We start from the raw sequence: 72,089 nt of genomic DNA, 5'->3' as shown, positions 1-72,089 counted from the left end.
GAAGTGGGGACACTGAACATAAGGATGGTACAGAGAAGTGTTGACAGACATTTACTTCCCAAGTTGCCTCTGTGAGACCTTCTCACTGAATTCCCTCAGATGAAGTTGAAAAGCACTTGACTACATCCCCTTGCTACCTGGGAGACTGGGAAGGTAGTTTTCTTGCTCCCACAGATATGATACTTCTGCAATACACTTTGGGGGAGAGGCATCAGTAGAGGAGGGGGTTAACGTAAAAACTATTTCTTTATTTTTTTTTCTACCACTAATAATCCAGAATGAGGCCTGTCATATAAGATGAGGAACTAAGGACAAAAGGTAAGCCCTGATTCTTAATTTATCTGTCTGTCTCTGTGGGTTTAAGTTAACCCTTGTTAGTGAGTCCGCATCATATTGCTTTCTAATTAAAACATACATATGTCTAATGAGTTTACAGAATAATAAGGCATTTGTAATACTTTAATGAACGGCATTCTTTTCATCTTTATTTACTCAGCAGCATAATCAGGACCAACTTAGAAAGGTTAGATGTGGTCAAAATAAATGTATGAAGAGTGGCTATTAAGGGGTAGAGCATATGTATGTAGACTGTGGTTAAATAACGGTAAGTAGGATGTGTTTATTAAAATGATGCACGGATTTTATCCCTTCATTCTTGATGTCTCTTAGTACCTGACATTATACTGCTATGGTTTCCATGGAAACAGCACATACTCTTCCTTTCAGCTGACCTGAAGTTCAAGCCCTGCTGTTGCAATAGAAATTCTCAGAAGCACCTCCACTTTTATTAAAAACAAAAATACCAAATCTATGCAAAAAGTAAAAGCAGAAAAAGAGGACAAAAATATCCATTGATGATATTGCAGGAGAGAAGAGAGAATGCACAATATTTTCATTAAGATAGAATCAAGAAACAATTTACTATGCCAGAGGTTGAGAGAGTCTGTCATTTCCTTCCCCCAAATTACCTTAGAATTGATCCTCCTGAGCCTGCCTTAACATCTTCACCTTTCATTTCTAATTCAATATGTTCTACTATTTTTAGTTTTCTGGAAGTATCTCCTTTACTGATTTAAGAACTTGCTTCTTCGTGACTCACAAAAAATGTTGATCTGGTCTATACATTGCATCTTTAATAAAGGGAGGTTAACTTTAGGGTGGGATTGCTGGAATAAGATGTTTCACAAGGAGTCACAAAGTGGGTCTCTTGTCCACAGCCTCCTTTTATTTGTTTTGTTAGCAAAGATGCTTTGGGTTGCAAGTAACACAAAACTTCTTGTGGTCTATATAAGAAGGTGGATTCATTGGCTTATGCAACCAAGGGTCCAGAGCAGAGCCATAATTTGATCTGGGATCTGGGTCTGTTCCTCTAGAATTTTCTAAGCTTTGGCCTCTTAGAGCTGACATAGTCTTCAGGCCAGCTTCTGCACTGTAGCAAAACGCCTGAAGCAATTACCCAGATTATTTCAGCCTGCCATACAAAGGCGAGAAAATGAGGATGATTTTTCAAGAAATTCCTACCAAATAGCATCTTCAGCCCCATTGTTCTGATTACACCAAGGGCACACCATGAGTCCATAACTGAGCAGGACATGGGGTAAAGCTGATTGGCTTTGGGCCTGAGTCATAGGCTCAACTTCTGGGCCAGGTGAAGTTAGTCTCCTCCAAAGCATATAGACTGCATGGCAGAAAGATGGACATCAGTGTAAAATTTGGAGGTATTACCAACAGAAGAATAGGTAGATACTGGGAAAACAGACATTGTCCACTGCAAAGGGCTATCTCATGCTAGAACCATGAGTCTCAAGCCAAATTTTTCATAGTGCCTAGCATATACATATCTCTGTTGTTTTCTAATTAAAACACACACACACACACACACACACACACACACACACACACACACACACATAATGCGCTTTGAGAATAATAAGGCACTTGTGATATGCATACAACTCTCTGTCAGAGTTTAGAAAATTCCAGAGTAACAGACCTAGGGTCCAGATCAAACCATTCCTCTGCTCTGGACCCTTGGTGATGTAAACCAATGAATCCATCTTCTTGTATAGACCACAAAAAGTTTTCAGTTACTTGCAACTCAACACACCTTTGCTAATAAAGCAAACAAAAGGGGGCTGTGGACAAGAGGCCCACCTTGGGACTCCTTGTTCATGTGAAATATCTTATTCCAGCAATCCCACCCTGAATAAAGTTAACTGCCCTTTATTAAAAATGTCATTTATAAGTGAACCTCTTTGGGATTCCAAATAAAATCTCAGGTCTTGAAAGAGACGTTAGCTAGATTTCAGTCTCATCTACTTTCCTATTCACAATTTAACCTTCTCAATTTAACACTATTCAATATTATAGCTTGCCCACCCCATCTCATTATCTTATCTTCCATAGCCCTTAACACTTTTTACCATACTACAAAATTTAATGTTTGCTGTGTTTATTGTTATATTTGTTGTTTGTTATATTCACTGACATATCCCAAGCACTTAGTGAGTATCTGGGATATAGCAGATGCTCAGTAAGTACTTGTCTAACAAATGAATAGATTGTATAAATACACAGTTGAATTTGACCAGGCACTTTATGGCCATTTGCTAAGGCAATTTGATTGATCTGATTTTTGACAACTGAATATAGTACTCAAATCTCTATTTCTAAAATATCGTTCCAGAGGGATTTTTGTACCTGTAGCTTTTGTGCTTCTGTAGGCAGATAACAGTAACCCAAACCTGAGTTAGACATTTTAAGGGAGGTTTGTTTCTTGGCTCCTTAAATCCCTTCACTTGGTTGGAAATGAGAATAGAGGGATATATGGAAGTCACAGTTCTATCATCAGGGTTGCAAAACTCTCCTTCATCCAGGCAAGATCAAGATCTTTCTGGGCTTGGAAGAGTTAACTGTGTCTTAGAGGAGTTCTCTGCTGCCCACTTAGCATGCCAGTGGGTATCTAGAAGCACTTGCCTTCAAGCTTCTCAGGACAATTTGCAGTTTGATGTCAACTTGAAAGCAAGATGTTTTCCTCAGTTTAGGGCAAAACCTACCTCTTTTCGCTATAGTGGCTATTCAGCCTGAGTAGCATGGCTCATGAACCTCCTAAGCGATTTCTTCACAAAGCAAACCTTGATAGCACTAGAGTTAAAGGCCAGGTCAGGGAAGGGCCCTGGCAGGTAAATATTCTGCTCTGGGTGGCCTCAGGGGAGGGATAAAAAAATCATATCTGCTCTCTTGTGAGAAAGGCTAAAATTCACAGTGTTGTTTAGCTGGTTGTTAACTTTTACTCAGGATGTTTCAGTTGCTAAGGGCACATGGTAACTTTCATGTGAGCTCTACCTATGAACCTATCATCATATTCCATGAGTCATGCAAGGGGTTCTAATTTAGTACATAATTCAATTCTTCCACCACCAAGATGTCAGGGTAGAGGGTTCAAGACTTCATCCCCTGGAGATCATATCCCTAGCTCTGGACTGAACTCCATCTAATTATTCCAAACAAATTCCTTTTCTGTGGGCTGTCTTGCTCTGATTCTGAAATCCAAGTGACTTGCAGAGATGATACACACTAATAAATAATTCTATCGTGTTATATGTAGCACTTCCAGCCAGAAATCAGCCTTACTATGACAATTATGTAAAAGCTTCTATTGAAACAGTTTTGCCTGCCATAATCCTTGTCTCTAAGGTTAGATACAGTTACCTCTATAGTTACCTGGGCAGTTCACCCTGCTCAGGGAGCTATATGTAACAATCATCAGACGCAGGGATTAAAAATATTTAACACCCTGTACACTGTGAACACCAGACAATCTCAATGGAGGGCAGCCAGTGAGTTGAATACATCAGCCTTGCCCAAAGAGATGTGTGGGTGGTGATATCAGCCACTAGTTCCCCTTCACCATCTATGAATTAAATAATTACTTTTCAAGAGTCCTCATGTGTCATCTCACTATCTATTTCTCCAGATGAGAAAACCATTTCTAAGGGAGATGAATGATTTGCTTAAAGTCACACAGAATTTAAATGTAACCCAAATAAATTCTGGAACCCCGTGTGATCAAATCTTTGCATATTTTGTGCAAGGAAACATAATCTAGAAACCAGAAGTAATTACACATATTTTGAATCCAGTTTTGGTCTTTCAAGGAAATGACAAAGAGAAGAGTAAATTCTTAATGCATGGCTAAAGTCATCTTCCTCCACTGCTTCCTTTCTTAGCATATTTTACATAGACTGCAGCTGTTACTCTGCAAGCCTCTCTATTTTCCTCCCATCACTTGCTCAAAAGCTGCTCCAGAAACCCCACAAACATGAGTTAAACAATCCTCCTTCCCCTGTTGAAGGAGCACTGTGAGGTTTTGCCCAGTGGTTGGCCTGGCCAGGCTGTGGGAGGAGCCCATTGGAACAGGAAGCCATATCACCCATCCCACCAACCCAGACTCCTGATTTTGTACAAAGGGAAGCACCTGGAGGCCACTGACGAATGCATTTCTCCTATCAGTCTCACAGCTTTCCCAGTAAAAAATCATTTTTGGAAATTTCAGTTGAATATAATTCTGAACCTCACTGCACATATAACCTCTAGGAGCTGGAGCCAAGACCTCAGCTGGGGTCTCTAGGGTCCATGCAAATGGATATTATGTCTCATTTATGCTCAGCACACAGTAAATGCACAGTAAATACTCCTTAAATACAGAAATAATTCTGGGGATACAGTCAGGAAAATAATCTCAAAAGAAAAGAATGTCAGAAGGTAAAAGGAATGTAAAGTGCAAAAGTTTCTGCTCTCCCTTCTTTTTCCTCTCTTTTTCCCTTCCATTTTTTCCCACAGAATAATTTGGATTGACCATCTACATTGGTTAAAGAAATACACTGACTGACAGTTCCATTCTTCTGTTTGCTTTGTGCAGGCCCTTTGGAATTGACTTTTATGGTCAGTCTCCATTTTCTCTTCTTGTCACTTTCCTCCTGCCTTTTTCACTGTATGCATGAGAGTAATTTTCTGTTATATTGTTATTTTGGAAGGTCTCTGGCAGGGTGGCAGTAAAATGACACAGCTAAGTGATACAGATTTTAATGACTTAATGCTATCATAATTTCTAATAGAAACATAAGTGGAGACACGAGTGATGTTTTAAATGATATAAAAATGAAAAGTGGATCATAGAAAAGATGTTCATGAGAAATTACTGTGGCAGAGAAGAAGCAAGACAGGTGAGGATAAACTTGATAAAGGTGGGTCCATAAAATAGATGCTATTAGTAAAAGGGAAAAAGTCACAGGAGAGAAAAATAACATTTTGGAAGTATGTCAGAAAGAAAAAAAAATGACGACAAAGGGAAAAGGTGGGCTGGCTTCTTAATAGGGGAAAAGAGCAAATATGAAATTACAGAAAAAGGAAGGAAGGCTTGGCCTGTCTTATGAGCCAGGCTTGGTGACAAAGGGTAGTAGCAAAAAGAATACTTAAGGTAATAATAGTCAATGAGGAAAGGCGGCGTGGAGAAGCGGTGCATTTCAGAATATCCAGGGTAGGAAAATCACTGCAGAACACAAAAGGAGAGAATAGAGGCAGTGCAGGCCAGCTGGCAATTATTTTTTAAACCTCATGGAAGACTATTAGGTTCCTAGGAATTTGAAAAGGGAAAGGCAGCTCAAAATTTTTATTTTTAAAAGTCTGATGAAATGTGTTAAAGTAGGTCACAGAGAATACATGGATTTGGTGGGCTTTCTTGGGACATAGGTAAATTTTGGTGAAGCTAATAAAATGGCTAAGTGACCAACACAGGGCCAGCTTGCCCACTGGCTCAAATATGGGCTTCTAAGGGCCCTGGTTCAGACATCCACCCACTGCCACCTCCCCCTCCCATTGTGTACCACTTCACTTTTTATTGACTCCACCAGTGGTAGAGAACCCATATTTCTTTCCCCTTATCTTTCTTTCTGCCTACAGACGGGTAAGACTGAACTTTCCCTTCCCAATGCAGATGAGCAGGTGCTTGTGTGTCTAGGTGGAAGCATACAAAAGCTGATTCTCCATGGTTTTTTCTTTCTTCCTTTGTGTTTTAAAACTATAGTGTATAAGTAAATCATTTCAGGTGTATTAAGGCCAACAGGTCAGGAAACAATTGCCATAGAAAAGATAGTTTATTACTCCCAGGTCCCAAGAAGGGGACCCCATGTCACAGGGGGCATATGGGAAGCACTGGGGTAGGTCTTGAGGCACAGGGAGGGAAGGAACTGGGTGGGAAGGAAAGGTGAGGCAGGGTAGGCAGGGTTAGGCTTGGCTACTCTGAATGATTTGGGCAGGCTCTGGGGCACAGCGGCTGTCCCTGGTTGTCTGGTATCTGGCCCTGGGTGATTAGGACAAGTCTACAGTGGCCCAGAGTGTAAGCCTGATAAAGGAAGTGCTTTAGGGTGTGCACTCTGGATTGGTGGGTTTGTATTTGAAACCATAACCCCCAGGGAGGAGGAGAACTCCAGAGGAGAGTGGTGGGAGGGTGTAATGGTCTGAATGTTTGTGGCCCCCTAAAATTCCTATGTTGATATCCTAACCCCTAGAGCGATGGTATTAGGAAGTGAGGCTTTGGGGAGATGATTCAGTCATGAAGGCCGAGTCCTCATGAATGGATTACTGTCCTTTTAAAAAGAGACCCTAGAGAGACCGTTCATTTCCTTCTGCCATGTGAGGTCACAGCCAGAAGATAGCCATCTATAAACCAGAAAGCAAACTCTAACCAGAATGATTATGCTGGCACGCTAATCTTGGATTTTCAGCCTCCAGAATGGTGAGACATAAATTTCTAATGTCTGTAAGCCACCCCATTTGTGGTATTTTGTTATAGCAGTTCTAATGGACTAAGACTGGGGTCAGGGCGATGAAGGAAGCAGGAGGCTTAGGCAAGGTGACTGAGGCATGTTATTGGGTTGTCTAAGGCAAGGCATCTCTAGCATATGCATGTAGGGCATTGTTAAAACATCAAGTTTTCAGAGATAGAAACATGGTTAATACCCCCTGCCTCGGTGGTTATGGTTGCATGTGCTGACAAGGGGATGCTAGCTGATCAAAGCAGCTTGGAGTGCTGCTGCAAAAGGCTCAGACCTGGAGAGTGACTTTGCATGAGTGAGAAGTTTGTAAGCCACTGGAGTTTTTTGTCACCAAAGCATAACTTAACTGATCCTCACTAATGTCCCCCCATATCAACTGTGGGAATTCAGTAAGGTAACACAAATAAAGCACTTCCTGATACACAATATCGTCTCCATAGAGTTCATTATTTCCTAATATTTATATGATTTGCCAATATTATTTTTCTTCCTAGACTGCTGTTTCACTTTTCTCTGACATCTGATACATTGATACCCATTTCAAATAAGATCAGCTGACTTGTAATGTATAGCTATGTATGTGCTTTGCATTCTTGACTATATTTATTCTGAGAACAAAAGAGTAAGGCAAGTTTTAATATCCTGCTACTACTGCTACTAATACAATAATAAAAATTATTGTTGTTGTCACTGATGTCTTTCCATTTTGGACATGAGGAAATCAAAGATGAGGGAAGTCACACACCTAGCCCAAGGTCATACAGCAGGTTGAGATAGGATTTAATCCCAACTATGTCAGACTCCAGTCCTAGTCCTAACCACCATGTTGTACCATATCCCACTTCCAGGATACATGACAAATTGGAGAACTTCAACGCAGTGAAATACAGAACTGAAAGTGCTGTAACAATTAAGAGCTTTCTTGGCACCAGAAGCAGCCTTCCATCAGCTTCAGTGCTCAGCCTGCATTCACCTAGGCAGCCTGACCTCCTGCAACCAACCTTGAGAGGAAGTGAACACTGACCGTGCTGCTGGGACAGGACTGTGAAATCATCCTCCACAGCATGCTGCCACATTTCAGGATAGCTGCGTTGTGCTCTTTCACATTCTGCTTCCTCTCTTCCAACCTGACTTCAGTTTCTCCCTCGCATACCACTGCTTGCCTACTGCTTTCTGCCTTTACTGCCTCCACTATAGAAGTAGAAAGCTGAATTCACTGCTCAATCTCTGTGAAAGCTAGTGGTGTCCATGGAAGCAGCTCTGGACCATGGGACACAAAGGGAGATCTGATGGGGGATGCCTGGGAAAGATATTTCACTTTCTGATGAAACAGATAGGTGAAAGAGGAGACATCTCTGATAATGCCATTTCCTCTTCTCCCTGTCCTGAGAACAGATGTGATACCTGAAGCCACTGCAGTCATCTTGCTACTATGAGGCAATGAGCATATGGATAAAAAGCGCAGAGTTGTCAGTGACAGCATGAACCATACGAAAGAGCCCACGTTCTAACGTTATCACAGAGCAGCTGCAGAAAAAAACAGCAACCACCTGTCCCCTGGCCTTTTGTTAGGCAAGAAGAACAAACCTTTCCTTGCTCAATCCACTATTAACCAGATTTTTCTCTTATTTTCAGCAGAGTGTGTTCCTAAATTATATACCATATCATTATAAGTTTTCATATATATCATAAAATAACATAATTGGAATTTATCCTAATTTACATATCTAATTTCCAATTTTGGATAATTTAGATTATGCCAATGTTTTAACTAATTTAAATAATCCCATGTTGGACATCTTTGTATATAAAGCCTTTTTCATATTTATAATTTCACATTTTCTTTAGTCAGGATTAACTTTCTGTAGTAATTTAAGGCTTTTGATACATATTATTGAAAAGCTTTACAAAATGTTTGCATCAGTTCTTGGCATTCTGTCTTTTTAAACACTGTACTGTAGTGTGTAGACCCCATACCTGCTTCGTAAATGAAGGAAGCAGACAACCTGAGCAAATCAAAATGAAACTCTGCCAGACTAAATTTTATGCATTTCATCTAAGAAAAAAACTGCCTTGATATGTGTTTCAATGTGTTTGAAAAGTATGAAAGAATAAAACCTTATATAAAAGAGGCACTAATATTATATAACAGTTGTATATAAATGGGTTTTTCTTATATTTACAAAGGTGAATGCTCTGGTGAGGGATTGCAGATGCATTAATTTGATTAAAAGACTTAAACAGAATCAGTTTTTGTCTTGGGACAGATCTTGGGGCTCTTTTTGGTACATTCTACTGGTACAGGGTAGAAGGATGGAATGGAAGTGTTGGATGACATGTACCTGGTGCATGGACCTTCAAGGGTGCTTTTCATATACTTCTCATTTTACTGTAATATTTAAATTATCACATCACTATTTCCATTTTACAGAGAAAGAAACTGAAGCATGGCCAAGTTAAATGCCTTGCCCAAGGTTGCAGCAACAGTTCATGGCATTTCAGGGATCCTAGCATCAGTCGGTTTGTCTGATTCCCACATCTCTGCACCACCTATGCCTCCTCATCTATACAAATTGGGAAAGTGATATGACTCATCCCATGCAGAGATGGGTCTAGAACCCAGTACCTCATATCCTGTACATTACATTGGAACTTTCAAGGAGATAGTTAAGACACAGTGAATGAAATTTAGCAAAGACAACCTTTATAGATATTTTGATTCACCAAGTGACACTAATGGTGTTGGATTGTTAACAGTTGGGTCACATGTTCCTCTCCCAGTTTGGGGGATGAAGTCAACTTGAGGAAACTCCAAAAAGACCTTTATGATAATGAGGATTTCCTCAAGGAAAGAATGCCTCAGGCAAGCAGTACTGTGAGGCCAAGCCATTTAAATACAGTCTCAAGTCCAAAAGATCTGTACTCAAATCCCAGCCCACTCTGTGCTAACCATAAGACCCTGGACAAATTATTTAAACCTTTCTGTGTCTCAATTTCCCAGCTTAGAAATTGGTATAAGGATGGTGTGTAACACATCAGGTTTTCAGGAAAATTAAATGAGACCAAAAATGCAGCCTCTGGCTCATATGTGTTAAGTGTTCATTAAATCAGACAAGTCTTACACGAATAGACAATTCTCAAAAGAAGATACACAAATGGCCAACACACATATGAAAACATGCTTAACATCACTAATGATGAGGGAAATGTAAATCAAAACCACAATACGATACCACCTTACTCCTGGAAGAATGGCCATAATCAAAAAATCAAAAAATAATAGATGTTGGCGTAGATGTGTTGAAAAGGGAACACTTCTGCACTGCTGGTGGGAATGTGAGCTAGCACAACCACTATGGAAAACAGTGTGGAGATTCCTTAAAGAACTAAAAGTATAACTACCATTTGATCCAACAGTCCCACTACTGGGTATCTACCCAAAGGAAAATAAGTCATTATATGAAAAAATACTTGCTCACTCATGTTTATAGCAGCACAATTCACAATTGCAAAACTGTGGAACCAACCCAAATGCCCATCAGTCAACAAGTGGATGAAGAAACTATGGCATATAAATCAGATAAGTCTTAGATTGCAAGGATGTTGTAACTGGATCCAATCACTTACTTACTCCCTTAGTGAACTTTATCCTGAATCTGTTTGCCACTTCTCTGCTGGTCACTGCCTGTCTAAACACCATGACTCTGGGTTCTGCTGAGCAGACTGAAGGGAACACAACTATGATGATTCTCTGTGCTGTACTTGGAGAAGGCTGGTTAGTCATAAGTTTTAAAGCAGGTCAGTATGGTGGATTTCCAGTCTGCCAGCCTCCTTTGCAGTGGGTTGGGACCTAGTGACGGCTTCTGGCAAATGAACTGTGAGTGGAAGTGACATGTATACTTCTGAGTCTGAGTGGTTAACAGCCAGTTAGGTGCCTCTCCTATCTGTCTCTTTTCTTGTTGAGGTAAAGCCACATGTTCCAGGTGGTCTAGCTATAAGATAGACAATGCCTATCTGTCACTGAGAATTCGGGGGTTATTTGTTTTGTTGTTTGTTTTTGTAAAGACAAGGTCTTGCTATGTTTCCCAGGCTGGTCTTGAACTCCTGGTTTCAAGTGATCCTCCTACCTTGGTGTCTCAAAGTGCTTGGATTACAGGTGTGAGCCACACCGCCCGGGCTGGAGTTACTTATTACTAAACAAAGATTCGGCAAGTGGTTCTCAAAGTGTGGTCCAAGAACCCCTAGGTGTTCCTAAGACACTTGTGTAGGGTTTGCTAAGTGAAAACCATTTTCATAATAATGCCATGATGTTGTTTACCTTTGCCACTCTCATTCCGTCATGATTATATAGCAGAGTTTTTCCAGATGATTTAAGATGTGTGGTAATGTCATTGCTCTTACAGCTAATGACATGTATCCTTGTATATTCTTGTGTTAAAAATTGTTTCTGTTTAATTTCTAATGTGATAAATATTAATAGGTAGAACATATATAAACAAAAGTTCTTTGAGAGTCCACAATAACTTTTTTCAAAAATGTAATGGGATCTTGAGACCAAAATATTTGAGAACCACTAGATTAGTTAGTTCTACTTTGCCTAATACAGAAATTATATGGGCAATTTGGAGTGGGATATAGTGATCCTAACCTCTTTTGGTTTAAATCAATTTTAAAATTAATTTTCAAAGCTTTTTTTATGAGAGAAGTACAGAATAAAAAAATTAATGCATTTTAAATTCGATAAAGTTATTTTGGTGGGGCATACTGAAAGACATTGAGCATTGAAGGAATAGTTAGAAGATAAGTGTGGAATTTGAAAGCCTGGATCATAGAAAAATTAATGATACACAGAAGAAGAAATTGTATAGCAGGCACATTTTATTGCTGAGCATATTAGTCAAATGTCGGTTGATAATTTCTACCCATAACATTAGCAAGAATTTTAGTGAATAAACTATGCAAAGGCATATAAGTTTAGAAGACTAGCTATGCTCTGTTTTTCCTAATTGTTAAAGCAAAGGGATTAAGATTTTATGAATACCTGTTTCCTGCTGTATATTTTATGTATATTACTAATAATTAGTAATCCTTACAACCCATAAAAATGAATTTTAATTACAACCGCCACTTTATGGATGAAACTGACCTTCACAATCAGAATCAGAATTTTAAAATTAAAAATTTAAAAATTTAAAAAAATTAGAATCTAAACTTAGATTTTTTTTTTTTGCTCCAATACCTTTACTTCTTCCATAATGCCAAGCTGACCTGATAAAATCAAGTCAGAAATAAACAGGGATTGAATTATCATGAAGGAACATGAGCATCGGAATTTTTCTGACATTTTGCTTTTCAACAATTTTCCCAAAATGCCATTTCTGCCTCCATATACCTTAGTTCAAGGTTTGGGCAGGGATTTGTTGCTCATTACTCTTTCTTCAGATTCCATTCAAGCATCTTCAGTGTTTTTTAATTGCCTGCAACCATTTAAGGCTCTTCTTTATTAATTCAGTCACCAAGTATTTATTAAGTTCTTACTACCTAGGAGATACTGTTCTAGATGCTGGAGATACAAAATAAACAAAATCTACAAACATCTCTGCTCTCTTGGCGCTTACATCAGAGAGGGAGCTGAGAATAAACAAGATAAATATACAGAATGCATGTGTCAGACAGTGATAAGGGCTAAGGAGAACAATGAGTCAGAGAAGGGGATGTGTGGGAGTCAGGGGAGGGAGGGTGCCATTCTAGACGCGGGGACCAGAGTAGGTCACAATGGGAAGGCGACATGTCAAAAAAGGTGTAAGAAATTGAGGGAGCTGCATGGGTATCCACAGGGAAAGCCTCCAGGAAGAGCGAATGCTAGCCACGAAGGCCTCGAGGTGGAAGCTGCAGGGAAAACAAAGAGGCCACCCTTGGTTGAAGCTGAGTGAAGGAAAGCTCACTCAGCTTCCTGTAAGGTCCTTGTAAGGATCTGGGCTTTCCTATGAGCAAGGTGGGTGCTGGTTTAGTATTTTGTGCTGAGGAAAGACATGATCTGCCTGGTGTTTTAACAGAACCATTCTGGTTCCTTTGTTGGGAATTCTGTGTGCAGAGGGCAAGGGAAGAAGCAAAGATACCTGGTAGGAAGATATTGAAGAAATCCAGGTGAGAGATGATGTGACTCAGGCCAGAGTGATGGCAGCAAAGGTAATGATGAGAAATGGTGAAATTTTGGTTTTTAAAATAATTGTTTGTTGACATCAGAGAAAGAGAGGAGTCAAGAGTAACCTTAAGATTTTTGGTCTGAGCATCTGGAAGAAAATCAACTTGTATGCGGAAGGGTGGAGGAGAAATAGGCTTGGTGGAGAGTACCAGGAACTCAGCTTTAGTATTTGCTGTAGACTGAATGTTTGTGTCTTCCCCAAATTACTGTGTTGAAATCCTAACTTTCAATGTGATGGTATTAAGAGGCAGGGCCTTTGGGAGGTAATTAGGTCATAAGGCCAGAGCCCTCATGAATAAGATTGATGCCCTTATTAAAGAGGCCCCAGAGAGACTCTTTGTCCCTTTCACTATGTGAGAACACAGTGAGAAGGCACTGTCTAAGAGGAAGTGGGCCCTCACCAGACACTGAATGTGCCTTGATCTTGGACTTCTCAGCCTCCAGAACTGTGAGAAGTCAATTTCTGTTCTTTATAAGTCACCTGGTTTGTGGTATTATGTGACAGCATCCCAAATAGATCAAGATAATACTTTTAATTTTGTGATGCCCATTAGGCTTCTATGTATAGATGGCAATTGGATGTACAAGTCTTGAATTCAGGGTATGCAGTGGAGACACAAATTTCAGAGTCATCTGAATAAAGATGGCATTTAAATCCACAAGAGTAGATGAGATCATAAAGGATGTGATTGTGAATAGAAAATGGAAGCCGTCCAAGGCCTGAGCTGTATTATTTAAAGGGGAGAAGAGGGAATGACCTGGAGAAGGAAAATCTGTCTAAAAAGGAGCAGCCAGTAAGGTAACACTTCAACTTATCTTTCTCATAATTTTGTTATCCCATCCACTCCTCCACAGGTTCCATGGGATCCACCCACATGGTTCAAACTGGTCACAGCTTTTCTTGCCTTTATATCCTATCCTCTCTAATGGAATGCTTTATGTGTGGCATGATGCCAACTACTTTTTTCTGACATGACTTTGAACTGGTCCGTCTTCAAAGACTATTTTCAATGCCTTTCTTTTTAAAACTTTTTAAAATTTGAGGTTAAATATACATATATAATTTACCGTCTTTATTATTTTTAGGTGTACAGTTTAGTGTTAATAAATACCTTTATATTACTTTTCCCCTTCAACCCCTCCCACTTTCCAGCCTTTAGTAATCACCACTCTACTCTCTAGCTCCATGAGATCTACTTTTTAAGCTTCTGCATATGAGTGAGAACCTGTGATATTTGTCTTTCTGTGCTTGGCTTATTTCACTGAACGTAATGGCCTCCAGTTCCATCCATTTTGCCACAGATGACAGGATTTCATTCTTTTTATGGCTGAATAATATTTCATTTCGTATGATATGGTTTGGCTGTGTCCCCACCCAAACCTCATCTTGAATAGTGATTCCCATAATCACCACGTGTCACGGCGGGGGACCCGGCAGGAAGTAATTGAATCATGGGGGTGGTTACCTTCATGCTGTTCTCGTGATAGTGAGTGAATTCTCACGAGATCTGATGGTTTTATAAGGGGATTTTCCCCACTTCGCTACGCACTTCTCCTTCCTGCTGCCATGTGAAGGAGATGTGTTCGTTTCCCTCTCTGCCATGATAGTAAGTTTCCTGAGGCCTCCCCAGCCATGCGGAACTGTGAGTCAGCTAAACCTCTTTATAAATCACCCAGTCTCCAGTATTTCTTCATAGTGCATGAGAATGGACCAATTCATTGTATATGTACCGCATTTTCTTTATTCATCTATTGATGAGCACTTAGGTTGATTCCCTATTTCAACTATTACGAATGGTGCTGTGATAAACACAGGAGTGCAGATATGTCTTTGATACATTCACTGCCTTTCTTATATCCCCCAATTTTTCCCTTTTTTGTACCAACTGCTGCATTTTAAAAACAACTGATATATAGCAATTCCACATACCTTTGTGTACATATTTGTTACTTCTCTAAACAGTAAGCTTTTTTGTAGTTAAGAACTGTGCCACCTTGCAGAGTACCTTGCCTACTTATTGAGAAAAAATAAATTTTGTTGAACAATCATTGGACAGATGTGGACAGGATGAAGATGCGAAGAAGCAGGATGTATGCAGGCCCAAAACAAATAAATAAATGAATGTCTAAATAATAACTTCATTTGGATCTAAAAATTATGTGTTGCTGTGGAAACAGATTTGTCATTACATTCCTGTACTAATAGACAATATAAGTAGTGATCGATCTGCTTGTGGTATAGCATGGACCCCACTGCTATACTGCCTTTTGATTTTTAAATTCTCCTTAAAATCTGGTAATTGAAAGAGAATTTTAAAAAACTGAAAATCAGACATGGCACTAGAATAATTTTAATAATATAGGAGATACAATCTAGTTATCCATAGACAAATACTTCCCTAATCTATTTATAGAATGAAATCATAAACATTTGACCTACTGTCCAAAATTCAGTTTGCAGATATGCATTTGCTTTGTTTGCAGGGTCCTGCGCCCTCCTTTGGCAACAGGCCCCTCTGCTTCCTACAGTTTGGTCCAGGGCCATTTTACACATTTACTTTATCTATTGTAGGCAGTCCACTGGGTTTCTCAGCTCCATTTATGTATTATTAGCATTCCACCGTTTATGTGGAATACGTCAGAAATTAATAGTACCTTGGAGTTGTGCAATGCAATAGGCCATCCGTTTAGCTCCTGAGGACATTTGAATGTGTGACCTTTGTTTAAGTAAATAAATAACATAATTATTTTAACTTTTAAAAAAATCTAGTCCTACCTTTACCTTGTAAATAATGTACCTTAAATGTTAATTGGGTTAGGAAAACCACTAGAAATGAGGAATAGGAAGATTCTGACCAGATGTATGCAGGCCCAAAACAAATAAATAAAAAAAGGCAAATATTGTAAAACTTCAAAACAGGCTTATTCAGGAATGAAAGTTTTACTTTTGATCTTCATTATTGACTGGCTTGATTGCCTTGTTTCTACTTTAGGTTCTTTCTTGCCCTGGAGACTCAATGATTTTATGTCTAGTGGTTCATAAGTCACAAAATATCTGGAATTAGGTGGTAAGTATTTTTCTTTCCATAGTGCAAGCCTGTAAAACCTCAGCAGTTTGCATTTTGAGGCAATCAAAACTAAATGGAGTCCTGCATAATTTGCTTCCTCTTCCTAATGCTTCCATAAAAACAAAATACTATAGACAACCCCTGAAATATGGAGACCTTTTCCTTTCTGAATGTAAATGGAATGAAAATTAGCTTGAACAATCTCCCTACATCTATATATATATTTAAACATAAAAAATACCACATTTCACTTTGCTCACGTACTATACAATGATTAGAAATTTTAAAAATATTTGAGTAATTACTCTTTTTAAAGATAAAAAGCCAACAACAACAACAAAAAACCTTTCGGATAACTTGAGATTTTTAGGGAACCAAACTAATGATAGATCATTACTATTGCGTAAACTCCCTTCAAAATATCTCTGAAAATGAAAGAGATGGGAGATAAAACCAGCAAAGCCTCAGAACTTTTTATTAAATCACCCATCTTTTCATTTCTACATCATATGAATAGTCAGCCCTTTTGCTGCTAGCACAAAATGACCCTACAACGTTCACAATGGCTTTTCCTATCCTTTTGTTATAAAAAATATCTCTCCTTCCTTTTCACCTTCTGGGAGACTTTTGGCCCTAGAACTTCTAGAAAACTTGAAAAAAAAAAAAGAATCTGAAGGAAGAATGGAAGCTGACTTTGCAGATCTGGCCATGGCTTGGGTGATAGGCTCTGACACTGAGTTAAGGAACATTATTTTGATGGGAGATGTTATTTTTAGAGCCAGACATGGTGCTTTAGAAGAGATGGAAATAGCGCCTTTCTCCTAAAGTGCCGGCACTTTGATTTGGCCAGGACAGCATTCATGCGAATGAGGCCTGGAGAGTGTAGCTGGCAGGCAAATCAGCATAATGAAGCTCCCAGCAGAAGGGGGCTTTCAGAAGCTAGTTGAAGATGAAGCTAGAAGGGCCTCAGGGTAGGAGATTATTCAAAAATTAAGAAGGCAGCTGAAAATAAGGCATAGAGAGCTGGGGAACCTAATGGAAGTTGCTCTGGGGAAATAAAAAAGACTGAGAAGGTCAGGTGTGACTACATATGAAAGAAAATAAGGTACAAATACCTAATGCATGAGGGGCTTGAAACCTAGATGACGTGTTGATAGCTGCAGCAAACCACCATGGCACATGTATACCTGTGTTACAAACCTGCACATTCTGCACATGTATCCTGAGACTTAAGTAAAATTAAAAAAGAAAAATTTTTAAGATGAAAAAAAAAAGAAAAAAGTAAGGACAAGGGTGAAAGTAAGAAAGGATTTAAAGAGACTGACAGCTGCAAGAGAAAGCCCAGTGGAATCAAATGACTTGGGAACATAAATGGCGTATCCTGATTGAACTACTTGATGAGTGATGTCTATTTTCTAGAATTTTATGTTAGGCAGAGCAGGGATAATATAAATTAGGTTAACATGCATGCTCTCGGTTAGATATTAAGCAAAATAAGAACTCAGAACTTCTTATCTGCAAATAAAGTGACTGGTCAGGAGAGCATTAGGATTGTCTTCCAAGGTACAAACTCTGTATTATGAAGACCAAGAGGAGAATCTTTGTGGAAATGACTAGAATAAGCCTAATTTATTTATGAGTTAAATATCTAAAATATACACTAGTGAGAAAAAGATTGCTTATGAACTCACCAAAGTAAAAATGTTTTTGGAATAGTGATGAAGATTTTCCCATCTATATTTCAAAGAGTGATTGTTGTTACTAGTTCCTGAGAAAAACTGGGAAGAAGCCAAAGGTAGAATAACATAGGAGAAAGGCATGATTTTTAGTGTAGCAAGTAGATGTATGATTTGGCTATTAGTGGAGAAATTGATAAAATTCAATCACCTGCCTATAACAGAAATAATAATGCAAACAGGGATTTAATTGGCTTAATTCAAAGGGTTCAAATGGATGCAGAATAACTGTAGAACACTTTCTAAAAGCAATAAATTTACCATAATTTCATACATTCACCAGAAGAATTTAAAATTAACTAAAATGTGACCTTACAAGGCCTGAAAATCCCATTATTCAATTTGCTTATTATAATGGGTAGAAATAATCCTTGTCTAAATAGATGATGGGGCTAGATGACATAGCCTATGGAGCCAATAGGTATCCTTTTAATTGCATAATGTCCAATGAAATAGACCATTTGTGTTTGCAATGTGTTGAAATAATTTGATGTTATATTTGCAAACTCATTGGCATTGGATGGTGTTTTTCCTTGTTTAAGAATGTTTCTAATAAAATTTCAGATTAAAAAGAATTTAATACTAAAAATTTTAAGGGAAAGCTTTATACATAAGCTGATGAATATTTAATATTTGGATGCTACTCACATTGAGATATTGAGACATGGGAGGGAAAACACTTTCAATACTTCAGAATACAACAGGAAAGTCTAATGACTATACTGCTAGAAAACATTTGAAATTTTTTAACATTATGAATTTTTAGGTTATGATGGTTAATACTGAGTGTCAACTTGATTGCATTGAAGGATGCAAAATATTGTCCGTGGGTGTGTCTGTGAGGGTGTTGCTAAAGGAGATTAACATTTGAGTCAGTGGGCTGAGGAAGACAGACCCACCCTTAATCTGGGGGGCACAATCTAATCAGTTGCCAATGAATATAAGGCAGGCAGAAAAATTTGAAAAGGTGAGACTGGCCTAACCTTCCAGCCTACATCTTTCTCTCACGTGGAATGCTTCCTGCCCTTGAACATCAGACTCCAAGTTCTTCAGTTTTGAGACTTGGACTGTCTCTCCTTGCTTCTCAAGCTTGCAGACAGCCTATTGTGGGAACTTGTGATGGTGTAAGTTAATACTTAATAATCAGTTGGGCCACCAAGCAGCTGGTTGGCTTCTGTTCATCTTCACTTTTTAATCTAGGAGTATCTTTAGTTAATAGTTGCGTGGAAAATGAGCCAACTGCAAATATTTAGAGGCAAATTTTAGGGGCACTAGTAAAGACATATTATTAAACATGGTTATGTGCCAGGTAATACAGAATTGACACAAAAGGAACCTAAGTGTTGGGGTCATTGGGCTTAGCAGAAGACACACATGGTCTCTTTTTGTCCTCATGACACTTAGTGTGGGAGCAAATATCTTCATGTCATATATGAGGCAACTGAGGTTTAGAAAGGGTAAAGAACTTTCTTAAAGTTCCATTCCTGGTATGTGAAGGAGTCAGACTTAACTGAGATCCATGGTTTAGCCACCACCGAGCTTGCCTTAGTGTGAATTTACTCCCGGTGGTAGACAGTTGATCAAGGTGGACGTAAAAGAAGCATATTGTTGAGGAATCAGTAGAGCTGGTGCTAGTAGTTATAGAAGTGGGGTAAATAATTGCATGACAGGGACATATTCCTTTCTTAATACTGTTTGGTAGTTTCCATAACACACTCTACATTATTATGCGTCAGGCACCACACCTGATACAGAGATACAGTGGTGAAGAAAACAAAGCTTTTGGTTTTATATGGCTTATAACCTCAGGCCTGCCACCCTCTTGGTAAAACCGATCTCTTGCCTACATGTGACCTACACCCTTAGTCTTATGCCATAAAGCTCTTGACCACATTCTGTACCTCATTCAGCCTGCCTTCTTTCCATCTTCCCTCCTATATCTGGCTGGCCCCTGGCCCTCACCAAGGCAGTTGACTGACCTGGGGTCCTGTGGGAAGGTCTAGACAGGGCCACCTGATGAGTTCATGGGTCCTGGGTGCTTCTGCCTTCATGGGCCCCTCTTCTATAAACATCACAGTAAAAATTATGTTTCATGACTGAGTTGATATCCAGATGACTCTATTAACATTACATGCTAAACTATTTTCTTTAACCTAAATGGTTTTTTTTCTTCTGTTTTTAAAACAAATTAAAACATTTTCATGGACCCCTAAAAGTATCGCAGGCCCTAGGTCCTGCATCTACTGTGCCTAATGGATTCACTGGTTGTGGGTCTAGTCACCAACTGGCAAAAGCTGTTGCTGACCTGAAAGTCAGACAAAATTAGTCAATAGATACCCTCTTTGATTGATTGTGATCTGTCTGTGAGTGACTTTTCTGGGAGTTTAAGACTTCTGCCCTTTTGCTTTGACTGCTATAATCATCACTCAGTTGTCACTTGGTAATTGCCTAATTATATTATTTGGTGATAAGTGAAGTTTTTAAGCGACAAACTCTTCCAAACAGCTGTGATTGAATTTGTTTTTGATACTTTATTTAATTTACAATTGCATTTGTAAAATCAGAATTAGTCTAATTTATTTAATGACCCCCATCACAGACTGTAGGATATTTTCTGAGGGCTTTTAATTATACATGAATCAACACCATAATTTTAGAAGGGTTCAAGTGAAGTAGGCATTCACATAATTTCCACCATTGGTTCTCAGCTAACAATTTAGTAATTTCCCCCTGCTACAGTAAAAATCTTCTTAATAAATACAAAATGTTTTTCCAAAAGGTTGAATTCATCTAGTAATTTAGAGATCTATCTTTCTCTTTTAAAGTTTTGGAATCTAGTTATTGACCTTTTCTATTCTGTTCTCAGGATAAATATATTTCTTTGAATGAAGTTAATGATGTTATAACTGATCCTGAACAAAAGGTTAAGTTCTTATAAGGACCAGAATTGAATTTTTGGTTAATTTGTTAAAGTGGTTTCATCTATGCTTTTGTTTTTCCTCTAAACTTAAGTGTCCCTTAATTAGCCTTACCTTAAAGGGAATTTGCATTACATTTCACTCTTTTAGGGAGACCATGATGATGACATTTGGAAGCATCTCAGGAGACAAGAATAAAACACCATTTTTTTCCCACTTCGCTAACAACTCAGTGTTCTGAAAAGTCTGGAATGTGCTATGAAAAGTTTGTGTGCTTAGTGAAATGTTGTACAATTGGCCAATCCACTAAGTCTTGGGAAATGTCTTAGGAGCTTGGCAAGAAGAAGTTCTCAAGAGAGCCTGAATGCTGCCAGTTTCCAATTGGCCAAGACACATTACAAGGACAACTGTCTCTCTGAGCAACCTGGCATTTCCACTCCAATTGGAATCTGCAAGGGGAAGATGCGCAGGGGAAGAAGATTAAACAAACCTTTTCAGATTTCTGGTCCGGGTGAATTTTTCATTTATCTGGTGTGCTTCACTCTTCTTTTGATCACTGACCATTTCCAGTATTAGGGAACACTGGACACATTGCAGGTTCATTTTTAGAACTGATCAACAGCCAAGGAAAATGCAAGATGAGTGAACTGATCTATCTTTATACATAAACACAAGGCGTTTAACCTGCCTGAACAGTTCAAATTGTTGCTAATAAAATTTTAGATCTGCTCTGTGAGGCAACCTGCCTGTCACATTGGCTGTTGCTCAAGTAGCTCCCACCCTCGATGCATGTTTAGGAAATGTGACAGCTGTGCTCTTTGCCTGGCTGCTTCCATTTATGAAAACGTGGGGGTAAATGGCAGTCACCCCCATAGGCCATTTACTGTGAATCTTCTTTTCTAGGCACAGCCAAGAGTAAATGCCCCCAACAGAATCGAATAACAGTCATTCAGGGCCTACCTCAAATAGGTTTAATTTGCTTTTTACAAAAAAGGCCTCAGGAAATTAAAAAATTTGCCTAATTGGAACTCTAAAAAACATAGTTTTTTTTTTCTTAAAACAATACCCATTTTATGTGATTTTAACATATCCACTTCTGATGGTAGCTTCTCTAGGGAAGCAAGACAAAAATATCCAATTATACCAAGTAAAATTTGCCACCTAAAGTTTATCTTCTGGGTATGGCTGGGGAAGGATTACAGGGCTTGGAGCCCACACATGCCCCTTTGGCAAATCTGATCTCATTCTATCTTGTAAGCATTGTCAGTGGTGTCATCTCTGAAAAGAAAACCTAGTGGCAGATGAGTTGAGACAGTTCCTTCAGTGTGGGTTATTAATTTATCTTTGTCTGTAGAATACTGGTTTCCTTTATCACCATGCTCTTCCTGTCCCTGCATCTTTCAAAGTGCTCCTGGGATTTTGCTTATGCCGTGTGATGCTTATCAGAGTGGTCTTTGCCCTATCTTGTGCAGTCAGTGCAGAAAGGGAGCCAGGGAGACTCTGGGGCAAGCCCTGACACATTTCCCATGTTCCCATCTTTGCCCATGTTCCTATAGTCTGAAAGCCATGCTTTGAAAACTCCCCCTTCCCCTGCCTTTTTAGTTTCTATTACAGTCTCACTATTGTGAATCCCTGGGCCACCACAAAAATACTAGTCTAATGGGGCTTAAGCAAGTGAAGGCTTCTATCAGATGACTGGAGATCAATATGGAAATTTCATGCACTGCTCCTAATAGGTCTCATTACTCTATGAGCAGACATGCATATCTACTTTTTTTGGATGGGATGCTTTGAGCAGAGCTCTTCTTGCATGTAGTGAGTGATGAGTGAATAAGTGAAAGGAGAATCCCAGTGAACAACACCTCTGTCTGCTTTCATGTCTTTGATGAGCACCAGGAGGCTTTCCCAGATTGTCCCACTGGTGTTCACTCCAGTGTTTTATCACACAAATTATCCATTTCCATTAGTCCATATATTTATACCCCTCCTAGGTGCCAGGCATTTTGTTAAAATGTCAACCTCCAGGCCAGTAATTCAGTGTCTCAGGCATCAGAAATCAACATGGAGAGATGGTGAACCCAGCAGACAATCCTAACAGCAGGTGGAAAGTGCTTTGCTAGAGGCATCACAGGGGCTGGTGGGAATACAGAAAGAGCACCTGGCCCTGACTAATGAGGTTAGAAGAGATGCCACTTTAATTTTAAAAATGAATTGGCATTAGCAGTGAAGAATGTAAAGAAGGGAGTAGTAGGAAGGAGAGAGAGATTGGCATTTTGAAAGCATAGAGACTTGAAGCTTGAAGAACTAAAAGCAAATGAACAAGATCTTCATTGTATCCAGATTAGGTATCTGCTGTTTTTCTACATCTCATCTCCTTCTGTTAGATAATCTTTGGAGATGAGGCCTAATTGGCCAGCATTTCCCACATAGACATCTTCATATGTTTATGATCACTTCTGGTCTCTACACTTTAAGAGGGAGACAGGAATAGTGACTTTTGCTCAGAAGGAAGAAAACAATTTGTGAGAGAAGTTAAAATTGGGTCATAAAGCAGATGCCTGAAGGAGGTGGTGGTGTTTGGTCTGGAGAAATGACAACTCAAGGGGCTTCAAACCTTTGAAGGATTATTGTTCAGAAGATGGATTAGTCCAGGTTTGACAGTGTCCCACAATGCCGCCATGTTTCCTATCAGACATCAGTAATTAAACAAAGCCTTTGTTCCCTTCAAACACCAGATGCAGCCTCACAATCCCCCTCAGCAAGGTGCTTTCAGCAGTAAATTCTGTACCGTAACTTGGATTAAAGTTTTTCGCCATTCTTAGATTGGACAGGAACTGTGTGTTCCTGAGGGTTCACCTGATACCAATGGGTAAAAGATATAGGGATTCAACTTTAAAAACTGTCAGAGTTGATCAGTGATGGACTAGGTCACTCCTAGGCTTAGTGAGTTTCCTAATATGAAAGGTTTTCAGAGATATATATTAGAAAAAAATGTATCATATAAATTTTTGTGATGTCTCACTCTCCCAAACCTAGCCTTTTGGTGAAAAGGGCCAGAAAGTAACTGTCTCTGAGAAGCAGTGAGGTCAGAAGTACCCCATGTCTAGGGATGACTGGTGTCTTCTTTGGGTCACAGTGGCAGCACTCCGGTAGAGCTCCAAAGCGGAAGATGCACCAAGGGAAAGGCTGAACTCCAGGCAAAGGGTTTTCGGTCTTGCCATGGTGTTTACTGTGGGACGTGGAAAGAGCACTGCTTTTTCAGGGACCACTAGTGGTTTAAAAAATTGGGACATTAGAGGCAACTGTGACAGGCTGGAGAGTCATGGCTTTTACCCCTTTAATCTCCTGAACTCTAAAGTGACCCTGAGAGAAGAAAGGGCCTTCAGTAATGGTGACAGAATTTCCTGCCAGCCAAATAGGCATGAGGCTTAGAGTCAGATTTTATTTTACTTAGATGAAAAAAAAAAAGATTTCTTCTACATGTACTTTTGTTTAGTGGCTAATGTTTGCAACTATTACAATATGACCAATAATCATTGGCCAGGGGCTGGGTGCAGTGGCTCACGCCTGTAATCCCAGCACTTTGAGAGGCTGAGGTGGGCGGATCACCTGAGGTCAGGAGTTCGAGACCAGCCTGGCCAACATGGTGAAACCCTGTCCCTACTAAAAATACAAAAAATTAGCCATGCTTGGTGCGTGCCTATAATCCCAGCTACTCGGGAGGCTGAGGCACGAGGATTGCTTGAACCCGGGAGGCAGAAGTTGCAGTGAGCCGATATCATGCTACCAGCCTGGGTGACAGAGCAAGACTCTGTCTCAAAAAAAAAAAAAAAAAAAAATCCTTGGTGAGGAAGTCATCAAGGAGATTCAAACATTGAAACCAGTGTGGACTACTTAAATTGTCAAGTCTCTCTCAATTCTGAGATGTTATACTTTTTTGATTCATGAAATTGGTGATCAATCATTTTCTTTACTCTTATTTAAGCAGAACAACTCTAATTCCTTCTATTCTACCTCATATGATGTGCAAGATATCTTCATTTACCTTTTGCACGTGGCTTGTAAGCTTTAACAATAATTTCAAATTCTTTTAAATATATGGTTCCCCAAATCTGATACTATTGGCTAAGCATGGCCCCAAATTCTGCATCTGTGAAATGCAGCAATTAGTAGCACCGGTTCAAGGACAGATTCACTGTGAAATTAATGAAGCTTCACTTCAGGGCTCCTCTCACATTTTCTGGGACTCTTCCAAGACCTTAGGAGCAGGGTTGCTAAATTTAGCAGATAAAAAGATATGGGACACCTAGTTATGTTGAATATCAGATTCAAGTATATAATAAATGAATACATATATATATATATATATATATATATATATATATATGTATGTATATAGTACAAGTATGTCCCAAATTTTGCATGAGACAATATTATACTTAAAAATTATTCACTTTTTAGATGAAATTCGAATTTAACTAGGAGTCCTGTATTTTATCTGGCAACCCCAGCAATAGAGCATTAGTAATTTTTTATTTTTCTTCTCAAAGACGGAGGCCAAATTGGTTAAGCTCTGTGCCCCCAAACCTGGATTCTCTTGTGTCCTTAAAGCACGAATAACTTAAAGCACATTACCATTATTAAAACTACCATGGTTATTGCTGTTGTTTTAGGAGAAATATGCCTCGATAAAGAAAGGCCACATTTTATGGCCTTTGCTGACATATTCAGCTTAGGATGAACCAAGAACAGCAGCTCTCTTTTTCCTCACTCATGTTTAATTACTTTTTCTGTCTTAAAAATTCCATTTGCGTTAGGCCCTCTCTATTCACAGCATTTTAATTAATCTGTAGCATGTTCCTAGCCACATTTCTCACCACTGCTTCTCCTTTCAATAGATAAAGCGAATAAATGTAACTTAGAGTCAGAAACAGGATTCTCTCACTCATGCGAAAGCCTGTGAAAATATTATTGGAATACTCACAAAAAGAAAAGGAGAATGAAAAGAAATTGTATTCTAAGGCCAATTGTCTGCTTTATTTTTATAGCTCAATGCCATTTTTATGATTTTTGAATAGCCAAAGAGGTCTTTCTCCTTTCCCCTGTATTTTAACCCACTAGTCATTTATGAGACCTGCATCAGCTCACTTCACCCTGGGCAGTAGCTCTGTGGATGTCCATTTCTGACAATTAGCCAAGTTTTCTCTGGCTGCTTGCCACAGGGAACTGCTTGTCAAACAGGAACAATGAAACTCTATTTTAGCCAAGCTAGTGTTTACCTAGCTCACCACCCACTCTACCCCTATCAACTTAAGTTCCCATCAAAACCTGATGAATCCCATGAATCCTTGATAGAGCACTGCCAACCCATGAGGAGGGCTTCGTGCTGTTCCTCAGCATCTGGGATATAAAGGACTTTCACTGTGCTTAAGTAAACAATATGTTTTCTTACCAGTTTCTTAAGGTTGCTTTGGCAAGCAACTAAGGAGTAGGCTTGTAATATTTTTACATACTATGCTTGGAATCGCTAATGCAAAATCAATTATCTCACCACCGTTTTAAACACTGTGGGAAAAGTACAGGAGTTATGCTAATGGTTCAGAGAATACTGTTTGCCCCCATGGAAGTTATGCTGTTTTATCACTGATAGTTCTCACCCTATGCTTAACCTTGAATGATTTTCCTTTCCCAACCGGTATCCCAGTGCCATGGTGTCACTCAGTACCTTTGTTTCTGTACACCAGGTCTATACTAGTTGAACACTTCAGGGCCATAAAGTCATAGTCATTTGTTTGCCAGTATACTCTCAGCAGTGGTTATCTCTACATTGACCAGCCCGCATTTTGTTTATCATGAAATTCAGCCTAAAGTAAACTGCAGAAACAGCCTGGACATTGTCCTTTATTGCAAGATACAGTGATTGTTTCCTGTGGCCAAAGGTTTTCCCAGGGTCAAAGCAGGCTGCTACTTCAGAAAGGTCCTAGGACAGTGTCATGGTATGAAGCAATGTCCTGGGTAAGTACTGAGAATTAAACTTGGTCTCCATTTTTTAAAGGGAGGTGGAGCACTAAATGACTGCTGGTCTTCAGGGCTTCTACTAATAATATTTATTACAGTAGTTGAAATATTTTGAGGGCTTTCTATGTGCCAGGCTTTGCAATATGGGATTTACTACACCATCTCCTTAAATCTTCACCTCCTGATGAGGTGTCAATATTAGTTTCCCCATTATACAAATGCAAAACTGAGTGGTTAAAGAATTTCTCAAAGTAATAAAGCCAATTCATTGTGGAAAGTGTTGGTGAAAGGTCAAAATAGATTTGGTGGGCTCTGGCGTCCAGCATCATCTAATGTAATTAATCTTGGACCAAGTACAGAACTACCTTAATTGAATCCTGGATCTACAGCTCACTTAGAGTTTTTTTTTTTTTTTAATTCTGCTTCTTTGTTGATAAGATGAATTTAGTAACAGCATCTGTAGTAACGGGTTGTAAAGATTGAAGGGATGCTAATAACAGTGACACTTATGAATGCTTATCATGTGCCAATCACTGTGTCTAAGTTCAGTGAACATATCTGCTTATTTAATTCTGACCACAAGCCTGTGAGGTAGATAATCCTGCCTGTCCACTTCTAGAGACAAGGAAGCTGAGGTTCACAGAAGTTAAGTAACTTTGCCAAGATTATGTAGAGAGTAAATGAAGCTGGGCTATGAACTCAGGCATTTGGTGAGCTTGGAACCACCTTTACTCCATTGCTTTCAGTAACATAATCAAAGCACTTAGCACAGTGCCTTGCCTCATGGTAATCAATCAATAAATGTTAACCATTTAAGAATATAACTCTGTATCAGACATTATGCTAGGCATTTAACATATATTATTTATAAAATTCTCAGGACCACCTAATAAGATATCAATGAACCCAATTTTGCATATTTGGATATCAAGTTGCAGATTAAATATTAGGTCGGTGCAAAAGCCATTGCAGTTTTTGCCATTAAAAGTAATGGCAGATGCTGTTACTAAATTCATTCATTAAAAGTAATGGCAAAAACTGCAATCACTTTTGCACCAACTTTATACTTTGCCCAAGGTTACATCTCCTGCCCAACATCACATTCCAAGTGGGTAGGTATATTGGGCACAGACCCTTTGCTTCTTTGTACCCCAAAACCTGTGGCTTTGACCAGTCTGCCAGACTATAGATGCTATTTTTAGAAATAACAATCTCAGGTAGTGGCATGTTTTTACGCAAGCCTATTAATTTTTCTGTTTCTTTCAAAAGCTCCCATGTAGTCTTTTTTGATACTTATTTAGGTTTAGTTTCTGAAACATTATAGTAAAGCATAATCATGAAATTGATCATGTATTACTACCTACGTTTTTTCTTTGGCCTCTCTGTCCTAACACAGTCTCCTCATTCAATGTTTCTCATCTCACTGGGAGTATTGATGCTATAGGAAGCATTTTGCATTCTAGGGCTCTACTGCACCTCACTTTGGGGTGATATATCAGACAATCAGTCACAGCAAGATACTAAGTGCCAGATGTTACTTTGTTAGCTAGGATCATCCTTTAAACATCTGTCTCCAGTCCTGAAAGGGGAGATGCCCTAATGTGCAGAAAACATGGCTTTTTATAAGGAAGCATTCAGGCTGCTAATTAGTCACCAGGAGTGATCCAAAAAAAATAAACTTAACCCAAAGGAAACTGGCCATATTCTATAACTCAATAGTATTTTCAATGGGTGAAGATAGGAGGAGGGGTGCATACTCTAAGGAAGAACTTATCTGATGGCTTCTCTTGTCTTTTTTTAAATCCTAGTGGCTACTGGGGTTTTCCTAGGACCTTTTTCATTTTCTAATTACTCAAAGAATATTTAGAAAAGGCTTGTTATGTGAATGTAGCTGTGCTGCATACTGTAGAGACTTTTATTGTAGGATCTTTGCCCTTAGGGAGTTACTATTAGACACAATTTGGTTTACATGTCTTTGTATAGTTGAAACTATTTTGATTGATTAATTTATGTATTCATTAAACATTTTGGAATTGCATGCCTAGTATATCTTTAAGAAAACCAGAATCATGATAACACTGAAATACATATTCTTTACAGGTTTTGTCTTTAGTACATCAACCGTAGGAGCTAACCAGGGAAAACATTATCTTGTACTAGTTTCCTATTTCTGCTATAACAAATTATCACAAACCTAATGGTGTAAAACAGCATAAATTTATTATCTCATAGTTCTGGATGTCGAAGATCCAAAGTGGATTTTGCTGGGCCCAAATCTATCTGTCAGCCAGGCCATGCAACCTCTTGCCTTTTTCACCTTCTAGCGACCTAGTGCATTCCTCGCTCATGGCCTCTTCCTCTGTCTTGAGATCTCTAACAAATACCTCTTTGACTCTGGCCCTCTGCCTCCATCATCATAGCTCCTGCCTTTTTTGATTTTGATTTTCCTGTCTCTCTTATAAAAACTCTTGGGACCCTTGTGATTACATTTGGACTATCCACATAATCCAGGATAACCGTCCTACCTCAAGATCCTTAATTTAATTACATCTGCAAAGTACCTTTTACCATGAGTATTAGTTTCCTAGGACTGCCATGTTCCCTCTAAGACTCTCGCTAGAGTCCTTCCTTATGTCTTCCTTGCTTCTGGCAGTGGTGGCAACTCTTGGCATTCCTTGGCTTGCAGCTGTATCACTCCAGTCTCTGCCTCTTGCTGTCACGTGGTTTCTTTTCACATAGCCTTCCTGTGTTTGTTTTCACATGGCCTCTTCCTCTTCTTATGAAGACACCAGTTATATTGGATTAGTGCTCACCCTAATGACCTCATCTTAGTTTGATTACGTCTGTGTATTAGTCAGGGTTCTCTAGAGAGACAGAACTATGTAAAGGGGAGTTTATTAAGTATTAACTCACGTGATCACAAGGTCCCACAATAGGCTGTCTGTAGGCTGAAGAGAAAGGAGAGCCAGTCTGAGTTTCAAAAGTGAACAACTTGAAGTCCGACGTTCAAGGGCAGGAAGCATCCAGCATGGGAGAAAGATGTAGGCTGAGAGGCTAAGCCAGTCTCGCCTTTTCACATTTTTCTGCTTGCTTATATTCTAGCCATGCTGGCAGCTGATTAAATTGTGTCCACCCAGATTAAGGGTGGGTCTGCCTTTCCCAGCCCACTGACTCAAATGTTAATCTCCTTTGGCAACACCCTCACAGACACACCCAGGATCAATACTTTGTATCCTTCAATCTAATCAAGTTGACACTCAGTATTAACCATCACAAATCCACCCCTTGTCAACTTGAACCCATGCACATCTCTTGAGATCATATATAATCTCCAAATAAAGAAAATAATAAGGTCATAATTATGCCTAACATAATACAACTATCCTTCATACAACCAATGCCCAACCCAAATACTATTACATAAAGTTAACAATACTTAAATGCTGATGTGAAGTCAATAAATCTTATGTCACATGATAAGGAGAAAGGAAATAAAATGAAGATATTTTCTTAGTACAAGTGTATATATGCACAAACATGTTTTTAACAAAAGAAGGAGGAAACTCATGACAATTACAGTCCTCGTAGCTGCAGTTGGTCTCGTGGTGGTAGCTGGTATTCATGACTACCTTCTTCTACTACCCATTCTGTATTCCCTTTGCCTTCAGCAAGCACCTCAGCAGATTGTGTTTTTTTCCTGGTGGAGTGACCTAAACCGTTATTCCTGAAGGGCCTGGGTCATTTGTAGTCCTTCCTGGATTGGCTGTTGTAGTTTCCCATTGACCTTAATCACAGGGCATGGTAATACTAAGAGACGCCCAAGTAGATCTCCTGTATTCCATGTGTACTCTTCCTTACTTCCGTTGTGGAGTAGTAGACTGATTTCACCTTGATAGTCCAGGTCAATCACCCCAGCCAACACTGTAATTACCTTCTTAGCCTGTTGACTCAAAGGTAGGAGGAGCCCAAAGGGCCCAGGTGGCAATCTTAACTTTTGGTTTAATGGAATCATTGTTGTGTCTCCTGATGGCAGTGTTCCTCCCTCTGGAACTAAGACCTCTAGGCCAGCAGAACGTAATGTCTCAAGAACAGGAAGCAAAATTTTTCCTAGTGGGCCACTAGAGGTGATTGTGAGTGGTGCCACTTCCACTTCTTGATTCCTGGACCCATGAATCCTGGCTATGGGAGAAACAGTATCATATATTGGATGCCGATTCAGAGCATACATGGCCTTCTGGAGAATTTTGCCCCAGCCCTGCAAAGTATTGTCACCTAGTGGCATTGTAATTGTGACTTCAAAAGGCCATTCCACCATTCTAATAATCCAGCTGCTTCAGGATGATGGAGAACATAGTAAGACCAGTGAATTCCATGAGCATGAGCCCACTGCCACACTTCTTTAGCTGCAAAGTGAGTGCCTTGGTCAGTGGCAATGTAATGCTGTGTGGAATACCATGATGGTGGATAAGGCATTCCATGAGTCCATGGATGGTAGTCTTGGCAGAAGCATTGCGTGCAGGATAGGCAAACCCATATCTGGAGTAGGTGTCTATTCCAGTGAGGACAAACCTCTTCCCTTTCCATGATGAAAGAGGTCCAATATAATCAACCTGCCACCAGGTAGCTGGCTGATCACCCCGAGTAATGGTGCCATATTGAGGGCTCAATGTTGGTCTCTGTTGCTGGCAATTTGGGCACTCAGCAGTGGCTGTAGCCAGGTCAGCCTTGGTGAGTGGAAGCCCATGTTGCTGAGCTCATGCATAACATCCATCCCTGCCCCCATGGCCACTTTGTTCATGGGCCCATTGGGTGACAACAGAGGTGGCTGGTGAAAGAGACTGACTGGTGTCCATAGAACAGGTCATCCTATCCACTCGATTACTAAAATCCTTCTCTGCTGAGGTCACCTGTTGGGGAGCACTCACATGGGATACAAGTGTCTTCACAACTTTTGACCATTCAGAGAGGTCCATCCACATACCTCTTCCCCAAATTTCTTTGTCACCAATTTTCTAATCATGCTTCTTCCAAGTCCCTGACCATCCAGCTAAACCATTGGCTACAGCCCATGAATCAGTATATAATTGCAGATCTGACCATTTCTCTTTCCTTGCTAAGTGTACAACCAGGTACACTACTCAAAGTTCTGCCCACTGGGAAGATTTTCCTTCACTGCTGTCCTTCGAGGATGTCCTAGAAAGTGGCTGTAGTGCTACAGCTGTCCACTTGCGGGTGGTGTCTGCATATCATGCAGAACCATCTGTGAACCAGGCCCTAGTCTTCTCTTCCTCTGTCAGCTCATCATAGAGAACTCCCCATGAGGCTATCGGTGCAGACTGGGGAAGAGAAGGCAGGGTGGCAGGAATGGACACCATGGACATTTGAACTACTTCCTCATGTAACTTACTTGTGTCTTCACAACTTGCTTGAGCCTGATCACGTATATACCACTTCCATTAGATGATGGAATGCTGCTGCGCACGACCCACTTTACGGCTAGATGGGTCAGAAAGCTCCCAGTTCATGATAGGCAGTTCAGGTCACATGGTGACTTGATGACCCATAGTCAAATGTTCAGTTTCCACCAAAGCCCAGTAACAGGCCAAGAGCTGCCTCTCAAAAGGAGAGTAGTTATCTGCAGAAGATGGCAGGGCCTTTCTCCAAAATCCTAGAGGCCTCTGCTGTGATTCACCTATGGCAGCCTGCCAAAGGCTCCAAAGAGCATCCCTATCTGCCACTGACACCTCAAGCACCATTGGATCTGCTGGGTCATATGGCAGAAGTGGCAGAGCAGCATGCACAGCAGCCTGGATTTGTTGGAGAGCCTTCTCCTGTTCTGGACCCCACTCAAAACTGGCAGCCTTTTGAGTCACTCAATAAATGGGCTGGAGTCACACACCACAATGAGGAATCTGTTGTCTCCAAAATCCCGATAGGCCCACTAAGCATTGTGCCTCTTTCTTGATTGTAGGAGGGGTCAAATTCAACTCCTTATCCTTCACCTTAGAAGTAATACATTGACAGTCCCCACACCACAGGAGCCCTAGAAATTTTACTCAGGTAGAAGGCCCCTGAATTTTGGTCAGATTTATTTCCCATCCTCTGGGATGCAAATGTCTCACCAATAAGTCCAGTATGTTTGTACTTCTTGCTCACTGGATCCAATCAGCATCATGTCATCAATGTAATGGATCAGTGTAATACCTTATGGAAGTGAAAAGAGATCAAGATCTCTCTGAACAAGATTATGACACAAAGCTGGAGAGTTGATATATCCCTGAGGTAGGACAGCAAAGGTATGTTGCTGACGTTGTCAGTTGAAGGCAAATTGCTTCTGGTAGGTCTTATGGACAGGAATGGACAAAAAGACATTTGCCAAGTCAATGGCTGCATACCAGGTACCAGGAGATGTGTTAATTTGCTCAAGCAATGAAACCACATCTGGTACAGCAGCTGCATTTGGAGTCATCACTTGGTTAATCTTATGATTACCCACTGTCACTCACCAAGATCCATCTGTCTTCTGCCCAGGCCAAATGGGAGAGTTGAAGGGGGATGTGATGGGAATCACCACCCCTGCATCTTTCCAGTCCTTGATGGTGGCACTTATCTCCACATTTCCTCCAGAGATGTGATATTGTTTTTGATTTACTATTTTTCTAGGTAGAGAAACCTCTAGGAAAGAGGTTTAATTGACTTACAGTTCTGCAAGGCTAAGGAGGCCTGAGGAAACTTGCAATCATGGTGGAAAGGGAAGCAAACATGTCCTTCTTCACATGGCAGCAGGAAGGAGAAGTGCTGAGCAAAAGGCGGAACAGCCGCTTATAGAACCATCAGATCTCATGGGAACTCACTCATGATCATGAGAACAGCATGAGGGTAACCACTCCCATGATTATATTACTTTCCACGAAGTCCCTCCCATGTGGGATTGTGGGAACTGTGATTCAAGTTAAGATTTGGGTGGGAACACAGCACCAAGCCATATCATCTGTGTAGGTAAGTGCTTGCCCTAGTGTCACATTCCAGAGTCCTTGGATGGGAATTTGCAGAAATTGTGTTAGAATCATTGACAATAACAAAGATTTAGACATTTCAATCACTAGTTTTTTAGAGAATGCCATGGCCTGGCTCTATGGCCTTGGGCAAATCGCCTTTCGAATTTGACCTTAGTTACCTGATCTTTGAATCAGGATGATTAGACAAATCCAAAACGAAATTGGGCAATGACTGATTAAGAATCCGAATGAACCAGTTCAAGACCAGCCTGGCCAAGATGGTGAAACTCCATCTCTACTAAAAATACAAAAATTAGCCAGTGTGGTGGCAGGCGCCTGTAATCCCAGCTACTTGGGAGGCTGAGGCAGAGAATTGTTTGAACCCAGAGGCAGAGGTTGCAGTTAGCCGAGATCGTGCCACTGCGCTCCAGCCTCGGTGACAGAGCGAGACTCCATTTCAAATTAAAAAAAAAAAAAAAAAGGAATCCTAATGAACCTTATGAGCACTGAGAGCCACAGAAGGCAGAAGCTGTAATTGTGTTAAAAGCCTACTGGTGGACCACAGCCGTGGGTGTGCAAACACAGGAGCAAGAAAATGTTATTGCCTAGTGGCCCTTGATCTCTTCCTCAGCATGACGGAATACTTAAAAGTTAGCTTCTTTTCTTCGATGATAGAATTTAAAATCTAAAGCCTATATTTCTTCTTTAGTACTAATTATTCAAAAGAAAAAATAGTACATTTCAGCTATTTTAGCCCTTCTTGCATTTTCTCTACTTCTCATTTGCTCTTTAAACTTCCAATACTCTAAGAAGAGATTTTTCTTTAATTAATAAAGAATGTATGAAATACTTCAGCAACTTCACACACCGTATTGTTAAACTCACAGTTATCATGGAAAGATGAGAAAAAAATTAAAATATGGAATCTCCCAAAACCCCAGTTAGGTCAAGTGGTATTATATTTTAGAGAAGAAATCACAAAACCTTCAGAGATCTGTATCTCTAAATAGATTGGGTATTTGCTAATGCTCTGGGTTAATCATAAAGATAAAGGAATGGCTGACAGTGTGGTTGCTTAAAACACAGGCAGTAGGAAAAGTCTGAAAATGTAAATTTGCAATTTTTTTGTTGCTCTGTCCTGCATATGTGATGTAATGTGCACACTGTCATTGAGCCCTTACTTTCTTTTGAAAGGTTTTTCTGTGCAAAGGGGGAAATCCATCACACAGATTCATGCACCGAGACCCTGATACATGAGAGTAATCTTGCCAAGCTCTGTCCTCCCCCCTTTTTCCATCCCCTGTGGGACTTAGGGAATAAGTCGGCTTCTCTTGACCTGAGATTACTGACCTATGCATAAAGGATTGGATAAGTCTTTAAGGAATGTATCTTTCTTGGAGGCTAAAGGAATGATCTCTTCATTACCATTTGTTGCTATACTTGGGACATTTGTGGAAAATATCACTTCTTTGTGCACGGTGGTTCACTGTAGCTTTGACACTGCCTCATAATAAGGAATATATGGTACAAGAAATAATGTGGAAAGAAAGTCTAGATCTTCTGAATGGTAGCCCGGGTGGAGCCCACTTTCTAAATGTTTTGTAGTAATAGGAAGCATGACACAGAAAAATCCTCAGAATTTCTCAAAGTGTGTTCTCTACAAGATGAATTATAGAGGTTGTATCAGTTATGATGGTGTTTTTCTGCAAATATACTTGTCCCTAGTTATCTGAGAGGGATTTTTCCCATGCCCTTGTGGATACCAAAATTTGTGGTTGCTCAAGTTCCTCAGAAAAAAGGGCATAGTATTTGCACATAAACTACACACATTCTCTCATATACTTTAAATCATCTCTAGATTACCTATATTACCTAATATGTATTTTAAAAATTGTATTATGTTTTATTGTTGTGTTATTTTTATTGTTTTTTCCTAATATTTTTGATCCATGGTGAGTTGACTCTAACAGAAAACTCAATTACCTTGCTACTCATTGTGTGATTCATCAACCAGCACCGGCATCTCTTGGGAGCTGACTAGGGGCCCAGCCCAGATCTACTGAATCAGAATTTGCATTTTAACAAATCCCCAGATGATTCACCTATTTAAGTCTGAGAAGCTCTTTCCTACTTACCACACTGTCACACACTGAAGGCGTTTACTTATTTGATGCAATGAGGCATCCCAAGTAGGCAGTTCTGAGTTAGTATAGTGTCTCAATGGTTCCATCGGAGACCCAGGATTTCATCATCTTTGTGCTTCACCATCCTAAGCATGTATGGCTTTGCCTTTATTCATTGGCCTTAGAATCACAAGGTGGGTATTGGACCACTGACTTCTGGTCAAGAGGAAAGGCAACCAGGAAAAGATAAAAGGGACTTTCTCTCGGGGGGGCCATTCGTTTCTATTCTGGAAGGACACCTGCCTCATGAAGCACCATGTCTTAGTGCCTGTAACTGTGGTGCACAGCTAAGGTTAGACACCAGAGAAGCTGAAGTGTAAAGTATTTAATGTTCTCCATACAATAGATGACACAGGAGAAGTAAGTCGCTCTTGGGTGGCCAATCCACTGTCCCTGCCATATTTGTTAGTACATTTAGATAGAGAAAAAAATGGCCAAATAAACGTGGAAAATATATTTAAATAGATTTCCTTTGTATAGGGCCACTCAAAATTTTTAATATACCAAGCTTCATTATAAATCTCCCAGAGAGAAATATAGTATGTAATGTTTCCACTTAACCTGATCACAGAACCCCCATTTTTCAGGAAAATATTTTCTGCTAAAAAATCAAATAACAAAAAAAGAAAAAAAATAGATTCATAATATTGTCTCTGTCCAATTATTCAACCCTGTTGTTAGAGTGCCAAAGCCATGGGCAATAGGTAATGAATTTGGCCCTCTGTGGGCCAGATTTTGCCCATGGGCCATAATTTAGTGACTTCTGTTTTATAGTTAGCCACAACAAAAATATGGTCAGCAGTAATACAACCACAACAACGTCTATTAATATGGCACCCTAGATTCTACAAACATTTTTAATATAACTATATATCTATATTATATACCTAACGTAACATATATCTATATGTAATATAAAATATATTATATGTAGATATAGACATATACACACAATCTCTTCTGATTCTAACAAACATATGAAAAAGATCATCACTATTTTATGGTTTCTGGAAAATACAGTGTCATGCTGTAAACTTCCCTAAGTAATAGAAACATTCACTGGGGCTCTGGATATTATACTTAGCTAATTGTAGTAACAGTATAATGCTTTGAATTTATACTTTTTCCTTCCTAGGTGCTCAGAGAATTTCTTAATTTGATCTTCATAATTGTCCTTTGAGAGAATCCAGCACCCACCGAATTATGCACATGAGCCTTTGAAAGTATTTCACATACTTTGGATTTATTATTGTACTCTGCAATTTGTAGACCTTAAATCACCCCCTGACACCCCCCCAACATCTCCCTTTTCAAGTATACTGGATTATTAAAGGCAGATTGGACTGTTAAAGGCAGCTCAACTTCACTGCTAATTAAATACCACTATTATACTGTGGACATGGGTCTATCATAACATCTATGGTGTTTTGGCACATATGTTTATTTAAATGTTTATGTGTCTTCCCTAAGAGACAATAAACCACATTAGGGCCAGACCTGTGTGTGTTCTGTTTGTCTCTGTCCTCAGTGCCAAACAGAGAACATAACATATGAATGTTGTTGAGTGACATGCTCTGTGTTAATAGTGGGGGCGGGGAGCCATGGGGGGCAGTGAGGTTGACTTCCCAGCTACTGGGCTGCCCTTCGGGTTTCAGAGTCAGTATCTTCTGTCCTCACAGATGCACTGCCTCCATCGCTGCAGGTGGCCATCCATTCCAACTCTGCTGGTATTTTCTGTCATGTCAGAGCAATGAGAACAGATCCCAAGGCGACTGCAACGATGTACCTGTGGATTGAGTTCAGGCCATTAAATTGCCATCATGCGACCTATCTAATGTCATTATAGTCCAGCTTCAGCAAAGCAGAGTGATAGAGAAAAAAATGACACAATTACCAATGTATGTGTTCTCAGACTTTCAAAAGAGCCTGAAGGAAGAAGTGTCTGTAATAGATGGAACGGTAGACACACACACACTCTCTCTCTCTCTCACACACACACACAGACACACACACACACTCTCATTCTCTCTCTCACACACACACACACACTCTGACACACAGAGCCATGTTTTCCAGGGAGAAGTTTGTAAATTGTAGGAGGAAAGGAATTACTCAACTAAGGTTTCTGTTTGGATGTGAGCTCAGTTCACTCTCTCTGGAACTCTCTATAGTCAAGTCTCTTTTCCAGGGGCTTATGGAAGAAATTTTGCAAATTCAAAAGTGGGAATGTTGAAAACCTGAAGCCCTTAAATCATTTATCTGGTGACATATGTTTACTGGTATTTTACTTTGGGATTAAAAAGAAGAAAGAACTATACTGTCGGACTACAAATTGGTCTACAGCACATATTCGATGGAGTATAACAGACCCCTATGTAATTTTATATTGAATATACTACATCTTGGATTCACTAAGTATAAAGTGACTCCTAGAAATGTTGTTTTGGTAGTTTTGACTCAGAACCTTTCTCATGGAAAGGTCCTTTAGGAATGTTCAAATGATTTCTTACTTGTGCAAGTTTCCCAAGTAGCATGTTGCATGCTTTATTGTGCTGATCTTCTTTCTTAGTGTTCATATGCTTTTTCTTTGTTTTGTTGTTGTTGTTGTATTGGCCTCATTTCTTAGGGAAAGACTTGTGCAAAATTTCCACTTCTCTTAGCTTCTTAAAATTTTAATGTCAGCCTCTCTTGTCACCTAGTCTTGCAAATAGGCCTGGGAACTTTGGGCATCTTTATGCCTTAAAATTATCTTAAAAATGCCTCCCACCTCCTCTCTAATTAACTGCAATCAGTAAGGCTAGTTGGTGGACACATGGTGTCGTAGCTCTGTGAAATGCTGCCTGATGGCTATAAACACAGCCATATGTTCTCTGTGAAATATGGCTGTAATCACCAGCAACAGGAACAGCTGATAGAAGATGAAGGATCGGCTCTGCTTGTCCTCCTGCGTTATTTGCAAAACCTGTGAGGCACTTTGCAGATTGGCTGAATATTTTCTCTTCGCCATCACTGCTTCCGCTAAATTTCCTTTGTATTTTAGCTTTAGTTCTTTCCAATATATATTTGAGCTTGAAATGGCAGTTATTAAAGGAATACGTTTAGTACCCTCCCATTTAACATCACGACACTTTAATTAAGATGGTCTGTCTTGAAATCCCGCAGTACACATGTAACCCAGGTTTCTAAAACTAAGTGGTTATCAAGAAAAAGGATAAAACCATCAAAATTTTCACAGTGAATGAACAAGAATTTCTCAGCAAAGTTCAATAGATTTGCCCTGAACTGGTGCAGCTTATAATACCCTTGAGCCTAATTGCTTTCCTGCATTTTGGCAAGAAAAATAGCTGACTTGCAATGGAATAGAAAGAAGAGGTTTGGAAGAAAGTGTCTTTTAAGAAAAGCTTCCAATGAAAATTTCAATCAATATTTTTAATCCCAGAAGATGAGATAAAATATGATATTATGTTCCTTGCACTGAGAGATTGTGGATAGGGTTGTTTTTCAGTGTAGGTAGGAGAGCAGTTTCAGGAGCAAAGCAGCCTCGGTATCCCTCCCACACTGCGATGCAGACAGTAAGCTATAATCCAACATTTCAACAATGCCTCATATCTGAGATTTAAAACAGTGTACCTCAGATGCCACGTCCTTATTAAGCCAGGGTGGATTCCTGGTTTCATGGCTGGGCTGTGAGACACAAATGTCTGGCTTTCCCACGCAAGCGTGTGAGAGAAGCCGTGTATAAGATGTGTAATGCACTCTCTGTCTCTCCACTTAGCTGCATTTAGTTGTTTTGTTTATTAAAGTAACCAGACAATACTGAGTGTACAGTTGAAGCATTGATTGCTTTTAAGTCTCCACTTTCCCATTTTAAAATGTTTTAGGTTGCTAATTTTGATATCAAGTTTTCTATCTTGAAGATATATGTATGTGTGTGCATATGTACATGTATATAATATATATATTATTGAAATCTTGCCTCTTCAATGCTTTGGGGGCTTTGTTAAAACAGGGCTGTCACCCTTTACCCTTTTTTTGCCTTTTCGTTTTTTACACCTTGTATGCACCACACAGGCTATTAAACTGTGTGCAGGTGATTGATCTCTTTAATAAAAGCAAGTTCTTTAGTAAGCAAAGAGTGATAAAGATAAACAAATGTACTGGTTTGTCCAGTGCTTTGGAGATTATGGTAACACGAGGGCATCAAGAAAGCCTATTAACAGATAAGTTAGATGAAACACATCAATTCTGATTTCAGTAAGTCAGGAACCATTCGCTTTAAGTTAATTTTATCCATGTTTTCTCTTCATTTGTAATACTTTGTGGGTTTTAACAGAAAATATTTAATAGTGTGCTGTGTAGTCCATAGATAAACGATGTTGGCAATTTCTCCACCTAACTGCTTGTCAAGCCCCTTAGCAAGGTACACACTGCCCTGCAGTTTATCATCTCGATTTCTAGATTGTTTTGGAAGATCATTGAGAGGGCCAAGACTCCCCAGAGGACTGTGCTCTAACCCTGTCATATTTTTTAAAATGCTGGAAAGTGTAAGGTTACATGGTAAGCTGATTTTACATAGGCATTTCTTCAGCTCGTCACAATAGCGCTCTCTTTCCATGGTAACTGGCGTTTCCATGGCACACACTGCAAGCTCCTCCAGAGCAGCTGAGGGGCTTTCTGAAGATGCTCACCCACCCACAAGTGTGAGCACACTTGCCCTCTCTCTCTCTCTCAGGCACAGATTCAGCCCACCGTTTATGTGAAGACAGGCACATTTTCTCACAGAAATTCACCAAATGGAACAAAGCTAATTTAAAAATAAAATTTGCTTTTCTCCCTATTATGTGATAAGACAAATAGCCACTGATGTGGCCTTTTAGAGTGATCTGGAAATGTCACAAAGCCGGTGCTGTCCTCATTGACATGGATTAACAGGATAAAATCTTGGAGGCAAAATTTGACAGGGAAAACAGTCGTCCCTGGGCCAGATTTTCTAAATTTATTTCCATTCCTTAAACTTTGAGCTAAGTCTATAGCTCAACATCATGTTAGATGCTGTGAAGCATAAAAGAAATTTATGCCCAAGGGGACCTTGCTTTTGTTTGGAGACTTGGGGGAATAAGATTTAGACATATGCAATAATTAGAAAATAATATAAGGCTGTAAATAATCAAAATATATTGTTCCCATAGGATCACTCCAACATTTTTAGGCTTGGGGGCAAACAATGTCGCTGTTTTTTTCCCCTATCACTATTATCCTCAGGACTAGCAAAAACCAAAACATTTCAGGAAGATGTACCAGTTTAGGAAGATGTAGTGGTGAAGAACTTTTTGAGGTACTATCTGCTTAATTTTCAAGAATAAATAGCCATTATATTGTTCTTTTATTACTGATTTTATAATTGACATCTTATCCTTTTTAAGCATAGGCGGTCATTTCTCAAGCTGACTTTCTGGTGCTTTAAATAAAATGTACAGTTTTCATTTGGTCTGAGCAAACTGAGTTAGACTACATCATCATCTGAATGACGATTCCTATATTGTCTTTTTTCTTTGATGAAGCAAGGCAGTGTAGAGAACATGGCTGCTATGGTTAAGTTTGTGTGTTGGAAACTTAATCCCCAGTGCAACGGTGTGGAGAGGCAGGACCTTTAAGAGTTGATTAGAACTAAAGGCATGATCTTAGTAGTGGGTTAGTTATTATGGGAATGGGTTCCTGATAAAAGGATAAGTTTGGCTCCCTTTCTCTTTTGCTCCCTCTCATCCTCTTTCGCCTTCTTATCTAATGCCATGGGATGACACAGCAAGAAGGCCCTAATAAGGTGCTGGCACCTTGATATTAGAATTCCCAGCCTCCAAAACTATGAGAAATAAATTGTTTTTTTAATACAAATTACCCAATCTGTGGTATTCTGTGATAGCAACACAAAACAGACTGAGAAAATAGATTTGTGGTTAAATAAATTCATTTGACTTCTGGATCTCTCATTTATTAGCTTTGTGGCTTTGGCCAAGTTAACTGACCTCTCTGAACTGGAGCAGCAAAATGGTCTTAATACAATGGTAGGTATGTTTGTTTCTGTTAGGGTAACTGTGAGTGAGGATTAAGTGGGATATTGATATGCTCAATAAATGGTAGCTTATTTATTCAACAAATGTGCATTAATTTTACACTATGTTTCAGGCATTGTCTTAATTGTGTGGATATAACAGGATTGATTTTTGGCTTTCAGGCATTTAGCATGAAGACGCAGTTGCAGGAAAATAGAACACCATAAGATCCACTGAAAGGTGGAATGGCATCTAACAGCTCCCCAAACATTAGTGAGTTAGCCTGGAAAAGTAGGGGAATTTAGTTTTGTGGATATGAGTGATCCACTTTTCGCTTGGTTTTGATTTGGGGTCTGTACCTTTTCATCGATGTCTCCATGGGTAAATTCGTACAATTTTGTGTTTCTGACAAATTGATGTACAATAGTTATAGATATTTACTCGGCTTTTGTAATATCCAAACTGGAATTTCTAATTAAAGCTAATGCTGGCTCATGACTCTTGAAGTCTCCTGAGATTGCTGTGGCCAGATCCTGCTTGAAGGTCTCATCATGTATTTACTCATATACTCATTCATTAAGTCATTCATTTGACACATTTATTCAGCACCCATTATATGCAAGTTAGCAGCTATGCGTTAAGGTGGAAACAAAGATCAATCAGCAGATATTGATCCTATCCTCAAAGAATGGACAGTTACTGAAATTTTGGGATCTGTGAGGGAACTGATGATAGGAGGGAAATGAAGTGTCTAAAATCAGGGGACTGTGTCAAATAGGCAGCTATTCTGGCATAAGATCTGTAGAAATCAGCATCGTACATCTGGATCCTCCCCTCCTACCTACCTGTGGATCTTCTTGGTCACTGTCCTCAGTAAAGAAAAGTATCAAGTATAAGTAGACATACTCAATTCATCATTTTTTTTCAAGGAATATGTATTTTGTTTCCAAGTGTGTCTATTGCTTTGCATAAAGAGCTTTCATTTTTCTTGGTAAGGAAATATGATAGCTGCACAGAGCAGCTAAGGAAGAACTCAAGCCTAGAGGTCCCAGTGGAGATTTAGAGTAATAAAGGTAAAAATGGTGGACTGTAAAGAAGTCAAAGATAATGTTATAAAAGTGCTATGTCTTAAATTGTACCTCAAAACAGCAGCATGAAAACAACAATGAGAAATTTGGGTAGGTGGAAAGAAAGGGAGAAGATAAAGAACCCATATGTACCCCAAGGATGAAGGCAGAAATGAGCTTGGCACATTATGCTAAATGAAAGAAACCAGACATAAAAGACCACATATTGTATGATTGCACTTATATAAAATGACCGGAGAAGGCAAAGCTATGGGGACAGAGAGTGCGGCTGCAGATGAGAATGTGGAATAACTGCCAATGGGCATGAGAGATCTTCTTGAGGTGATGAAAATATTCTAAAACTGGATTTTGGTGATGCTTGCACAACTTGATAAACATTAAAAATCAGTAAACTATAAACTCAGAGTAGGTGAATTTTATAGTATTTAAGTTATACTTTAATTATGTTAAAAAATAACAAAAAGAAATATTTGTCCTGTGAATAAAGACTGATAAGGAAATTGATATGGTTGCAGCTGTGGGGCCAGAGTCTCAGAGCAGACAAATAAATTGACCAAAGTCACACAGCTGGCAAGAAGTAAAACTTAGATTAAACAAAAAGATAATTTGGCTCCAAGATAAGATTGGATAGGTGAAATGGTGACAATTGGAGGAGAATATTGGGTTAATGAGGAGAAGAGAATGAGCTTCATCTGAAAAACTACGTGAAATATTTTTGACTTTTTGTAGAAAATAAGCATGCTGAAAGCAGTATTTTAGAAAGTTTAATTTAGTAGTGGGAATCACAGGTGCAATATTTTTTTAGAAGCCATGATGGATGAATGAGTGCCGTCATCTAAGTGAGGTGGGTCTTGGTTAGAGTTATGGAAGAGAAAAATCAGAGGGACATTTTGAAGGAAGAAGAGTCATGTCATGTTGACTGATCCCACAGGATTAATTATATATGAAAGTGCTTTGAAAACTGACAAGTTTGTTAAAGAAATGGAAATGATGAATTTTTACTATTGAGCATACTGAAAGCAGTAATCAAATAAGTGGAGATACTCAAGATGTCGTAGAGGAAAGGGATAGGTGTGGGAAAAATATCCTTCAGGGGATTATGAGATGGCTTATGAGTAGAGAGGGAGGTATTTCTGTAGGAAGGCAGCTGGTCTCTTCTGGGACTGCAGAGAAGTTGATGCCACACATCACACATATTACAACCTATGCGATGGGTGCCATGCTGGATACAGCAGAGGTTTACTAGGCAGAGGTTTTGGTTGCATGTGACAGAAACCCAGCTCAAATTCATTTAAGAAAAAAATGGAGTATGTTGTTATGCAATATTAGAGAGTACAGGAATTGCATGAGCAATATCTTTTTAAAATCTGTTGGCTACATTACATCCAGTCTATGTTTGCACAGTATGTCTCGTGAAAACAAAGAACAATGATCATTGAAATTCATTTGTTATTGTTCACTCCTTCTTTCAACAAAACTTTATTCAAAACCTTTTATATCAAAGCATGACCAGGTGTAATAAGAAATACACATGTTCCAAGTCCCAATGAACTTACATCTAGTACACTGCCTGGAGGATATTAGGCCTCGTACAGCAATTGGGCAAATGTTTCTCTCTCCAACTGGGGTCTGCAGTATATGTGGAACAATCTGAACAGTTCTTTCCTTAATCAGCTAGAGAGAAAAAAAGTCAACTAGACCTTCCTTTCCCTTCTTTGATATTTGAGATATTCTTGGAATGGTATTTCATTGCCCTTTGGTGGAATAGCTCACGAAGCCAAATAATACTTTGTGTAAACTACAGACTTTCCGAAAGGGTGTGTTTGAAATTTTTGACTCAGCTAACTTTCGTCAAGTTAAACATTAAAGATTAGGAAGGAATTTAAGCATTTGTAGAAAATTGGGACAAATTTTTGTAAATTAAAGAAGAATTAATTAAAGAAAACTTATTATAGTCAACAAGTTTTTGGCAGCTTTATTGTGTGACATGTATCCCCCAAATTGATTTTAAAAAATTATTACCAAGTAGGAGGAGTTGGTGTTTATTCCAAGTTTGCATTTCCAGCTACCTGCATACCATGGAGACACAGTAGGAGAGGGCCTATTTTATAAGTTCTCTCAGATAAGCCTGAAGGGCTTATTAAAAGCATAACATTTGCGTACACTAAGTGCTGTCCCTTGTTTTTCACTAGAGGAAGCTGAAACTTGGAAAAGTCTAGAAAGCAGATTGAGACCATCAGTTTATCCCAGTGGCAGTATTCAGACATGAAACCAGGTCTCCTTTTTATTTGACATTCTTGGATCACTTGTTTTAACTTCCTAGCAATTCACAGTTGATTGGTTGAACCATGCCCTCTCCAATACAAACAGTAGAATCCTATTTTTCCCACTCTCCTACTTGCCCACAGGTCACCATAATATATAGATTAATTTCAGAAATATGTTTCTAAAAGGTTAGTCTTTAAATTTCCCCAACTTTCCGCCAACTCCTTTTAGCTCATCCTGAAGAGCCAGAATACTGTGAAGATTCAGAGCCAGGGTGAAAAAAGAACTGGGCTTTGGTCCCAGTTCTACCAGTTGTTAATGACTACAGAAAGGTACTTAATAGTGATAGTAGGTTGCATTCGTGTCCTGCAAAGTTTCACTCTCTTCCACTCCTTCCACGGGGGCTGTATTTTTCCACCCCAGTGATACTAGGTTTGGCCATGTAATTTACTTTGTCTATGATAGGTTATCAAGGGGAGGCTTTAACCAGAATGTTACCAACATTGAGTTCCAATGTTAAATATGCTTGCCTAGTTTGATTTGGCCTCATGTTCTTTTGCCATCAGCTGTGAGAAAAGTAAGCTCTGGGGAGCTGCTGGTCCTGGAATGAAAGACAGCTTAAGCAAACTCGAGCCAATTTACAGCCTGGAGCCTAGTCAGCTGATCTCAGCTCAGCTCACAGAGTCACAAGTCACCCTAGCCAACCTACAAACTTATGAGTGAGAAAAATTGTATTATACTTATTTCCATAACGTTGTGAAGATTCATAAAGATGATATATGTAACATGTTTAGGACATTACCTATCACATTGTAGAAAACAATATTATTCATTATTATTTATTACTGTTTAGTAAACCATGGCCTTCCCAATAGTAAACACATCATTAAAACATGCTGGTATACTTATGTCACCTGGATATGATAGAGCAAAACCTTCCAAAGAAGGAGCGCATGCAGTATTATGATAAAGCTGAACTCATCATCATTGGTTACACCTGTCCCAACTCCCCAAATCCTTGCTGGGTTAATAGATGACATGAGCCCCTTGGTGGTTGGTAGGTCTCTTCTTTCTACAGAATACCTTAGCTCTTCTACCTAGGCCTGCTACCTCCAGAGCAGATGAAGAAAGTGGTATTGAGCTCCTTTTCATACACTTGTTAGCAATTTTTATGTAATTTTTGGAGAAACGTCAGAAATGTCTGCTAAGTTCTTTGTTTGTTTTTATTTATTATTTATTATTATTATTAATTTTTTTTGAGACACAATCTCCATCTGTCACCCAGGCTGGAGTGCAGTGGCACAAAATTGGCTCACTGCAACCTCTGCCTCCTGGGTTCAAGCCATTCTCGTGCCTCAGCCTCCCAAGTAGCCGGGACTACAGGCATGCATCACCACACCTGGCTAATTTTTGTAATTTTAGTAGAGATGGGATTTCACCATGTTGGCCAGGATGGTCTCGAATTCCTGGCCTCAAGTGCTCCACCCACCTTGGCCTCCCACAGTGCTTGGATTACAGGTGTGAGCCACCCCACCCGACCCTTTGCCCATTTTTAAATTGTATTATTTGGTTTCCACTATTGAGTTGTAAGAGGTTGATATATTTTGGCTGTGTCCCCATCCAAATCTCAACTTGAATTGTATCTCCCAGAATTCCCACATGCTGTGGGAGGGACCCAGGGGGAGGTAATTGAATCATGGGGACCGGTCTTTCCCGTGCTATTCTCATGACAGTGAAAAAGTCTCATGAGATGTGATGGGTTTATCAGGGGTTTCCACTTTTGCTACCTCATTTTTCTCTTGCTGCCACCATATAAGAATTGACTTTCAGCCGGGTGCGGTGACTCATGCCTGTAATCCCAGCACTTTGGGAGGCCAAGGCGGGTGGATTGCCTGAGCTTCGGAGTTCAAAACCAGCCTGGGAAACATGGCAAAACCCTGTCTCTACTAAAAATACAAAAAATTAGCTGGGTTTGGTGGCTGGCACCTGTAATCCCAGTTACTTGGGAGGCCGAGGAAGGAGAATTGCTTGGACCAGGGAGGCAGAGGTTGCAGTGAGCCAATCGCACCACTGCACTCCAGCCTGGGTAACAGAGTGAGACTCTGTCTCAAAAAAAAAAAAAAAAAGAAAGAAAGAAAGAAAAAAAAAGTGTCTTTCACCTCCTGCCATGATTCTGAGGCCTCCCCAGCCATGTGGAACTGTAAGTCCAATTAAACCTCTTTTTCTTCCCAGTGTCAGTTATGTCTTTATCAACAGTGTGAAAATGGACAAATACAGAGTTCTTTATAAATTTTAGATATCAACCCATTATAAGATTTGTAGTTTGCAATTATTTTTTCCCAGTCCATAGGTTGTATTTTCATTTTGTTGATTGTTTCCTTTATTGTGAAGAAGCTTTTAAGTGTGATGTAGTATCATTTACTTGTTTGTGTTTTGGCAGCTTGAACTTTTGATGTTATATCCAAAAAACATTGCCAAGGCTACTATTGAGGACCTTTTCCCCTATGTTCTCTTCTAGGAGGTTTATGGTTTCAGATCTTATATTTGGTTTTAATTCTTTTTCCCTTCATTTTGAGCTGCTTTTTGTGTATGGTGTAAGGGTCCAATTTCATTCTTTTGCGTGTAGAATTATAGTTTCCACAGCACCATTTATTGAAGCAACTACTCTCTTCCCATGGTGCCCTTTTGGTGCTCCTGTCTAAAATTAGTTCACCATATATGTTTGGATTTATTTCTTGGGTCTCTATTCTATTCCGTTGGTTTATGTTACTGTTTTTATGCCAATACCATACTGTTTTGATTACTATAGTTTTATAATATAATCCAACATCACTAATCATAAGGGAAATACAAATTAGAACCACCATGAGATATCACCACACACCTCTAAGAATGGTTATTATAAAAAAGACAAGCAATAACAAATGTTGGTGATGGTATGGAAAAAAGAGAACCTAGTACACTGTTGGTGGGAGTGTAGATTGGTAGAGCCATTCTGAAAAACAGTATTAAAGTTCCTAAAGAAATTATAAATTGAACTACCATATTGTGTCCAGAATTGGTTCCTTCCAGTGGGTTCTAGGTCTCGCTGACTTCAAGAATGAAGCCGCAGACCATTGCGGTGAGTGCTACAGTTCTTAAAGATGGTGTGTCCAGAGTTTTTTCCTTCAGATGTTCAGATGTGTCCAGAGTTTATTCCTTCTGGTGGGTTCGTGGTCTCACTGACTTCAGGAGTGAAGCCGCAGACCTTCGCAGTGAGTGTTACAGCTCTTAAAGGTGGGGCATCTGGAGTTGTTCATTGCTCCCGGTGGGTTCGTGGTCTCCTTGGCTTCAGGAGTGAAGCTCCAGACCTTCGTCGTGAGTGTTACAGCTCACAAAGGTAGTGCAGACCCAAAGAGTGAGCAGCAGCAAGATTTATTGCGAAAGAACCATCCACAGCATGGAAGGTGACCTGAGCGGGTTGCCACTGCTGGCTTGGGTGGCCAGCTTTTATTCCCTTATTTAGCCCTGCCCACATCCTGCAGATTGGTCCATTTTACAGAATGCTGATTGGTCCATTTTACAGAGTGCTAATTGGTCCGTTTTCACAGAGTGCTGATTAGTGCATTTACAAAACTTTAGCTAGACACAGAGTGTTGATTGGTGTGTTTTTACAGAATGCTGATTGGTGTGTTTACAAACCTTTAGCTAGACACAGAGAGCTGATTGGTGCATTTACCATCCTTTAGCTAGACAGAAAAGTTCTCCAAGTCCCCACCTGACCCAGAAGCCCAGCCCGGCTTCACCTCTCAATATGACCCAGCAATTCCTCTTCTGGGAGTATATCCAACGAGATAAAGTCACTACCTTGTAAACACATCTGCAGGGCATGGTGGTTCACGCCTGTGATCCCAGCACTTTGGGAGGCTGAGGTGGGTGGATCACGAGGTGAGGAGATCGAGACCATCCTGGCCAACATGGTGAAACTCCGTCTCTACTAAAAATACAAAAAATTAGCTGGGCATGGTGGCATGCACCTGTAGTCCCACCTACTTGGGAGGCTGAGGCAGGAGAATTGCTTGAACCTGGGAGGTGGAGGTTGCAGTGAGCGGAGATTGTGCCACTGCACTCCAGCCTGGCGACAGAGTGTGACGCCATCAAAACAAAACAAAACAAACAAACAAAAAAAGACATCCGCACTCTCATTTTCATTGCAGCATTATTGACAACAGCCAGGATACAGAAACAACCTAAATGCTCATTGATGGATGAATGGATAAAATAAAATGTCACATACCCACACACACACACAAACTCACAATGGAATATTTTTCAACCTTAAAAAAGGAGATCCTGCCGTTTGCCATGAATGGATGAACTAGGAGTACATTACGCTAAGTGAAATAAGCCAGACTCAGAAAGAAAAATATTGCATGATTTTACTTATGTGGAATTTAATATGTGGAATATTAAAAAACAGGGCTCAAACACACAGGGATAGAGAATGAAACTGTGGTTAACATGGGTAAGGATGGAAGAGAGAAAATAGGGAGATATAGGTCAAAGGATACAAAACATCAGACATGTAAGGAGAACAAGTCTAGATATTTAATGTATAATATGAGGAGTAAAGTTAATAAAATTGCACAGTATTAGGGTTTTTTGTTAAATAAGTTCATTTTAGCTGCTCTTGTCACACACACAAAGTAACTATGTGAGATGATAGACAGGTTAATCTGTTTCACTATTGAAACCATTTTACTGTTACTATGTATCCTGCATCATGTTGTAAACCTCAAATATAAACAATACAATTTAGTTCTTTTAAAAAAGAATGTGGTGTTGGCGACTAGAGCAGACACACTCAATGCCCAGCTGGTACCTCCTAGGCTCACTTCTGAGTTTCATACGCATTAAAATCTTTGTCCCTCTGACACTTGGATATCTCTGCTTCTCAGCCTGGGGGCTTTCTCGGGTACCAGAGCAGCTTGTTCAGAAGTGAGGAAGAGCCTCTGGGGCAGTACTCAAGCCTTTAAGAGATGGGATTTGGTGAATTAGTACTTTAGCTTTCCTGTCCCTCTATGAGACATTTTGAGGAATATTCTATTAGATCCCATCAGGCTTGAACCTCAATTTCCTACAATGGTAACATGTTCATGGACATACCTGTATACGGAAAAAAACAAACTGTTTCACACCACTCCCAGTATTTCCCTTCTGACACCAGATAGGTGGGTTTTTTCCCACACCAAGAAATTCTCCAACACCATTCTGCTGTCCTAAAATTTAACAAAATTCCGATACTCTCTACCTGGAGATAGCATCAAATTTCACAGGTTAAAGACTCAGTTCCACAAGACTGCCCTTACTTACAGATGCCAGTTGCAAGTAGTAGGTCCCCAGGTTACCAACAACTTCTTCTGACTTAGGTCAAATTGGAGGTTCCCACAACACCCTCCTTGGGTTTGAGAATTTGAGTGGCTCACGAAATCCAGGAACTCAGTTTACCTAGTATGGTTGACTTGTTACAAAGGATGTTTTAAAGGATACAAATGAACTGTCAGAGGAAGAGGCCTATAGGGTGAGGTTCAGAAGTGTCCTGCACGTAGAGCTTCTGTCTCCATGGAGTTGGGATGCGCCACCCTCCCGACACATATATATACTCTTGTTCACCAACCTAGAAGTTTCCTGAACCCTAAAGTTCAGGGATTTTTGTGAAAGCTTCACCACACACAAGTGGCTGATCATTAATTCCATTTCCAGTCCTTTACCTATTTTCTGGAGAATAGGGAGTGGGGCTGAAGGTTCCAAGCTTCTAGTCATGGCTTGGTCTTTCTGGTGACCGGCGCCTATCCAGGAATCCATCAAGAGTCACCTCATTAGAGCAAAAGATGCTCCTATCCAGGAAATTCCAAGGGATTTAGGAGCACTGTATCAGATGCTCCTATCACTCAGGAAAGTTCAGTGGTCTTAGAAGCTCTGTATCAGGAGCCAGAGTCAAAGACCAAATATTGGAAAAAAAGATACTTCTCGCACCCCTATTTACAAGGGTTTTAGAAGCTGTATGTCAGGACCTGGGGCAGAGGCCACTTTATATATTTCTTACTATTTCATAATACCCTTTACTGGTTTTTATCCATTTTTTTGTCTTACTTTACCCACTCCCCCGCTTATACTTTCTTGAATGATATCCCAAGTAAGCTTCAAGTCCCTTTCTCAGGACTTGTTTTGGGGAGTACCAATCTCAGAAAAGTGGCTTAACTCATCTTTTCCCCTTTTGTCCACCTTGCCTGCTAGTCTGACAGGGGGACCATGGCAGATATCAACACATATATTGAAAATCTGGTAATAAGTTTTAACTACATTTTCCTTAATTTTGTATGCAATGGAAGCCAGTGTTCTTATTTGGACAAGGTTATTGCCTTAAGAGAAGGGAGCTGTTACACCTAAGGTTATGTATCCTCCCCAAGGATGGTCCACAACAAATGGCTGGTTGATGTGGAGGTTTAAAGCTTTACCCCACTTGCCTCAATCTGGTATAAGTCTGAAGGGGATTTCCAGCTTCAGACCCCTTATAACGTTGGAGTCGCCTGAGGCTTCTGTTACAACTACATCACAGTTCAACTTCTTCTGTCCATTTCTGCTTCTCTTACTCCCTTACAGCCTTCTCCCCAAAAGCATTTCCCAATAGATGCCCTGTGTGTAAATCTCTACCTCACTTTTTGTGTCCAGGTGTTGCTAGGAATGGTCTTAGGAAGTGGACTCTAAAATGGGATTTTGTAGTTGGATCATGCACTGTCCAGCTGGCAACAAGGACTCCATCATAAGTATTAAGTGGAGTGCTGATCGCTTCCTGGCTTGTTATTATGGTGTTGTTAGTAGAATTGGTGGTGAGCAGTGATGGGATACCTGTGGAAGGCTAGTACATCATTTCAGGAATTCAAAAGATAGTGGTAAAATAGTCATTGTAGACCATGGAATCAGGTAGTTGTTGCTTTAAATGTTTCCTGATTTAGTCAATGGAACAAAATGGAGATTTCAGAAATAGACTTATAGTTGGTTGTTTCTAAACAGAGGTGCCAAAGTGATTCAGTGGGAAAAGATCCTTAAAACAAGTGGCTCTCAAACAACTGGAAATCCAGGTGTATAACCATGTACCTAAACCCTGTCTCATGCCATACACAAAAATTAGTTCAATATGAACCTTAGACTTTAATATAAAAAGCTAAAACTGTTAAGCTTTTAGAAGATAATATAGGGCAGTAACTTAGGGCAGGCATCTTAGTCTATGTTGTGCTGCTATAATAGAATACCTGAGACTGAGTAACTTATAAAGAACAGAATTTTATTTCTCACAGTTTTGGAGGCTGGGAAGCCCCAGATGAAGTCATTGACATCTGCTGTCTGGTCAGGGCCTTTTTGGTGCATCCTCACTTGGCAGAAGGTAGGAGGCCAAGAAAAGGGACAAATTCTCTCCACCAAGCCATTTGTGGGAAGGTGCGTAATCCCATTCATAACAGTGAAGCCCTCATAATTTACTCACCTCCCAAAGGACTCACCACCCAATACTGTTGCATGGGGGACTGAATTTTCTTATGAATTTTGGTGGAGATGAAAACGTTCAAACCATAACAATAAGCAAAGATTTCTTAAATAGGATAAACAGCAATAATAATTTTTAAGAAAGAGAAATTATACTTTCTCAAAATTAAAAAACTTTTACTTATTAAAAGACAACAGTAAGAAAATAATTAGGCAAGCTACAGGTTGTGATAAAATATCATACAGTTATATTAAATAAAAGCCTTAAATTCAGAACATATAGAAAATTCTTCCACTTAGTAATAAAAAATTTGGGAAAAGATTTGAATAGTTTAGACACTGCACAAAGAAACATGGTTAATAAACACATATAAAACTCATTGACATCATTAGTCGTCAGGGAAGTAACACTATAAATCACAATTAGATACCACTCCACACCCATTAGAATGACTAAAATTACAAAGACTATCAACAATAAATCTTGGCAAGGATCTAGAGCAACTGAAACCCATATACATTGCTCGGCGGGGGGGGAGGGGGGGCGGTATAAAATGGTACAAGCACCTAGAGTGTAATCTGGCAGTTTCTTATAAAGTTAAACATAACCTCTATGACTCAGAAATTATACTGCTAGATATTTACCCACGAAAAATGAAAGTATATGTCTAGAAAGACTTGATTGAAGTTTCATAGCAGTTTTATTCACAATAGCTAAAAGCTGGAAACAACTCAAATATCCATCAACAGAAAAGTGGCTAAACCAATTTCAGTATACAATACTATTCAACCATAAAGAAGAATTAAACACCTATATATGCAGTAACATAGATGAATCTCAAAATCATTATGCTGAGGGAAAGAAGCAAGACATGTCAAACTATATTTTGTATGAAGATCTGGAAAAGGCAAAACTAACTGTGTAGTGAAAAAGATCTCAATAGTAGTGAAGCCGTGGACCCTCGCGGTGAGTGTTACAGCTCTTAAGGTGGCGCTTCTGGAGTTTGTTCCTTCTGATGTTCAGATGTGTTTAGAATTTCTTCCTTCTGGTGGGTTCGTGGTCTCGCTGGCTCAGGAATGAAGCTGCAGACCTTCGCGGTGAGTGTTACAGCTCTTAAGGTAGCGCCTCTGGAGTTGTTCGTTCCTCCCGGTGGGCTCGTGGTCTTGCTGGCTTCAGGAGTGAAGCTGCAGATCTTCGCGGTGAGTGTTACAGCTCATAAAAGCAGTGTGGACCCAAAGAGTGAGCAGTAGCAAGATTTATTGCAAAGAGCGAAAGAACAAAGCTTCCACAGTGTGGAAGGGGACCACAGCGGGTTGCCACTGCTGGCTGGGGCAACCTGCTTTTATTCTCTTATCTGGCCCCACCCACGTCCTGCTGATTGGTAGAGCCCAGGGGTCTGTTTTGACAGGGTGCTGATTGGTGCGTTTACAATCCCTGACCTAGACATAAAGGTTCTCCAAGGCCCCACCAGAGTAGCTAGACACAGAGTGTCCAATGGTGCCCTCACAAACCCTGAGCTAGACATAAATGTTCTCCAAGGCCCCACCAGAGTAGCTAGATACAGAGTATCGATTGGTGCACTCACAAACCCTGAGCTAGACACAGGGTACTGATTGGCGTGTTTACAAACCCTGAGCTAGAGATAGAGTGCCGATTGGCGGATTCACAATCTCTGAGCTAGACATAAATGTTCTCCAAGGCCCCACCAGAGTAGCTAGATACAGAGTATGGATTGGTGCACTCACAAACCCTGAGCTAGACACAGGGTACTGATTGGTGTGTTTACAAACCCTGAGCTAGAGGCAGAGTGCCGATTGGCGGATTCACAATCCCTGAGCTAGACATAAAGGTTCTCCAAGGCCCCACCAGACTCAGCAGCCCAGCTGGCTTCACCCAGTGGATCCCACACGGGGGCTGCAGGTGGAGCTGCTTGCCAGTCCCGTGCCATGTGCCTGCACTCCTCAGCCCTTCGGTGGTGGATGGGACTGGCTGCCGTGGAGCAGGGGGTGGCGCTCGTGGAGGAGGCTCGGGCTGCCCACGAGCCCACGGAGGGGGTGGGAGGCTCAGGCATGGCAGGCTGCAGGTTCCGAGCCCTGCCCCACGGGAAGGCAGCTAAGGCCTGGCGAGAAATTGAGTGCAGCGCTGGCGGGTTGGCACTGCTGGGGGACCCAGTACACCCTCCGCAGTCGCTGGCCCGGGTGCTAAGCCCCTCATTGCCGGAGCCGGCAGGGCCGGCCGGCTGCTCCGAGTGTGGGGCCTGCCAAGCCCACGCCCACCCGGGACTCCAGCTGGCCCGCAGGCGCCACACGCAGCCCGGGTTCCCACTCGCGCCTCTCCCTCCACACCTTCCTGCAAGCTAAGGGAGTGGGCTCCGGCCTTGACCAGCCCAGAAATGGGCTCCCACAGTGCAGCGGTGGGCTGAAGGGCTCCTCAAGTGCCGCCAAAGTGGGAGCCCAGGCAGAGGAGGCACCGAGAGGGAGTGAGGGCTGTGAGGACTGCCAGCACGCTGTCACCTCTCAGTAGTTTCTTCTGCAGGTAGAGATTACCTGAGAAAGAGCACCTGGGGACTCCCAAGAGTGAAGGAAATATTTCATATATTGATATGGGTCTGATTATATGGGTGTATTCACTTTTCAATTCATCAAACTATAACACTTAAAAGCAGAACATTTCAATGTATATAAATTACACTTCAATAAAATAAAGAGTTAAAAAATATAAGTATACCAAGGAACTTTATTAAAAATTTGAATACAGACTTTCTTGAACTTGATTACCTTTCACATTCTCTTTCTTTTAATTATTTGCTGAGGGAATGATTATATTGGAGAGTGCTTTTAAATGAGTAAATTGCTGTTAAAAATTTCTAATTTAGAAATCCATTCTGAGAAAACAATTTAAAGTACAGACCAATATGTATATGCAAAGTCATTTATTAAAGTATTGTAAGTTATGTTTACATTAAATGAAAATGAAACAAAAAATGGTAAAAAATAATGGTACATTCCTATAAAGAACTATTTCACAACTAAAAATCTTAAGCGTTATTTAATGAAGAAATATTAATAAATAAATTAAAAATATTGTATAATACCGAAGATAGACTTGCACAGATAGCAATATTTTATACATGCAAATAATATGTGAATGGGAAACTCTAGGCAAATATGCATCAGATTATTCATAACGATAATTTCTGGGATTATCTTATTCTTTTTAATTTTATCATATGTCTTTTTACTTCTTTTATAATCTGAAATAAATCATAAGAGTTATAAAGTTTTACACTAAAACAAAGGTAAACCTAATTAAAAGCCCTGAGTTTTTTTCTTTGCTCTTCTATAGCCACTCAACTTTGGACAAATTATCTATAGAAGCATGTGGGAACCCACTAAGCTTTCTCAGAAATCAACTTCTTAGTTGTTGCAGAAAGAGGATACTGAATTAGATTTCTTTTTCCTTCATGATGCAACTTTCTCTTTTCTCCCCTCTGGGTTTTTCCCCCTTCTCTTCTCTCCATCCTGCTCCAATTCCGCTAGTCTGTGAACCATGAAGAGCAGTGATGCTTTTTAGGAGATGCTAGCAAACACTGATATCACTAACATCCATGCCATTCTAGAAATACATTTAATTTGGCTCCATTTCCTAGTCTGCAAACTTGTTTTAATCAGAATTGGAATCAGTGTGATAAGAAGTCAGGTACATCTCAGTCCCACTGTTTGGTATTTTGCTAATATTAAGAGAGCTCAGTACCCTGTAAGAGATCTCCTTTCACAAGAAGTGTTTCTCTAAGCTTGTCAGGCATTGGCACGGTGATTACTGTAGAAAGATAATTTTTTACATCAAATTAGTTTGTGAAAACCAAGGCAATGAGTAATTGCATATAAGAGGAGGTGAAAGAGAGTGAGGAAAGAAGAAGGAATGTCAAAAATATTTCCACAGGGTATTATTTTATTTACCCAAAAGCAAATCCAAAGTTGCTACAGGACAGTGCACATAAAACAGGTCTGCAAAGGGAATCTTCTACAAAAAATGCTGCCTTGCCCGCTTCACTGGCAGTTGAGTTCGCAGTAGAAATACATTCAATTCCACATAGTAATAGTGCTTTAATAACAGATGAAAATATGTTTTATGGTGCGTGTTGATAACTAAATGCTTATCCTATATATAGAAATTCAAATAATTGGAATTTCTCATAGCCAGCATCTAGTTGAGACCACTGAAGAATACCTTGATATAGAAGGTTAAAGTCAATAGACTGTGTTTTGGTTATTTTTCAGAAGATGTCTGCTGTATGTTTAATATACTATATTTGTATTATGGGCTCTGGTTCCTGTAAATCTGAGGTCTCTCTTTCTTGAATGAATGAGGAGATAAGCAATTGAATTTGAAAGATACTTTATGCAACAGAAAAGCAATTTTGTTCCTGGTTATCAGAGGGCAAGAAGTGAACTAGCAATTTAATGCTAAATATTTTTAACCCTTGGGAATCTGGTTTGCTTTGAGCCCACTAAAGATTACATTTTTTCAATCCATCTCAGCTTATTGTGTTTCATATAACAGAGGAGTATTTTGTTAAAAATTTAGTCAATTTAAAGTAATTACCTTTTATTCTTACTGGGTATGGATTTGATGTTATAGTATCTCAAATTTCTATTTTTAAAAGGAAGAAAAGGAAGATTTCATTTCTACAAATGAAGACTCATGAAGTATGGGATACTGTTTTGCTTTGACAAAGGTCACTTTGTGATGGACTGGTGTTGGTTTTAACCATTATTCATTATGGTCTCTGAAATTCTTGGTGCTTCCGTGGTAAAGTAAAAGAGGCTGGCATTTTCCCATTACATTTCATGGTGAAAATCTCTTTGCCCGCCTCCATTTGTTCTCCCCAAATAATTTTAAAAGGAATTATATGACTTAAAAATTACTTGTTTTAAATGCTTTACTCCTGAATCTTTGAGAATAATAGTACTATAGTGATTATTTATGGGTGTATCTGGTACTGTTTTTTATTCAATGTTTTTGAAAATTATAACATGCAAAAGTGTGATGTTATTTGGGTTATCATTTGATAGCACACTTGTGGTGGCCAGACTCTAAGTTGGGCCCCGGGGATCTTCACCTTCTGATGTTGATGTCCTTATGTAGTCCTTGTACATAATGTATTGGAGTTGGTCTTTGTGATAGATCATATGTGACAGAAATGAGGTTCAATCCTGTAAGACATTGCCACTTCTGCCTTGATCTCTTGGATCACTTACCATGTCATGAGGATACTCACTCCTATGGAAAGGTCCATGTGGTAATGAACTAACTTAGTGAGGCCTCTTGACAACAACCAGCACTGGTTTGCCAGCCACTAGAGTAAAATGTTTTAAAAGCAGATTATCCAGCCCAGGTTAAACCTTCCAACAACTGCAGCCCTGGCTAACATTATGACTGTAACCTCATGAAAGACCCTGAAATGGACTATTGAGCTAAGCCATGATCTGATTCTTGACCAACAGAAACTTTAAAAGATAATAAATCTATACAGCTATTTTAGGCTGCGAAGTGTTGGAGTAATTTACAGGTAATGTTAAACAAGACAATACTGTAAAGAATGTCTAAAGCCTAAAGCCTAAGTCTCACTTGAACAGAATTTTATTAAATGATGCTGAAGATGAGAGTAACTTTGGGAGTTGGACATTGTAGTATAACAACTTTTAAAAATCAGTTTCTGCAATTAAATTTTTTTGTTACCAAAAAATGTTGCTAAGGCCAACTCCTCCATGGGTCTGCTGACATAAATTGGCATATTAGTTTATACAAGTATATTTGCTTCAATATTTTAATAACCGTCAGAGTTTGTTCCTGACTCCAGATTCATTAGAGACAACAACTGTGTGTTGAACTGAATGTTAGAATCCTGGCATGTGAGTTAGAGAAAGTGGAACCAAAAATGGTAGACTTTTCCAGGACTTGTTATACAGGGAAGGCCGAATATGGTGAATAGTATCTATTTTCCAGATTGGACTCTCCCCACACTGACAAAAGCTTTTCCTGCCTCTGAACTTCAGAATAAATAGAAAAACCTACAAGAGGCAACACACACACACACACACACACACACACACACAATTATCTATATGTCATAATAACGCAACTGAACGCTTATTTGTGGAGCCCTTGCTGTATGGAGTCCACTCTGCTGTGAATTTCAATTAATAGATGACACAGATTCTGCTTCTTGGCACATACTGTTCCATGACCTTTACAACTCTGACAAGCAATCCTGGAGATTGAAGCTTTAAATCCCTGCCTACCCTAAACCTTTGTCATTTAAAGTACTAGTAGATCCCTGAGTTCTTCCCACTTGGGTCTGAAGCCATCTGTTTGGAGACTGGGTCTAAGAATGTATCAGCAGTCCTGCCACAGAATTTTAACTATTTCTCTCTCTTGTTCACTTAGTCTTGTCTTCCTAGCATTCACTGTTGGTATGATCTACTGTCTCCTCTGATTCCTTCATTATTGGTTGACCTCCCTCCTTAGTTTTCTGTTTCTGGTTTAATTCATTGAAGAAAATTCTATTAATAAGACAGGGTATCTACCCTTAAGAGGCTTATAATTAAGTAGAATAACAAGTGTGACAGGGAACACACGAAATCTTCATTTTGATTCCTGCTCCCCATAGACATCAATTGTCCATGAGTCAGCTCCATTTCCTTCTCCCCTGATGTTGGGGCTTCTATTGTGAGGCGACCTCTTGGCTGCTCCCTTATGGGTCCCAGGACCTAACCGCAGTTGGCCAATCATAATCCATCAGGCCCAGTTTGTTCAAAATGAATTGCTCATGTTCTCATACCCAATTCCATGAGATTTATAGTTCAGTTAAGAAGGCAACACCTCGTAGGAAAAATTAAAATAATAGGAGGTTTTAATGCTATAATAATAGAACAGATCTTATGAGACACAGAACATAATTTTTTAATGTGATACCATGGACATTGATTGTCATAGTGTACAAAGGAAGGTAAGATTCTTTGAGCTGGATCACCAGGAAGGGCTTTTCAGAGAAAGTAGTATTTTGACCTCGTTCTAAATGCCAAATAAGATTGAGGTGGGCCAACTGGGGAGGAAATCTGAATTGCATAAACAAAAGGAGCACAGTGAATGCCTGAAGATGGTAATGTGCAGGGCCTGGTTAGAGGACCCTAAGCTGGGTATGGGGAGAGTCACGGAGAGGCCTGCAAAAGCATTTTGGGGCAGGTTGTAGGTGTCAAATAAGATAATATATGCAAAATAGCCTTGTAAACTTCAAAGCATCCTAGAAATATGAGAAACTATTATTATAATTCCAGAAACTGTGGTGGTTGCCAGTGAAATAATATTTGACTTAGGGCTTTGTTGTTTCTTTCAAAGAAAAAAAATTCTGAAGATCATTGCTTGTTCCATTGCCAGTAGCTATCTTTCTCTCTTATTGACTTCTTTTCAGCCATCTTTAGTACAAATGGTGAAACTGAAGAAAAACTTCAATGCTTTGCTCTCTACTTCCTTTAAAGGTTTCTCATCTCTTTAAGAGTTTAGACTTCTTTTTATAACTGTGTCAGCTGCAACTCCCAGAGGTCCTGCCTTGCCTCCAGTTTTGTTTACCACTCAGCAGGAATTTGTTTACTACCTAGTAGGAGAAGAGTCAAGAAGATAAAAGCCAATCAGGGAAGCAGAAAGACAGCATCATGCAGAAAATACCAAGAAAATAAGATTAGAAACACTAGGCCCAAGTAAAGCTGACTTTAGTGACATGGTGATCCTGGAAAGTCTGCTGAGTGCACATGTTAAATCACTTTATTGTGTAGGTTATTAGAGACTTGTAACATCTTCTGAAACTGCTTTGTGTCTGCTGAACATGCAACACCATTTTAAACTTTTATATTTTTTAAAAAATACCCAAACCTTTAAATCGAATTAGTTTTCCTTTAAGTTCTCAAATATGCATGTTTCTGTTTTCCAAAGTTTAGGTTGTTGGACAGATTAAATGTGGGGAAATGTCTTACTTAGAGTGATGAATATTTCTTTAATAAAATATCATTCACCGTGATATACTAAGACAATAATGTTTTTCTTTAACATAGTCCTTTGATGACTGAACTTCATATTGATGAACTTGAGGTGCCAGAACATCCTAGTGCAACATCTGAATTTACAGATAAACTTATTTTCAGCTGAGCATAAGTGTACTTTATTCTCTTTCTTTGGTAATTGGTGATCTGGTTATAATGTGAGTGTGGTTATTTTTTATTAATCAGAATAGTCAATGAACCAGAAATTCTGTTTCTCAGAGTCTGAAAATGCAAGGTTTTAATGCAGGAGAATTTCATAGGTTAATGCATATTATTTACAACTTAGGGTGGTGATAAAAATGGTTGAATAATTTTGCTCATGGAATCATTTAATATGTATGCTTTTATAATCTATTTTTATTCATTCAGAGCCTGTATATATGATACTTCTGATCTTGCTAATTCACATGAATATGAAGTAAGATAAATAATTTTTGAGTATTAAAAAAAGTGGATTTCATATTCATTGATTGAACTGGTTGTTTGTAGCAGAAAGCAACTATTTCTTAGCTGTTGGATATTTATTATATATAAATTATATCAAGGGATTAAAAGGGTGTGTAATTCAGAATAGTTTAAAATAGAATTTAAGATAATCTAACACCATTAAAATATATTAATGAATCATTTATTCAACAGACCTTTATAGACACCTAGAAGCTTTTTAATAACCGTGTTAGCCAGAGGTGTTTTTCAAATGTCAACATCTAGAAATTAGGTAGAGAACAATGAGCTAATTGCTACATTTTGAGAAGCAGGTAGGTAATTATCTTTCTAGAAAAGTAATGCAATATTTTTATATTGATGGAGGGAAACACCTGTATTTATTGGGAGTTCCCAATAAATGTCATTCAAGATGATGAGTCAAGAGCAGCCTGGGACAAATCATGGGGAAGGCAGGTATGCCTTGAAAATGAGGAGGTTGTTCACACTTGGTATCTGTTCTCGGACTCTTTTATAAGCCATTGCTGCACTTCAAAACCTGACAGCTCTTGGGCAAACTGTGTGGATATTTCAAAGATTCCAGGTAGAACTGGCAGAAGGGTAATTGTATCCTGTGGAGCTTGTGGGAGGAGGTTGGGAGGATTATTAGAGTTTATTAACCATCCTAAGGAATTTCCTACACACCTTTCTCGGGAACTCTGAATTATGCCATTTACTCCTCACTGACCCCTTTAACCTTCAGCCTTTTCTTCCTTCCAATTAATTTTTAAATGTTTCTACAAGAAATCATATTACCAAACTTCTACTTTGACTAAAATATTGAAGTGACTTCTCAATACACTGCAGATTTGACCCTAGGCATCTTTTTTTTCCAACCAATTTTCATTACTTGCTCATAATTTCTACTCCTGTCAAGTGGACAGGGCATGCCTTTCCTCTGCATAGCTACTTACCCCTCTGCCTGGGAAGTCATTCATCCATTCCACACAGGTTCATGGCTCCCAACTTCTGTACCATGCTGGGTGCTATTGTTTCGACAAAAAATGATTTTGATTCCATCAGTCCCCCAAAGGAACTCATAGCATCAAAAGGACACAGGCACAAAGGTGTAATTACAATAAAAAAAAAAAAGGAGTGCTATCATGCAGGTGTGATGAACAAGGGCAGATGAGGGATCTCCAGAAGGTGTTGCAGGAAAGGTGATGCTTGAACAGTGTTGCAAAAGATGAACATGTATTTTTCATATGAAAAGAACAGGAGAAATAACAAAAAAGCATGAAAGCATGATTTGGGAAATGGCAAATAATGGTATAGTTAGATAGACTGCAGTGAGAAATGAAGCATGGGGAAGTGAATAAGCAAAACACATTTAGGCACATTTTTGAATAGAAATTAATTCAGAGATTCTCTACAAGAGGGTGGAATGAGCTGATCTATAAAGAAAGTTTCTAATTCAAGCTAAATAAATGAGCATTAAGAAAAAAAAACACCTTTCTGAGCTCAATAACAATAAATGAAGTCCATAGTGTTAGGGATAAAATGGGACCCTCCCAGTGGTGAGTGGGACTTGAAGCCCCATAATGTATGAAGGTATCTGATCTTAAGGGTTGAAGTTAGGACCTAAGTCATTTGTATGTCAAGGAAACATAAAATGAGCTCCAGTATAAACTCGGGAGAAATTCCATTTGTCAGTTGTAAGGTAAAACATGTAAGTATTTCATAGAAGGTGCTATGTAGTGTTGTTATAGTTAGTGCTTTCTAAATTGTCTATATTTTTAGTTTTTATTTCCTCTTTAATCCACCATTTGTTTAGAAAGAGAGCTGATATGCGGCTGGGTGAGATTTCCTGTGGGGTATAATGAGAATTTTTCTTCTGGGTGCAGGGATCCTCTTCCTTTTTCATGGTTTCTATAACTGGGACACTGGTCTGCAGCCACAGAAACTTCTTTGACAGTCTTTGGTGTCAGAAGTCTCACTTTAGAAAGCTGAATGGGACCTGCCCTCTGAATGCAGGTGGGGGTATGGTCAGGACAGTTCCATCCTTTCATTGCATCCACAGGATACAATTATCCTTCTTCTACATTCACCTTTTGGAATGTCCACACAGTTTGCTCGCAGACTCTCTGTCACCGTCTCTCTTGTGTGTGTGGCTTTTGTTGTTAGTTTGTTCCCACTCAGTTTATATCTTATGTTTTTGACAAATTCCTCACTATTCTGTTTTTCTGGCACTTTCCCTCCCTCTACTCCCATCTTCCTTAGCTTTCTAGTGCTGTTTTGAATTAATTTCATATTTATTCTGGACTTTATTGGAATTTTGCCAGGGGAGAGGGGTAAACATTTGCATTTAGTCAATGACAAGTTATGTTATCTATTCTCTACTTCATATCTCTGATCCCTTTAAAACCCATAGAAACTGTATTATTATAAAGGTCATTCCTTAGCCACTGACAAAAAATAAAATTGCTTTAATAACTGGAAGGGTATTTTCTACACTTGTTTGGTATTTTAGAATGCCACCAGTCCTTCTGGGGTAAACTCTGGAATGCCATTTTGTCCCTTTGTCTTGAAGGTTCTATCTGCTGCAATGTAGATGTCACAGCTTCCATGCTTGTCATCTTAGTGAGGTACTTCAGAATCGCATTATTGACCATGACTCACAAGTCATGATCAGTTTAGCAAAGGTAGGGCATTTGTGGTAGCCTATGAGATAGCTTCGATTTTTGTGGCTGTGTAATATGAGGTTTAAATACTCCTTTTTCAAAGCCCAGAACAAAAAAATACAAAGGATTCAAAGACACTACTTAGACAGCCATATAAATGGTTCCTGGAATCTGGGAACCTGGTAAATCTGATTCAAACCTGAGAAAAATAAATTTCAGCAGAGCAGAGTTAAAAATGGCCTGTGGCAGCAAAGGAACATTTGAGAGGAGACCACCTTCCCCTGACAACAGGTCAGGGGTTCTTGTTTCCCAGTGACCAGGTAAGGTATCTGTAGTAGAAATGTCTATGTAGGGCTATTTGAAAATAGACCCCTGCCCAAGAGGGTTTCCTGCAAAGACTGAAGGGACCTCAGCCAACACAGGCTGCAGTGTTCTGTTCAGATGCAGCAGCTGCGAGAGAGCCATGAGCAGCAAGCCCAAGGAGAGATGCTGCCCCTAATACACGCTTCATGGGCACATGCAGGAGACAGAGCTTCCGACATCTGCCAGGGCCCGAGGAAATCAACACCAGATGACACCCGTGTCCACAAGATTTCCTGCACCACATCTCTCCCAACACTAGGTGTGCCACTGGCTATCCACCAAATGGAGTTAGAGAAATGGAATTTCTAGGCAGGGAAATGGAGCAGTCACCTGCTTCCACTTCTTCCACTGTATGCTTCCAACCTGAAGCCAACCTGAGCTGGGGACATGGGGAGATGCTTGAAGTCTAAATGCAGTACCAAGCCTGAAATTAGTATATGTTACCTGTTAACCCCTCTATTGAAGCAAGACCTCCTAGCAGCTAAAATGTCCAGAGAGAGTCTTAATAAACACTCTTAAAGAGTGTCCAGAAAATCCATGGGATCTGGCTGGAATTTCCTCAAGGAAAAGGAAAAAAATACAAGTTCTTCATGAGAGCACCTTTCTGATTATCTCAATGTTATACTTGTTCAAAGAAACATTATTACAGAGACAAATCCCACCTACCCTTCCTTGGGGCTGGTTTGCTACATTGCTGGGGACTAGTCCAGATTTCTTTCTGGTCAGGGGGAGTTTTCTTAGAGTCTGGGGCATGATAAGCTAGGGACTGAGAATCTCAGTCCTGCCATGTCCTATTGTCACCGCTCTGAATTTTGTGCTTTATCATTCTCATTAGTTCAGGGAGTTGAGCTATTTGTCATTTTTCTAACATTAAAACTTAGGTATGAAGATCTCTATCTGTATCTGTGGTTTTTAAATGAGTCTCTGGGCCATCCGCATCTGTGTGACCTGGGTATTTATTATAAATGCAAATTCTCAGATTTATTGCATAAGAAAACCTGGGGCTGAGAGCCACCATCCTGCGCTTTAATAGGCCCACCAGATGATTCTGATACATGCTAAAATTTGAGGACCATGGATGATCAGCAGAACCTCATTTTGTGATGCTATATTACAACTTCAGTATTTTAAAATGTTATTTGCACTTTTTAATACTGGGGATATTGCTTGGCACAGTACACAACTCTGTTCCATATGATTCCTTTCTCGTTTTGGATGATGTTATTAAAACACCCACTTGGCTTCCTTGAGAAAGAAAAAAGTCTTTATTATTTTAGAGTCAGGGGGTACACATACAGGCTTGTTACATGAATATGCTGCATAATGCTGGGATTTGGGCTTCCTATTGAACCCATCACCAAAATCGTGAACCTAGTACCCAATAGGTAATTTCTCAATCCTTACACCCCTTCCTCCCTCTCCCCTTTTGGAGTCCCCAGGGTCTATTGTTTCCATCTTTATGTCCATGTGTACCCATTGTTTTAGCTCCTACTTACAAGTGAGAACATGTGGTATTTGATTTTCTGTCTCTGCATTAATTCACTTAGGATAATGGCCTCTAGTGCATCCATGTTGCTGCAAAGGACATGATTTCATGGTTTTTATGGCTGCATAGCATTTCATGGCATAGACGTAATACATTTTCTTTATCTAATCCACGTTTATGGGCACTTAGACTGATTCCATGACTTTACTGTTGTGAATAGCGTTGAGTATACAATTTCTGAAACATATTGCTTAAGCAGAGGTGAGTCTCTGTCCATCTGAATTCCAGCTGAGGAGGTATTTTCTAGTGAATAAGCTGGAGCCCTGACATCAGAAAGGTCTGGTTTTGAGTCCTGTTTTTACCCACTCCTGGTTGTATGATCTTCAGTAAATTGTTTCAAATTTCTAAGCCTCAGTTTCATAAATTTTGACACTGGGATAATAAGAAAAGCGCTAACCTTATAGGACTCTTGAAAGGATTAAATACTATACTCCATGTGTAATATAAGCAAAACACTTAATCCAGTGTTTGGTGTATAATAAAGCTTTTAATACATGCTGATTCCTATTACTGTAACAGGGATATTTACCACACAGCTTGGGCTGGATCTCATGTGTCTTGGTCTATTTCCAGTAAAAAGAAAAATTTGCCACAGTTCTGCCATAATCTAAGAAGTCCAGAAATCTAGTAGTTTATTTCTCTCCAAGGCAACAACTATCCCAGACTTTTCTAGAACTCGTGAGAATCTTCATTCAGATGTTGATCCAGTGTTTTTCTGTAATTTTGCATTCTTTTGTGATTGGGTAGAAACCAGACTCAGTGAGATGTCTGAAGCATGGAAATTGGGCAACCTTCTTGCCCTTCCCAGCAGCTGTGAGTGTTAGAATGACAGTGTCCCCTGGTAGATTCTGGAGATAGACCATCTCTAAAGATTTAGAGTTTTCTGCTCCAGATCAATGACTTCTCAAACAATAATTATTAATACATAAACCACTTAGATTCTCAGTCTTAAAGCATGTGAATTCGAGTTGTTATGAGGTTTTCTTCTAGAATTACAAGTACCTATTACATTATATTTGGGTTAGTAAATGGACTACTTAGGTGATTTTCTCAAGGCAAAGGGAGTATTCATTTTTGTCACATTTTGTGAGAAAAAATGTCCACCTTTGAAATGAGTCTTTCTCTCAATCCCATCAAGGAAAAAATATAGCATGCAAGTATAGCAGAGTAATTCAGAACAATGGCTTGAAAAGACCTGTGATCAAATCCAAGCTGTGCTTCTTGCAACTTGTGTGATGGTGTGAATGCTGGTGACCCTCTAAACCTCCCCTGCATTAGCTACAAAACGAAGAGAGTGCAAAGGAAATTCCCTTCATAGGGTTGTTGTGAGGGTCATAGGGGAAATCAGGGGTAAAGCATTTAGTTTTGTGTTTGGTACATGGAAACACTCCAGAACTGTAGTTGTTGTATTGCGTCTTTTAAGAAGCAGGCACCAAGACAGAATCAGACATGCAAAAAGTAATTGAGGGATATGTCTGTGAAAGACTAAGGGGAGACCTCAATGTTGATCTGATCCCTGAGAAAGGAGTGGGGGATGAAGGATTGGGCAGGGAAACTCTCAGACTGCAGCATAGTTCTAAGAAAGTTTTGGCTAGGCTAATGGGCAGTCTTCAAACCAAAGCTGTCCTTTAGAGAGGTGCTTCATTCCACAGGAATGCGCCAGGTCTCATACTCTGCAGTTTTTAGTCATTGCCAGGAGCAGCCAGGATAAGGATGGCCTTGACACAAATGTGCTGGAAGATCCAAAATGGTGGCAGCTGGGGCTGTAGGTCAACTCTGCTTCCCACAGGATGAGAGCTGAGTGGTTTACGTGAATGGCCATCAGACTTGTTTTCATTGTTGTGTAGGATAAGGTAGAGTTGCCTCAAATAGTTGTGCAGATTGAGCCCTGCACAAGAGTTGTGGTTAAGGGGAGAAAGAGTCCTGAAATCCAACTGCTGCTCCAGTTGCTAAGTTGTGCATCTATGAAGCAGGTACCCTTGGAGGAGACACATTTGTCTTATTGTTACAAGGGTGCAATTGGGCAGCGTTCCCTGACCAAGGCACCTTATGCTACATTAAAACACAGAGCCTTTAAGGAAAATAGTATAAACATGTGCATGTGCATGCATGAGCCTCGAATAGTGAGTAGGAGGGGGCACTCCAGTAAGAATCCACTGGGAACTGACACTGTAAACTGGGAGGACCATTAACATAGTGTTAACTCACTCTGGAGGAAGAGGCAGGATCTGGAGTATCCCTTGTGACCAAAAATGTGAGTTTTGGTAATTAATCATTTGACTATAAGAGTGTCTTTTCTATTGAAAGCAGCCAAACTCATCACCTAGTGAGAAAGGTGAAGTTCTAAAGACTTCATTTATCTCAGTTCCTTTGTACTCAGCAGTGTCTGTACAAATTGCCTATAAAGTGAAACGCATGGGGAAAAAGGCACAGAGAAGGTTTCCAAGGAAAGCTTTGTTTTAAATCTAGGCATGATTCTCCATTTATTATCAGAGGGAATTATATCAAATATTCCTGTGCTGGAAACAATGATTAAAAGCACCTTTTCATTTGATTCTAAAAAACCAAAAAATGTAAGCTGTTAAAAAAAAAAAAAGACTAGTGCCAGGTTGCCCAACCCTTATGAAATGAATAGCTCAGAGTGTGGCAGTGTAATTCTGGGTACCCAGTGGGGTTTTGTGTGTCACGGGCAACTAGAGCAGGTTGGTCTGTGATGTGTTCACACCATGGTTATGAATTAGTTAACAGTCTACGTAATCTTCATGTGCTGCCGCTAAGATTCCAGGTATTTTAAATCTAAATGAAGGCACTTTGCTTATCCTGTGTAAATGGAACTTACAAACAGAACTGCAATTTCATTTAATAGCCATAAACCATTACTCTAATGGTTTGACAAATACCTATGAGGATAGACTGCAATATTTCATCCAAGAAAGGACTGAATATTAAATAAATGTAACCTCCCAATGGGTTCTACTTTAACCCCCTACTAATTTTGGAGGGTGGATTTAAAAGCTGAGAGCGTTTTAGAGTAAATGTTAGGGATATATGCAGCAGGTTCTGTGGTACAGATTAGCACTTTATCCCAGTAATCACAAATCCTTTTTTCATGTTCCATTATCACTTCAATCTCATCATTGTAAAGTGCAGAACTTAACTCAGAAGTTGGGAACACCATTGCTTCACATCTGACATCCTGCTGAGGGGTTTTAGCAATTAACTAATTTCTCTGTTCTCTGCTCATGATTATTATTTTTTTTGAAAAACGAAACACTAAACATTTAATGACCTCATTTAGGTTGACATAAATAAAGTCAAAAGTGCATACCCGAATAAAATGGAAAAACAAATCAATCACCTTTCTGTAGTTAGAGACTATGTCAAAGGCATCATCTCTAGATTCAAAGAATACAGTGTCATCAAGAGACTTTCAAATAAGAGGGCTTATAAGTTAGAAAATTTGAATGATGTCTAGAACCAAAAAAAAATGGTTTTGTAATTATTTTATTTAATTAAAGATACTTTTGATGTTGGTTGATCATAGAGAGGGAAGAAATAGGACAATGAATGCCTCAAGGACAGATGTGTTTAAAGAAAAAATTGATAAGAAAATGGACAGTTTTCATGCTGAGTATAACAAAAATTCAGTTTCACTTGACTCATAAACTTTTCTTTCCTGAAGACGTATCACTTATATGCATCACAGGTAAACATTTATTCTGATGATTGGCAGGAAGAGCTATAAGGGGGACCCACAAAATTGATCATGTTGGTATTAACCCAAGCAAGATACCAGCAGCTACAAACGCTTTAATTATAAGTGACTTTAAAAAATTTGAAACCGCTTTTAATGGTTGCTTTTATTCTGCAGTTTTGTTTTGTACTTGACAGAGAAAAGATGTTCTGAAAGCTTCTGATTACCCAATAACAATTACCAGAAAACCAATCAAAAGGCAATTTTGATTTTTAGAAAAGTCTGACTTATCAATATATCCAATAGAGTTTTTCTTCTCTTTTTAGCTAATTTGATGGTGATTTTTGAAAAAAATTATTCCACAGAAACAGGTTTTTACTAATAAAATAGACCAATAAGCCAGACCAGGGAAGTATCTTTCACTGTTGTAAAAATTGTCCCTGTCATGACACCTACTTATTTCCTAAGACTTTGCTTGGTACCCAGATTTTCTTATATTCAGTTACTTCACCTGCAGCATATCCAGAAACTACTGTGAGGAGACCCTTTTTTGACAACAAAGCAGGCATAGAGTGCAGCACTATGTTCTGATAAAAGAATAACATCCCTATGAATTTTCTAAATAGCATCATGTTTCTTCAAATGACAGGTAAAGGATACAAATGCAGATAATGAACTAATTTGAGGCATAAATTAGCTCCCTTTGTGGCATGATGGGGATTTAAAGGAAAAAAGAGTACATGAAACATGAGCCTCTGTCCTTCTCTCACCTCCCTTACCCCCTACCAATCTACCCTGGCACATCTCATTTGTCTGCAGATGCAATGGCAGCCACCACCCAGAGACCATGTGTGTGTGTGTGTGTGTGTGTGTGTGTGTGTGTGTAAATATATACATGGCACCCAGGTGTTCAGTTTTTCTCCCTCAGAGAGCTTTAGGCTCCTGTGCACATGTACGCACCACACACACACAGACAGACACACACACACACAAAGAGAAGTGGAAGTGGGTGTTTCAGATAGAGAGTGTTTCCTTCCATTTTTGGAATGGACTAGCTGTAGACAAATCCCTTTTTTATCACTGTATTCATAGGTATAATTCCTAATGACTAGTATTTCAAGAGAGGTTCATGTGATACCTGAAAGGTGAACTCACTCTGTATTACAGGCAAAAAAAAAAAAAAAAAAAAAAAAAAGCAGCAGTCTCTGCTATTTTGAAACTTGCTTTTCATTGGAAAGATGCTGAAGGCAGAAGTGTACAATTGCTTGCCTTTCAATATTCCATTTGCAAGAATATCTTTTCATTGATCTCTGTCTATATGGCCTGAGAGTGTGTGCTGTTAATTTGTTTATTGAGGTATGGATCCCATAGTGTTGCCAACACTTACGCCTCCCATTAATGTTCTTTGTAATGGTTTATTTTGACTTCTTTTGCAGCAAACACACATCTGCTATTGTAGACAGAACTCTATACAAATCCAAACAAAACAAAACAAAAAAGCCAGTTCCAATGGATGCTAAGTTCAAGTATCTTTGATGGTAGTTTATTTTACTGTGGAAGTACGTTTTATTCTGACGTGTATGGGTGCTTGAGTAATCAAAAGTTAGTTTCATAAACAACTTCACGGTAACAAATTCTTATTCCATTTATTGAACTAAAAAATTTTAAATTTTCACATGTTGTGTCTTGTTAAATTTTAAAATGTGAGAGATTTTGAAATTACAACTCTTACCAAATTATTCGAGTATAACAACAGTTTTGATAAATCAAGTTTTTTTTCCAATTTTTTTAATGCTTCTATTTTTGAGCAAGTACTTCCTACATGCTGGCAGCTCTTTTGCTAGAAAATGTATGAACTTTGCTGCATTTCACTCTCTCAGCAGGCCAGCCAGATATATATTTTCCCCATTTCACAGATGTAACCAAGGCTCAGAGAATTTTGATGAGTCACCCTTTGTCAGAACAGATTATAATGCCTACCCATTGGTTCAATATTTGTTCAGAAGAGTTCTGAATGTTTCAAGTCAAAGAAGGTCATGATTTAAAATCTCTCTGGGCTGATAAAATAGGCATTACACTAAGGGTTTATATTACTATTTCCAGGGCACTAGAAATTCTTATGCATAAAGTGTTATTTTCTGACATTGCGTAGCTTGATTTATTTTTATGGTAAGCCTATTGTAGAGTTTGATACATATTTAAACAAGAAAAAGGAAATTAAATCTTAAAAGATCATTTATATGAGATTAAAGAGGCTATCTTAAATACACATATGTGGATAAGGGAAATGTTAACTAAACTGCGTTTCGTTTCTGAGTCAGATTCTCTTCCTGCTCTTCTCTGTCTGAAAAGTTCTTCAATCACCATTTTTTCACTGAGAGAAAAGGCTCAGCCTT

At 39.4% G+C, this 72,089-nt stretch overlaps 1 long non-coding RNA gene across 1 annotated transcript; it reads left to right on the top strand.

The window, feature by feature from the left end:
* The first annotated feature begins 13,642 nt into the window (after positions 1 to 13,642).
* On the top strand, positions 13,643 to 21,262 carry LOC129529181 (uncharacterized). Its single transcript, XR_010133679.1, has 2 exons — positions 13,643 to 13,840; positions 20,914 to 21,262. It is a non-coding gene; the product is annotated as an uncharacterized lncRNA (long non-coding RNA).
* Positions 21,263 to 72,089: the final 50,827 nt, after the last annotated feature.

The sequence above is a fragment of the Gorilla gorilla genome, chromosome 1 (genome assembly GCF_029281585.2).
Source record: "Gorilla gorilla gorilla isolate KB3781 chromosome 1, NHGRI_mGorGor1-v2.1_pri, whole genome shotgun sequence".
NCBI lineage: Eukaryota > Metazoa > Chordata > Mammalia > Primates > Hominidae > Gorilla > Gorilla gorilla.
The sequence above is the reverse complement of the archived record's forward strand: the minus strand, read 5'-3'. Positions and strand labels throughout refer to the sequence as shown.